This window comes from Lactuca serriola, chromosome 3 (assembly GCF_051521515.1).
Source record: "Lactuca serriola cultivar US96UC23 chromosome 3, Lser_US96UC23_V15, whole genome shotgun sequence".
Classification (NCBI taxonomy): Eukaryota; Viridiplantae; Streptophyta; class Magnoliopsida; order Asterales; family Asteraceae; genus Lactuca; species Lactuca serriola.
The window spans coordinates 46,916,817-46,988,905 of record NC_136410.1 but is presented as its reverse complement, the minus strand read 5'-3'; the positions used below and the strand labels follow the sequence as shown (position 1 = coordinate 46,988,905).

Below are 72,089 nucleotides of genomic sequence, written 5' to 3'. Positions count from 1 at the left end.
TGGGAATTTAAAAAAACATTTAGTTACTTTGTACTTCATTATACTTATAATGGAAGGTTTCTGTCCTATCCTACCCGTTCGGCTAACGACCCTCCACTAGTCAAGAGTGCGGTGGGTAAGAGTGGGTACCCATTCAATCGCCATTTTATAGGCAATTTCCTTAAACACCCCTTATAGACCAACTTCGTGAATGAGGCCTACTAACGGTAAGACTGACTGTTTACTCATACATATATAATACTAGACTTTTAATGTTATATATAGTATAGGGTGTATTTTACACTTTTAAAATACTAGGTGGTTTAACTTAGTAAAATTATACTTTTAATTTAATTAAACGTAAACCAAAACTTTATGAGATTATTAAATCACTTTTAATTATACACTTTAATTAATGAATAAAATCATAAGGGTGTGATTTTAACTTTTCAAAGTACTAGGGTTTTAGAATTTAACATTTCAAAATTAAACTTCTAGTCAAATTTTAAATTCCAAAACTTGAGGGCAAAATTTTGAAACATTTCAAAACATTAGGGATCAAATAACAAATAATTCAAATTAAACAATTAATTTCACAATTATCTATATTTGACCTAATCTTATTTTAGTCACTAGATAATTACCAAATAATTTGAAATAATCCATATTTATCATATAAACAACCAATATTTAAAAGATTTGAAATTATCTATTGTTTTGGCAAGGATAATCACTAATTTAAGATAAAAATCGGATATTAACTTCAAAAAATGAATTAGGCATCAAATCCAAGTCAAAACAACAATCATAACCCGAAAATCCCTCTGTCTGACCCCTGGACTCGCCGAGTCAGGGACTGGACTCGCCGAGTTAGACAGACTCGCCGAGTTCATCCACTGACTCGCCGAGTCAGGTCGGGCAGAGGCCAAAAAACTCGATTTTCATCAAATAAAGCAGTTAAGCATCACATACAACTGAAACCAATCAAGTCTCTGATACCACTGATGAGTTTTATGCATTAGAACAATCCTATGTGCTCATACAAACCCTAATGCTTGGATCTAGGTTTCTCTATTGTACATGCTTTGAATCCAAGACTAATAGACTTAGATCTAACATATTATGAACTGAATTAGGGTTTAGGGAATTACCTTGGATTGTTATATAGCAATAACAATCAATTCCTTGCTTGGATTGGCTTCAAAAGCTTAGTGCCTCAAGTGTTGCACCTCTAATGGAGTCACAAACACCTTATGCAACTTGGATGAAGAGGAGAAGAAGAGAGGCTGCCCAAAAAAGACTAGAAACCCTGGAGAATCATTTGTCCATGTTTTTGGAGCCTAAGGGGTCCTTTATATACTTGTGTGGGCTGCTAGGGTTTCAGTCAAAACCCTAATGGACAGCTTAAACTCTAAGCAGCCCATGGAACCTTCTGGATAAGGCCATGGACGAAAATATGATGGGCTTCCATCATAATTTCGTTCACCCCTTGTTCCTTTAGCATTCCTTAGCCCAATAACTCAATTATCCAATAATTGCAGTCCAATCCCTAAATTTAATTAATCTCTTTTAGCCACAAAATTAATTATCAATTAATTCTTGACTAATATTAATTAAACAATATGATTTCTCCTTTAATATATTATTCTCATAATATATTAATAAATCATATTTAAACCTTTTTCTCCTTAAATAATCCTACATATTTATATGGTGAAGGCATCCCAAAAGGACCATGCTCATAATCGGGTCAAGTACATACCAAAATAGTTATGGACTTAGACACTAATCCAACAAAAATACCCAAACTTATTCCAAAAAGCTTGAAAATTACCAGAAATTGTTCTGACTTCTATTGAAGTGAAGGGTTGTACAGAAATAGAAATTTTGGGTTGTCACACAGTGTGGCAGCGAATGAAGAATGATGTCAATCACCAGCTCTTCATCAAAGTTAACATTTAACTTCAGCAGACGGTCAACATACCTCTACGTCTTTTGCATATGAGCAGTGACAGACCCTCCATCTCTCATATTGGTCGTGATCATTGAAGTGATAATCTCGTACCTTTCCTGCCTCGCACTTTGGTGATACCTTTCAACTAAGACCTGATGCATTTCATAGGGATAGAAGTACTCGTAGGACTTTTAGAGTTCAGTAGTCATAGTCGCTAGCATGGTGCAAAGGACTTTCGTGGCATCACGACCATGGGCCTCGAAGGCAGCGATCTCCTCGGGAGTAGCAGTGTTCATGTCCACCTATTTCAGCTCATTGTTAAGGACACACTCTTTATCCTCGTAGCGGGTGACAATCCTTATGTTGCGGATCCAATCGTTGAAATTGTTTCCGTCGAAGATCACCCTCCCACACAAGTTCATGAGTGAGAATGAGCCGGAGGCATTGGAGCTTGAAGAGTTGTTGTTTGAGTTTGACATCTGAAAAAGAAAAGAGACAAAGTTTGATTAGATAAGAATCCCCAATTAATCACCCAAATGAGAAATTAGGGTTAGGATCCAACAACATTATTTTCAATTTAGAAGAGGGATGTCGTAATCTAAACATCAAATAATTTGAAGGTAAGTGAATGACGATTCACTAATTTCCACCATGAAAAACAAAATAGAACTAAGTTTTAAATGTATCGAAAACTCCTATATCTTTTGAGATTCATTGAACTTTTCAAATGACATGTTTAAATCTCGATATGCCCTTCAAGTTTGTGACTGGGATGTCGAGGATCACAAATCGGGTGTGAATAACCATGCAAATTGTACATGGTGCCCTCAATGTTACAATCACTTAATCGATGTGCCGGTTAACCACACACACTCCATCGATCTATGACAAACATTGAGTCACCCTTTGCCACCTTTGCTTAGAGCCAAAATAGTGTGCTAGTTAACCACACACGCTCCACTAACGTCTTTGCAAAGGTACAAAGTGTAATTTCATGGAATTGCATCAAATTCACTTTTACCTAAAGTAACTAAGATTGGGAATTTTGTAAAAACATTTAGTTACTATATAAATTCATTATACTTTTAACGAGGAAGGAGTTGCACTTCCATGAGTTTACGGTTTTTGTGACCATAACCTATTGAGTTTACGGTTGTAAGCCCATGAGTTTACGGCCGTAAACTCATGCTCCTTTGACCACTTTGTGATTTGAAGCCTCATAAGTCCTTAGAAGCATTTCTACTTGAAGTATAAGCCTATGGAAGGGAATAGGGCACCATTTCACTCCTAAATGGAGTTTACGGTCCTTAGACCATTTTCCTTTGGGTTTACGACCGTAAACCCATATGGTTTATGGTATTTTGATGTTTTCAAGCCCTTAACTCATCAAGGAAAGGATCTATGCAAGTTTCCAAGGCTTAGGATGGACTAGAGCACACTTTGGCACCCTTTTTAGGGTTTACGGTCCAAAAGCCATTTGGGCCGTAAACTCCAAACTCTTGGAGTTTTTGGAACTTTATTGATGCACAATAAACCCTATGGCATCCTCTCTCCTGATTTCTCCTAAAGTGCTAATCCTAAAATACCCAAACTTATTCCATAAAGCTTGAAAATTAGCAGAAACTGTTCTGACTTCTATTGAAGTGAAGGGTTGTACAAAAATAGAAATTTCGAGTTGTCACATCATCCCCCCATTAGAAGGAATTTCGTCCCGAAATTAGAATTTAGGTAACGGAGTAGGCATGAATAATCGATACAAGAAGTGGGGATACTTCCTAAACGATTGATTCTCGCGCTCCCAAGTGAATCCAGGTCCTCGGTTGGCATTCCAGCGAACCTTCACTAATGGGAAACGGCTATGAATCGTTCGCATGACCTCTCGGTCCATGGTCACTATGGTTATTCCACGAAGGTGAGGCTCTCGTTGGACCCGATCTCATCGAGTGGGATTACAAGAGTCTCATCGGACAGATACTTTTTCAAGTTCGAGACGTGGAGGGTAAAACGTACGTTACTGAGTTCGCGCGGTAGATTAAGTTGTGGATGTGTCTTTTCCCTCTCTTACTACGTGAGTAGATAAGTAAGTCATTTACAAGGACAATGACTAACTGATCCAAGTAAGGATGACATTCCCTATTCATTAAGTTTATGAATACTACGGGCATATTGGTCATATCCGAGGGGTATCACTACGGAATCATAGCGTCTGCATCGAGTTTGGAAGATTTTCCTCAGAACATCCTTCACTAACACTTGTAACCGGTGATATTCAGATCTCGGTTCTATTTCTGAAAGGTAAATAGTTCCTTGCCGTTGATCAACCGACTCATCTATACGAGGCAGTGAGTAATGATTTCTAATGGAAATCTTGTCGTGTCTCTGAAGTCGATGGACTTACGAAACAATCCGTTTATCTTCTTGAAGAATAAGACCGGAGTTCTCCAGGGTGAGGAGCTTGGTCTTCAATTCTGTTGCTGATTAGTCGCTAAGTTATCCGGACTGTTCCTGTATCTCTGTAGGTGTTAGGCTGTAGGGCGATATGGTTACAAGAGTCGTATTGGGTTCTAAGTTTGTTCGCAAGACAATGCGATTACTCGTAGTCTTGGGCAGTCTCCGTCCTGAAGTTCATATTAGAATTCATATATGGCTCATCAATCACAGTCTCGTGCATACGAGTCGTATATAATTAAGATTGAAAAGGTAGTCGAATAAATGATTCTTCTTTAAGCTTACATCCCAACGAGGAAAAGAAGTTAAAGTGGAATCATCAATTCTAAACCTGTAGAACCTTGATTATATACCACCCTTGTGTATACATTCTTCCGCGATAGATCAACCGTACGGATCTTTGGATTGAACTTGACGCACTGTACGAGTGGTACTATGGGGAGGTTTGCTGAGGTTTATTCGGAAATGATAAGAAGCATGAGGTACTCTACGCATGAGTACTTCAGAGTTCTGAAATGACGGCTTCGCTAGAAAGACTTTTACGGAGAAAGAGATGTATGCACGAATTGGTATTTGTGCGGATCGAATTGAATCAAGTTGTATGATAATATCGGACTCACTTGGAAATAAAGACATTAGACTTGATCATAAAGGCGTTACAAACAAAATCCAACAGTGCAACTTTTAACAGAGTTATAGTACTATAGATTTACTACAAGACTATTGCTGCGAACTAGGTATACTACAAATGACAAGTATACGCAGCACGAGGGTCCCTTAACCGACGGGATCTCGCAAAAGATAAGACTCAAGTTTCACTAGTTTTAAACAGTTTATGAGTATGTTACAACGAACGCCTTAGATACTTTAATGAGGGTCCGTAGTAGCCTCTCCAGCGGCAGTGATCCTTAGTATCTTTCCGTCTGCGCCGGAGTTCTTCGCTATGGGGCAATCCTTCTTGAGGTGCCCAATTTCACCGCATTGGTGACATATCTAGTTGGTACCAACATCGGTGGTGGAAGTGATGTGTCGAGTCAGAGTTACGTGGACACGAGTGTTTTCCTTGTTCATCAACTTTGAAATTTTCCTTTCATAGGGTCTAGTTTTACCACCACCATCGCAAGCCTGGTTGACTCCGATGTCAGGGACTTGAGTGATAGATCGTGTCGGTGCTCTACAGCTACGAGCATGGTGTCCTATTTGGTAGCAATTGAAGCATTGCATTTCATGGCAAGCCCCTTTATGACGAGAGTTACACTTATCACACTTCGGTAGCTTTCCCTCGTATGGTCTGATCGACGAGTCTATCAAGCAGAATACCAAAAACTCAATTTTTCAAGCATGAATGAAACACAAAGAATCAAATACAATAGAAACCAATCAAGTCATTGATACCACTGATAAGTTTTATACCAAAAGAACAGTCCTATGTGCTCATGCAAAACCCTAAAGCTTCGATCTAGGTTTCTCTATTATACATGAAATTCATCCAATACTTGAATACCCTAATCTAGCATATATTGAAATCGAAATCTATAACAAAACAAGTTTAGATAATACCTTTCAATGGTTGAAAGAATCCTTGATCTTCAAGAAGCTTAGTGTCACAAGTGTAACACCTCTAATGGCTTACAAACACCACAAACAAGAGGATGATCTCGAATAGAGAAGGAGAGAGGCTAGATTTCGGCTATAATAACCTTAGGGTTTTTTGGTGTAGCCGAAACTGAAACCCTGGGGTTCCTTATATAGCTGAGCTGTTAGGGTTTCAGTTAAAACCCTGATTGGATGACTTAGGCCCTAAGCAACTTGAAAACCTTCTGGAATAAGGCCTCCTTGGCCGAAATTAGAGCGGGCTTCCACTCCTAATTTCATCCCCCTTATATCCAAGAGATTTCACAACCCAAAACCAACTATCACATAATTGACAGTTTCAGTCCCCTTTATTTAATTAATCTCTTTTAGCCACATAGTTAATTCTTAATTAATTCTTGTCCAATATTAATTAAACTATATGATTTATCTTTTAATATATTAATAAACCATGATAACCTCTCTCTCCATAAATCATCATGTCAAGTTGCTTTGGTGAAGGCAACCCAAAAGGACCAAGCACAACCGGGTCAAGTACATACCAAATATAGTTACGAGCTTAGACACTAATCTAATAGCTACGATAGTTTGAAATTTTGGCAAGTTTAGTCCTTATTTCGAAATGCGTGGTTGTTGAGTACGCGCGGCGTAATTATGTGTACGCTCGGCGTACTCATATACGTGGAAGGGACGCGAAGGCCACCTAGTACACTGGGCATACCAGGTCCTGGAAGAAAACCCTAATACTTTGGAGTATCCCTATTTAAGGAACAATATGTCTTCATATTCGGCCACCATTTCCAGCATCTTACCTCTCTCAAAACCCTAAATCTCGTTTCTTAGCTTGTGTGAGCATTGGAGGCTTATGGAGTGATCTTGTGGAATTCTTTTGAGAAGAAGGAACTTTGAAGGAAGAAGAGTTGACGTTCAAGATTTTGGATTCGAGTTTCCCTAGGGATGAAGCATCATTCAGGGGTATCAAGCTCAAAGCTTTGCTCTTATTTTGCATAGTTCATTTAATGGTCCATTTTAGGGTTCATGTCCCCAAAGCCTTATACCTGTCCTCTTTGATGTCTTTGGATGGTAGAGTTCATAAAAATGGAGTCTTGGTCATCAAGATCTCCCCATCGATGAGATATGAGGATTTTATGGTGAAAAAGTGAGAGTTTATGAGAGCTTGACTTGTTCAGCCTTGATATGGATTAAAGTCACCAACTTTATGCTATAAGAGACTTCATTTGACCGAGATCTGAGATGGTAGCCTTTATCTTATTGGGTTAAGACCAATTGAGTGGGATAAGCAAGTCTGGGATGTACACTGTGACATCCCCAAAATCTCGGCCAGAAAAGACCGATTTTCATTTATGCTTTTAAATATTTTCAGAGTAAATCCTTTTGATTTGAAAGAGTTGCGGAATTTGTTCCCAAAAACAAAACATGATAAAACATTGTTTACCGAAGCATTTCATAAAAGAAATGTATTTTCATTATAATCAAAACTCGGGGTGTCATGTTCCGATACAGACCAATAAGCATAAACGAATACATTACAAGTCATATAACAAATATAAACATATGCAGACTTGTAAACAAAACAACTTGATGGTTCATCCATCTCATGCCCTTCCGCCACTACCTGTAATACAATTTAAAACTGAGTGGGTCAGGCTTGGGAGCCTGGTGAGCATATAGGGTTTTCAACCCACAATAAATAATCATATTTAATTTTCACCAACCAACAATAACCCAATTACCCATTCCCGTTATTCTCACTTTAATGTCCCTAAAACAACTAACATAAGGGACCTAGTCTAAGAATATTTCATCGGGGCGACAACACATGCTTCGGGGGTACCTCAGCAATATAAGTCAAATAAGGCAACCATGAGGGGGATGGAGTACAGCGAATGAACACCCAAGTTCATTAACACCTACAGGTGGCGAACCTGCTAATGTTTCCACAAGACTGTCTAGAATAGCCAGTGGTCGTCATCTAAACTCCGCTAGATGACTCAATCAAACAACAACGAGGCCTCTCATCTGTTTATTACACACCAACTGTCTACCCATGTTCTACCCAACATATTAGTAGATAAAATATACATTTGTATACATAGTTTAAAGAAAACCTGTATAGCATGCTTTAATCAACACATATATCACATAACAGATGAGGCACACACACACATAACACATATCTCATAAAGAAATAAGCAGATCTATAAGATAGAAGAGAGTGAATACTCATTCACACATAACACAACCAAATATATACACATAGCACGTATTTTTATATAAAATACTTCGTATTATTGTATTAGAAGAAATAACTACACACTCACACTTATAAACAACAATATAATTAATACACTCGAACCAAACTCGTATTATTATTGTGTTTAAGAAAGTTAGTATACACTCACTTGATCAGAAGATGATCGGACAGCACTACGGCTTATAAAAGTAGTAATCCACAGCAGATCTGGAAGATCTCTTCGAAAATCGAACTTCTCGCGGGCAGAGCTTCGACTCGGGAATCGCGCTTCTCGGGATCTTCGGGATCTCGGGACTTGCCTCGGGGCTAGAGTATGATACCGGGGCTTCGGGGTAGCTTCGGGGGTTTACGCGCAGAGCTTCGGCACAAAAACGAGAGGAAATTAGCAAATGACTCGGCTGCCTTCGGATTCCTTTTATAGAGGCTGGAGCCTCGGAGTACGCGGGGCGTACAGGCGTACGCAGCGCGTACGCGTCCGAAATCGTCACTGCATGCGTCATCCGAAGTGTCGACACTAAGCTGAGTACGCGATAGCGTACTCACGTACGCGGGGCGTACCATGGATCAGACGGGTGACTCGGCTTCGGATAATGCTTCCGAATTTTGATTTAAAAATAAATATAAAATGATTAATAAACTTCGGAAATTCATAACTTCTTCATACGAACTCCGTTTTCGACGTTCTTTATATCCACGGAAAGGTGAGACCATGCTCTACGACTTTCGTTTAGACTCCGTCGGCTAATTTTGACTTTATTTTTATTAATTATTTTTAATAGGCCGGGACAGAAACTTTCGTTATAAATTCATAACTTCTTCGTTTGACGTCCGTTCTCGCCTAACTTTTTATCGTTTCAATACCAACAATGAGATCTTCGATTCTCATTTAGATTGCTTCGGCTAACAACCGCTCGATCTCAAATCGAGTAAAACAGGCTGTATACCGCTAAGCCGGAACTTCGATAAATCATAACTTCCTCATACGAAGTCAGATTTGGGCGTTCTATATATATTCGGAAACCTCGTTTCAACTACTACAACATTAACCAAATATATTAAGTTTATTTTACACTTAAATTTTGACGCTTATTTTTATTCTTAATTAATCAAACCACATAATTAAGCAATTAAGCACAAAACACACAATACTCAAATAATACAATCTTATTATTTCAAAACGGGTTACAGAGGTTAACCTAGACTATTACATTGCTACAAATGGCAAGCCCGAAACACAGGCGTTACAATTCTCTCCACCTTAGAATGATTCCGTCCCCGGAATCACACATCAACAAACAAATGCGGATAGCGACTCAACATGTCACTCTCCGTCTCCCAGGTGAGATTCGGCCCATTCGTGTGTTTCCATCGGACAAGCACTAACCCAACCATTTTGCGTCGCAACTTCTTAGTCTTTCGGTCAACAATTGCCTCTGGTTCTTCAATCAACCTTTTGTTCTCATCAATTCTCAATTCAGAAATTGGAATTATATCGGGAACTTCTCCCGTGAACTTCCTCAAATAACACACATGAAAGGTGTTGTGAATTCCATTCAGTTCTTCGGGTAATTCGAGCTTGTAAGCTTGATTCCCAATCCTCTGAAGGACTCTAAACGGTCCAATAAACCTTGGACTCAACTTTCCCCTTTTACCAAATCTTATAAGTCCCTTCCACGGCGAGACTTTAAGCAAAACCGAATCTCCAACCTCAAAAGTCATCGGTCTTCGCTTCTTGTCAGCATAGCTCTTTTGACGATCTTGAGCTGCTAACATTCTTTCCCTAATTATTTTCAACTTTTCAGCAGTTTGATGAACCAACTCCGGTCCCATAAACTGCTTTTCCCCAGCCTCAAGCCAACAAGACGGCGTACGACACTTCTGTCCATACAAAGCTTGATAAGGTGCCATCTTAATGCTCGAGTGAAAACTATTATTATAGGAAAATTCTACCGACGGTAAATGTTCATCCCAATTACCTAGGAATTCCAAGGTACATGCTCTCAGCATATCTTCAAGTGTTTGTATTGTTCTTTCACTCTGACCATCAGTCTGCGGATGGTAAGCTGTGCTTAAACATAACTTGGTACCCATTTCCTCTTGTAGACTTTTCCAAAACCTTGAGGTGAAACGGCTATCACGATCCGATACAATCGTTAACGGAACACCGTGAAGCCTCACAATTTCCTTCACGTAAGAATTCGCAAGCTTTTCCATAGACCATTTCTCCCTGGCCGCTATGAAATGCGCACTCTTAGTGAATCGATCAACGACCACCCAAATCATGTCGTGACCATTCTTTGTTCTGGGCAGTTTAGTGACAAAATCCATAGCAATGTCTTCCCACTTACCCATAGGCACAGGCAATGGTTCTAAACTCCCGTAAGGTTTCTGATGTTGTGTCTTGACTCTCGCACAAGTCACACACTCGGCCACATACTTTGCAACATCAAGCTTCATCGTCGGCCACCAGTAGTAGGGTTTCAGGTCCCTATACATTTTAGTGCTACCCGGATGAATCGAGTACATGGTCTTGTGAGCTTCTTCCATCAGAAGATCCCTAATTCCTCCTGACTTAGGTACCCAAATACGATCTTGGAATACCTTCAGTCCATGACCGTTAGTACCAAACACCAACGTTTTACCCAAACGTTCCTCCTTTCGGTCATTTTTCTCAGAAGCTTCCTCTTGAGCTTTCTTTATACTTTCCACAATGGTCGAGACAACTTCAATTTTCAACGCTCTTGGCCTCTTCCTTTCAAGATTGACTTTCCGACTGAGAGCATCAGCAACAACATTAGCTTTACCGGGGTGGTAAAGTATCTCGCAGTCATAGTCTTTAAGTAATTCTAGCCAGCGTCGTTGCCTCATATTCAATTCTTTCTGATTAAAGAGGTATTGGAGACTCTTATGATCAGTGAAAAGTTTGCACTTCGTGCCATAGAGGTAATGCCTCCATATTTTCAGAGCGAAAACTACCGCTGCCAACTCCAAATCATGAGTCGGGTAATTCTTTTCATGCTCTTTCAACTGTCGAGACGCATATGCTATCACCTTTTCTCTTTGGGTCAAAACACAACCCAATCCAACACCAGACGCATCGCTATAAACAGCGAAGTCTTCGACTCCATCGGGTAGAGAAAGTATCGGTGCCTCGCATAGCTTCTTCTTTAACTTCTCGAATGCTTCTTTATGCTTCTCACTCCAAGCATAAGTAGCTCCTTTGTGGGTCAAAGCTGTCAAGGGAGTAGCAATCGAAGAAAAGCCTTGGATAAACCTGCGGTAATATCCGGCTAATCCTAAAAAGCTTCGAATCTCCGTGGGACTTTTCGGTTGTTCCCACTTCGTCACAGCTTCAATCTTCGCTGGATCAACCATTATCCCTTCTTGGTTGACCACGTGACCCAAGAATTGGACCTCACGAATCCAAAAATCACATTTGGAGAACTTCGCATAAAGCTTCTCCTTCTTCAAAACTTCTAACACTTCTCGCAAGTGTCTGCCATGCTCCTCCTGGCTTTTCGAGTAGATTAGAATGTCGTCTATGAACACTATCACGGATTTATCAAGGAAAGGATTACAAACCCTATTCATCAAATCCATGAACGCTGCTGGAGCATTGGTTAGTCCGAACGACATAACCAAGAACTCGTAGTGTCCATATCTAGTTCTGAATGCAGTCTTCTCGATATCTTGCTCTCTTACTTTCAGCTGATGATATCCTGACCTAAGATCGATCTTCGAGAAATAGCTCGAACCTTGCAATTGATCAAACAGGTCATCAATCCTCGGCAACGGATATCTATTCTTTATTGTTGCCTTGTTCAGCTCTCTGTAATCGATGCACATTCTCATACTTCCATCTTTCTTCTTTACAAATAACACCGGAGCTCCCCAGGGCGATGAACTAGGTCTAATGAAACCTTTGTCCAATAACTCCTGAAGTTGCATCATCAGCTCCTTCATCTCCGTCGGTGCTAATCGATAAGGTGCTTTTGCTATTGGCGTGGTTCCTGGTAACAAGTCTATTCTGAACTCTACTTGTCTATCAGGTGGTAATCCAGGAAGATCCTCGGGAAATACTTCCGGATAATCACACACCACTGGAATACTCTGCATCACCTTCTTTTCTTTCTTAGCATCAATCACGAATGCTAAATATGATGTACATCCCTTGGTCAAACACTTTCTGGCTTTCATTAGAGAAATGATTCCAGAATTCACTCTGCGTTTGTCCCCATACACCATAAACGAATCTTTCCCAGGCGGGTTTACTTTAACTATCTTCTTCTTGCACAAAATTTCGGCATCATTGGCGCTAAGCCAATCCATTCCCAAGACGATGTCGAAACCATTAAGTTCGATAGGCAATAATTCCTCGTGGAACTTATTCCCATTCAGATCAATTAAGATGTTTTTCATACGATGGCTAACAGGTACAAACTTGCCACTAGCTACTTCGACTAATAAAGCATTATTTAGTCTATCAACAGGCAAAGCTAGCTTTCTACCAAACTCATGCGAAATAAAGGAGTAGTTGGCTCCAGAATCAAACAATATATGAGCAGGTAATTCGTTTACGAGAAAGGTACCTGAAGCGACATCAGCTTCATCTTTCGCAGCCTCAAGTGTCATCTGGAAGGCTCTCGCCTTCGGCTTTGGTGGAATGTTGGGCCTAGCTGCCTCCTTCTTCTTCGGACAGTCTTTCAAAATATGCCCCTCTTCATTACACCCAAAACACATCCTTTTGTTGTTCGGACATTCATTGGCAAAATGTCCAACCTTTCCACACTTGTAGCAGGTTACATCCTCGCTACATTTCCCAAAGTGCTTTTTCCTACACTTATCACACCACTTCGCTTCGCCTCCTTTTCCTCCAAACTTTTTCGAATCAAATTTCGAAAATTTACTCTTCTTACTGGAACCAGATGTTCCTTCAAACTTCCTTTTCTCACCAACCTCAACTTTGACGGTGGTTCTCCCCTTGATCATGTTCTCCACAGACTTGGCAGCCCAGATAGCTGCCTCTAGAGTAAGTGCCTGACGTACCGGCACCTCATACTCCCATGGAAGTCCCTTCGCATACCGATCCACCTTTGTCAGCTCGTCTGGAACGATACGCAAGGCAAACTCCATCTTATCGGTGAAGTTATTGGTGTATTCATCAACTGACATGCTACCCTTCGTCAATGTCAGAAACTTATTCTCCAACTCCAACAGATTTTGAGCCGAGCAGAACTTGCGCTTAAACTGCACCAAGAACTCTGCCCATGACAATTGCAGTGGCTCGCTAGGGCTTAAGGTCTTCCCTAGAGTGTTCCACCAACGAACGGCTCCACCTCGGAATTGTCGCACGGCATAGATAGTCTGCAACTTGCCTCTACAGCCACATGTCATAAAGGCTAACTCCATTTCGGAGATCCAATCCATAACCCCAATCGGATCCTCTTTTCCATTGAAGGTCGATGGTTTACAAGTCAAAAAGTCCTTGTACTTGCATCCCATTCCATCATTCCTTCCATCATGGTTATCTTGCCTAACTATCGGTGGGTTGGCTGGACCAACAGACCCACTGAAGTTTCCACCTTCCGAGTGCCCTTCATTCAGTTCAGGCTCTTCCACACGAATCGACAGTTCTTCACGATTTTGTTGAAGCAACCGTCTAGTTTCATCCATCTGACGATCCAACATCGTCTGAATCATCAATTGCACACCAGCCATGGTTATTGGCTCAGGTGCTGCTGCTACGACAGGTATTGGCTCAATCACTGGTGGTTGATTCCTGTTTTCGTCAGCATTTCCAACTCCACTTCTTGTTCTCACCATTTTGATCTACACCGAATAAGGTGAAATTAGATCCTCAATCATGATAGATATTGAAATCATCCTTATCACTCCGAAACGTTTACATGCTAGTTCTAATATCGTAGACGTACGCTTAGAATCCTACACACATAAGATTTCTAGATCCGGTCGGCAACAGACCATAGATCCGAACAAATAATATCATATATGGCAACATATAACATTTAGCACATAAATCATTTTAGGCAACTTTCCTAAAATAAACTAGTGCTCGTGTCTAAATCACAACAGACACACATCTCAAAACTTCACTTAGCATTCTAAGTTTAAGTCTAGAAATCCTACAAATTCCTAGTTCGCTTAAACTAATGCTCTGATACCAACTGTGACATCCCCAAAATCTCGGCCAGAAAAGACCGATTTTCATTTATGCTTTTAAATATTTTCAGAGTAAATCCTTTTGATTTGAAAGAGTTGCGGAATTTGTTCCCAAAAACAAAACATGATAAAACATTGTTTACCGAAGCATTTCATAAAAGAAATGTATTTTCATTATAATCAAAACTCGGGGTGTCATGTTCCGATACAGACCAATAAGCATAAACGAATACATTACAAGTCATATAACAAATATAAACATATGCAGACTTGTAAACAAAACAACTTGATGGTTCATCCATCTCATGCCCTTCCGCCACTACCTGTAATACAATTTAAAACTGAGTGGGTCAGGCTTGGGAGCCTGGTGAGCATATAGGGTTTTCAACCCACAATAAATAATCATATTTAATTTTCACCAACCAACAATAACCCAATTACCCATTCCCGTTATTCTCACTTTAATGTCCCTAAAACAACTAACATAAGGGACCTAGTCTAAGAATATTTCATCGGGGCGACAACACATGCTTCGGGGGTACCTCAGCAATATAAGTCAAATAAGGCAACCATGAGGGGGATGGAGTACAGCGAATGAACACCCAAGTTCATTAACACCTACAGGTGGCGAACCTGCTAATGTTTCCACAAGACTGTCTAGAATAGCCAGTGGTCGTCATCTAAACTCCGCTAGATGACTCAATCAAACAACAACGAGGCCTCTCATCTGTTTATTACACACCAACTGTCTACCCATGTTCTACCCAACATATTAGTAGATAAAATATACATTTGTATACATAGTTTAAAGAAAACCTGTATAGCATGCTTTAATCAACACATATATCACATAACAGATGAGGCACACACACACATAACACATATCTCATAAAGAAATAAGCAGATCTATAAGATAGAAGAGAGTGAATACTCATTCACACATAACACAACCAAATATATACACATAGCACGTATTTTTATATAAAATACTTCGTATTATTGTATTAGAAGAAATAACTACACACTCACACTTATAAACAACAATATAATTAATACACTCGAACCAAACTCGTATTATTATTGTGTTTAAGAAAGTTAGTATACACTCACTTGATCAGAAGATGATCGGACAGCACTACGGCTTATAAAAGTAGTAATCCACAGCAGATCTGGAAGATCTCTTCGAAAATCGAACTTCTCGCGGGCAGAGCTTCGACTCGGGAATCGCGCTTCTCGGGATCTTCGGGATCTCGGGACTTGCCTCGGGGCTAGAGTATGATACCGGGGCTTCGGGGTAGCTTCGGGGGTTTACGCGCAGAGCTTCGGCACAAAAACGAGAGGAAATTAGCAAATGACTCGGCTGCCTTCGGATTCCTTTTATAGAGGCTGGAGCCTCGGAGTACGCGGGGCGTACAGGCGTACGCAGCGCGTACGCGTCCGAAATCGTCACTGCATGCGTCATCCGAAGTGTCGACACTAAGCTGAGTACGCGATAGCGTACTCACGTACGCGGGGCGTACCATGGATCAGACGGGTGACTCGGCTTCGGATAATGCTTCCGAATTTTGATTTAAAAATAAATATAAAATGATTAATAAACTTCGGAAATTCATAACTTCTTCATACGAACTCCGTTTTCGACGTTCTTTATATCCACGGAAAGGTGAGACCATGCTCTACGACTTTCGTTTAGACTCCGTCGGCTAATTTTGACTTTATTTTTATTAATTATTTTTAATAGGCCGGGACAGAAACTTTCGTTATAAATTCATAACTTCTTCGTTTGACGTCCGTTCTCGCCTAACTTTTTATCGTTTCAATACCAACAATGAGATCTTCGATTCTCATTTAGATTGCTTCGGCTAACAACCGCTCGATCTCAAATCGAGTAAAACAGGCTGTATACCGCTAAGCCGGAACTTCGATAAATCATAACTTCCTCATACGAAGTCAGATTTGGGCGTTCTATATATATTCGGAAACCTCGTTTCAACTACTACAACATTAACCAAATATATTAAGTTTATTTTACACTTAAATTTTGACGCTTATTTTTATTCTTAATTAATCAAACCACATAATTAAGCAATTAAGCACAAAACACACAATACTCAAATAATACAATCTTATTATTTCAAAACGGGTTACAGAGGTTAACCTAGACTATTACATTGCTACAAATGGCAAGCCCGAAACACAGGCGTTACATACATCGAGCATACTCCCAGCTACGCGTAACGTAGCACTGAGCCACCCCCCGCTGCATGCATGGCTAGACGTACGCCCAACATAGAGGGACGTACGCTCAACGTACGCGTCGAGTGTTGACCACCCGTTGACTTTAGGGTTTCGATCAAATGTGGACTTTGAGGGGCAAAATGGTCTTTTCACCCTCCTAGGATTTAGTAAAGGATTTTTGGGCTTTTAGGTTAGGTCCATTTAAGGTTGGGCCTAATTGGGAAGATTGGGCCATTAGTGGGCCCTTGTGTTGGGCTTGCCCTTTTGACTTAAGTTTAAGGTTTGGGCCTTGGGTGGTCCCATTTAGTATTATTTAGTATTGGGCCTTGGTGGGCCCAAGGGGTTTGGGTTATTTGCGGACCGAGTTGGTGGGCTATCTTTAGACCTAATGAGTGAGAGTATGGTCTTAGATCCCAATGGGGCTAACTGTGGGTTTGGCACAATGTTAGAGGTCGGTGTGCAGCAACAACATTTATAGGAGTTGTTTATCATCCGATGTGAGTCTTTTTACTATACTTACCATGAGTGGTATCTTTGTGTGACTGAGATGTCTTATGTGCTTACCTGTGTATTGTGATATTATGCATTATATCTTTGTGATTTGTACTGAGTATTATTATTATGAGCTTATATAGTTAGGACCGGAGGGTCCACTCGAGTTTTGGGACCGGAGGGTTCCACTGAGACACATTGACCGAAGGGTCTTATTTGAGTATAGCCATGAGAGGCTATTGAGATATGTGTGGTATTTTGGGGAACTCACTAAGCTTCGCGCTTACCGTGTTATGTGATATGTGTTTCAAGTTTTTCTTAGGATCGCGGGAAGGCACCGCCTCGATTGTACACACCAGAGAAAGCGTTATGTTTTAAGGATCTTGGATTATTAATCAAACAATTATAGAGTTGTGTTTTGTAAATTAAATAAATGAGATTTTGTGAAACATGTTATGAGAAATTATGTGATTTTAAATAAAATAAATTAGTTTGAAAATTTACGGTGTTATAGAGTTTATACAAAGATTAGGGAAAAAAAATTGAAATATTACTTGAGTTTCATATCCATCGGATAACACATCAGAGTGCAGCTGCTCCAGGAATCGAGATCGCCGCGACATTTTTCGTTCGATGTCTGCACTATTTCCTTCGCGAATCGACTGCCCTAGCCTCCTTCTGCGGAGCTGTGTAACGTAAAGGGGTATTTTTTTAATTTACAAATTTACCCCTGTAATTCCGCATAAAAACTCGATGTCACGTAAAATCCGCAGAGCTTTAGACGATCCGCAAAGGGTGTTTTGCGGATCCTTTGGTCAATTTCCGAAATCTGTTTTTTCTCGCTTATTTTTTCTTTAAACCACCCCCCTCCCCTCTCATTTTTTTTTGTTAATTTTGGAATTTTGTCGAACCTGTGGTAGAATAATATAATTTATTATTTTATTTCGTGGGTTGGGGGTTGTTATTTTTGAACTGTGAACATGATCCTCATGAATCCCAATTCGTGATGATGCTTCCTCGCCGACTTACCGAATTCCCAGTGGACCAATCTCTTTCTTTCGAAAGCGTCTCAAAATACTCTTCCTCCAACTTCCTGACCTCAAGTTTTCATGGAAATTATTACAACTCCTAACTTCAATCACATTTGTCTGCTCCCGAAACTATCCAGGATTCCAGGTTATGTCTTTCCTGAACCTTCTGCAACGTCCATATCAAATTCTTGAAATCTAAACGATAAATTCATCTGGAATTTCTGTCTGTTCAGGGTTCTTGAACGTATGTATCTCATTTCATTTCATTTCAATTTCCATATGCGTCAAGTATCGGGCACGCATAAATGACTTCTCAATCATCCTCCACAAGCTGTGAATTCTCACAGATTTTATGGGTGTCTTCACCATCAATTTGCCCATGTAAGAGAAGAACCCAATCGAGTTTTTGTAGTTCAATAAAGCTCAATTGCTTCGTCAGCGGGAAGAGGCTCTCCAAGAGAAGAAAATTTTCGCTAATTCGGGCTTGTGTGGTTCCCAATGATGGAGCGAAACATAATCTAAACTTAGAATTTGTGAATTCCACAAAACGTGGTGCTAAACACTATGTTGTGAAGCAAATTTTGGATGATTCATCATCATCATCTGAAAGTTCAATTCCTTTGAGCTCTTCAAATAGCTTTACTAACTTCAGAGAGGACCCTATTGTAGATAAGCTTAGAACTCAACTTGGGGTCATACACCCTATCCCTTCACCTCCTATAAATCGAAACATTGTTGGATTATTTGTATTCTTTTTCTTTGTCGGAGTCCTGTTCGATAAAATTTGGACATCAAGAAAAAAGAACAAATCAAGGGATGAAGGGACACCAGGGATATGGCCACAGGTTCCCACTAGTTTTTCTTTGTTCCTTGAGAAAGATTTGCAGAGAAAAGAGTCAGTAGAGTGGGTTAACATGGTGTTGGGGAAGTTATGGAAGGTTTATAGAGGTGGGCTTGAGAATTGGGTAATTGGGTTGCTTCAACCAGTTATTGATAACCTAAAGAAACCTGATTATGTGGAGAGAGTTGAAATAAAGCAATTCTCATTAGGGAATGAACCATTATCTGTTAGGAATGTTGAACGCAGAACTTCTCGTCGTGTCAATGATTTACAGTAAGTATTTCCCAGTTTTGTTGCTGTTTTTTCAGAGTTTATGTTGCTTGTTTTTGTCTCAAAAGCTTGAATTTGTTCCCAAGAGTGTTGAGAAATTAATTATGGGCATCGTGTATGCCCATAATTAAACTTTATATACTAAGATCCTTGGCAAATTAATCAAATTTGATCCATCACGTTTAAAATTAAAACCCATAAGCCTTTCTCATTTCAGTGCATGCCCTTTTGTCTTTTGAAAGTCATGTCCAAAGTCCACAAATCTTTAGTATGAAAAACGACGATAAACCTTTTGATTCCACAAAAGCAAACAACAAGAAGCCACGAAGGTGAAGTTCATTGGGATTTGAGCAGGGTATACACAGCCACACAGGGTGATTTTGAATGTTATATATAGGATTAAATACAAGAAATAGTCACATACTTTGATTTCTTGTTTATTATTGCATCATTCTTCCATTTTTCTTCCTATTACAAGTTTGTAGTTTCTATAGTATATGTGAGCATGTACTTTCATATTTTTGTTAATATAGCATCCTACTTTCATTTTCCTATATTACAACTTTGTATTTTCAGTTTTTTTTTTTTTCAAAATATTGCCACTTATAGCATCGAACCTTCATTTATTTTCTTTTCAGGACATTGTACTTTGAAAATTTTGCCCAATTATAGCAATGCCATTCAAATACAAAGCAGTTTTCATTGCTACAATTGGGTATTTTTTTTTTCAAAGTACAATGTCCTAATATGAAGATAACTTATTATTTCTTTTATTAGTTTAAGTTTAGACTTTAGACTAATCTAATTCTTATTGACTGATTTGTTATTATGTTTGTTGTGAAGGTACCAAATAGGACTTCGTTACACTGGTGGGGCCCGTATGCTATTAATGCTATCACTAAAATTTGGCATAATTCCAATAAAGGTCCCTGTGGGTGTTAGAGATTTTGACATTGATGGAGAACTTTGGGTTAAATTGAGGTTGATTCCATCAGAGCCATGGGTGGGAGCTGTTTCATGGGCTTTTGTTTCACTTCCAAAAATTAAATTCGAATTGTCACCTTTTCGTTTGTTTAATTTAATGGGTATGTCGTTTCTTTACACTTTTAATCACTTTTTTTTTTTTTTTTTTTTTTTTTTTTTTTTTTTTTTTTTTTTTATCTTAGTACCCTAAAATTAATTTATGGAATATAACTTGTTTCTTTCATGCATGTGTTAATGCCACATCAGCCATCCCTGTGCTCTCCATGTAAGTGATATTATTCTCTTGAGACTATCATCATTTCTCATTGACTTTGCGATTATGTTCCATCTTGTTCTATCACAATCTTCTGTACCTCAGTACTTTACCTAATAAACTGAAAAGTAATCCCTCGTATATCACATATTTGGAAAAAGAAATTGTCTGTTTATCCAAATTATCGACTAAAATGCCCTCAAATAAAGACAAACGGGGAACTTTATGGACCCAAATGAACAAAATTAGCTTATATGTAGTAAATATAGGTGCAATGGGAAAGTTTAGTTGTGAATCTTTTAAAAAAAGGAGATGATGCAATTTATTTGGGAAATCTCAGACAGTACAAGTTGCATTTTTAATTTTGATATTTCAAACTTAACTATGACAATTTCCTATACTACCCTTGAAGCATCTCACTCTCTGTCTCTTCCACCTCCTAACTATTTGACCTTTTGTGGGTTTTTTATGATCCAGTTAAGGAAGACATACTCTCCAATTCAATTATAGTTGATGTATTTCAGTTATTACTATTTTCATTTATTGGTTTTGCAGAATTTTCTTTGTCACATGTATGATTTATTTAATTCAGTTTTGGGTTTTTTTAATACTAATATTTAATTTGATCTTGTGTGAAATTTAAGGTTTTTGACAAAACTTTTGACTGAGGATTTGCCACGGCTATTTGTTCGTCCAAACAAGATTGTATTAGACTTTCAAAAAGGAAAAGCAGTGGGCCCCATTCGAAATGATTTCAAGACAGGAGAAATGCAAGAAGGAAATAAAGATTTTGTTGGTGAATTATCAGTTACTCTTGTTGATGCTCGAAAGCTCTCTTATGCCTTCTTTGGTATCTTTTCTTTCTTATATACCCTTTTTATCCCAACAAAGTCCTTTGTGTATATTAAATCTGTAACCCTAATACATCCAAATTTACATTTTACATAGTTGTTTATTGATAATTTGCTAAATATTCACTTCTGGATCCTTTTCATATTCAGGAAAAACAGATCCGTATGTTGTATTAAGGCTTGGAGATCAAGTAATACGTAGCAAAAAGAACAGTCAAACAACTGTCATTGGGCCTCCTGGTGAGCCAATATGGAATCAGGTGAGATTTTGAAATGTTGGTTTTGAATTTTTGTAGATATAAATGCGGAAAAGTTTCATACTACATTTTTTATAAGATTATATAACAAAGTGGTTTCTTAGAAAAAATATGCAATCACGTGTCATTTTAAGACCAAAATATGCAACATTGTAATCGGGAATGGGTGACACTGGTTTAATACTTATTTGTGCAACTGACATATGGTTGAGTATTTCATTTCATATAAAAGATCACTTTCTTGCATAAATTTGGAAAAAGTGAAATGTTGTGTAAATGCGCGTTTACCCCTTTGAAATTTAGAAGTGATATAAATATGTGTTTACTATATTACAGGATTTTTACATGCTAGTTACAAACCCTAGAAGACAAAAATTGTCGATTCAAGTGAAGGATGCTCTTGGATTTGCAGATACGACTGTTGGCACAGGAGAGGTAACATTTTATTTATTTATTTATTTATGCTACCATTTGAACATTGTTTATTTATATTTGCTTTTGGCATAAATCTAACACTTCACTTCACGTATGCAATTATGGGTCTGAAGTTTTATCGAGTTTTTTTGATGATATTAGTTGATAAGATCATCATATCAATGGATAAGTCATACCATTATCTTTTTTGCTGACATGGCACATTTAAAATTTAAACATGTTTCCAGGTTGATCTCGGATCTTTAAAAGACACGGTTCCAACTGACAAAATTGTAGCCCTTCGAGGAGGGTGGGGCCTATTCAGAAAAGGATATGCCGGAGAGATTCTTCTTAGATTAACATATAAAGCATACGTTGAAGATGAAGAAGACGAAAAGACTGAATCCATAAAAAAAGATACAGATGCATCGGATGATGAATTGTCTGATTTAGAACAAGCTGCTCTTACATATGGGCAACGTGTGAGTGATATATCAAATGGAACCAGTAAAGAAGCTTTCATGGATGTTTTAGCAGCTTTACTTGTTAGTGAAGAGTTTCAAGGCATTGTGGCTTCTGAAACAGCAAATGCTAAATCTTCTAATGATTTTATCAACTCTGAGTTAAAAGAGAGATCGCGTGGTGCAGTTGTGGCACCCGAAGTTTCTGATTCTCAGAGTGGGTCTAGAGGTAGCAATTTGTTGTCTTTCAACGTTTTTTTTTTCTTTATAAATTATTTTTTGTGATATTTGATTGTGGATGTATTTTGCAGAGTCGGTGTTGATTTGGCTTGCTGTGATCACGAGTATTTCCATACTTATAGCGCTCAATGTGGGTGGCTCGAGTATTTTTAACCCGTGATGTGAAAGCTTCGGGTTTTATAGTAAGTATCTTTTTATCTTTTTGGCTACTTTTGAATGTACAAGATAAAGATGAAGATACTGTGTTTGACATGCGTTTGGACTGATGTCAAAAGAACACAATTGAAATTTTCTAGGCCATCCGAAAAGGTGGACCAAAAGTCAGACTCGTGTCAATGGGACAAGATTTGGAAATTTTTGTGTCATCCAAAATGGTGGGACCGGTGTCAATGTCACAAATAGTGAATGTTTAAAGAAGATTTGTGGAATTGAAAAGTTAATGAGTCCGATTTTATAAAAAGTTAGGATTTAATGGAAAAACCATGACTTTCTCTATTAAGTCATTCTTTTTGTGTTAAGTATAAGTGCTCTTTCTTACATTAAGTAAATAAAACACTCATACTTGGCCATTATGGATTAAGTAGTGTCCCCTTTAAGTAAAAAAAAAACAATGTAACATTAGTTCTATTGCAGGTTAGCTCCACGACTTCTCCACAAATGTGGGAGTTGAAAGTTTAATTGCTTCATCAAGAAGAGAATGTTTGTTATTGTTTGGCGGCTTGAATTGAGTAATTTGTTGAGAGCATGAAGCGATTATTTTTTGTCCTATTTTTTATCAACTTGTAGCAATTTTTGTTACATTACATATATGGTATTTGGTATGGTTATGTAGATTCCCAACCTTATAGTCTTGAAAATTGGCATAACATGCCCTTGGCTTTTTATATATAAGAAAATGTCACTGTAGCCCCACGAACTTATACATTTTGATTTAAAAGGTCCATATTGTTATTTTTTTTTGGTTTTATAAGGGCATAAATTCACATTTTACCGACTTTTAAGGCTATTTTCTAGAAAATGAAGGGATCACCCGATATTTGGTCTGTTTTTAATTTCACTGTTGTTAAAAAAAAAAGAAATCCAATTGCTTGGATTGTTTGCAAAAGAACTATTCATGATTCTTGTGAACTAAATCAACAAGGTAGTTTTATTTTTAACCTAAAACATCCACAGCTTTTGTATTTAACCTAAAATAGCAACATAGCTTATATTTTAACCAAAAACAACCACACATACATTATAACTACTAGTTTATAACCCGTGAAAACCACGGTTATAAAATTAATTAAACTTTCATATAAAAAGTCAAAATTATTAATTAATCATTTTAAATAAATTATTATTTAAGAGATATTTTTTTAGCTATATAAAATTATAATCGTTGATTTAAATAAATACATAAAGTTATATCATCTTATAATATGTATTAATTTTATTTTATTTTTCAATCTAATGTTATTAATTTAATATAATTAAAGTGGGAAAATTTTAAATTTTGAAATTTAAATAAAAGAATCAATTATTAGTTTAATATACTTAGAGTGAAAAAATTTAAAATTTGAAATTTGAAATAAATAATTAATAGGTTGACAAGTGACATGATAAGGGATATATAACATTAATGATGTGTTTTAATTGTATGACATTTGTCAATAGGAGATTAAACCTATTCTTTTATTAGAATAGGGATATATTTAGTTGCAAATGATATTTTTTGCTACATTACTTATTCTTTGATCCTAAAACAAAATAATCGTTGAAGAATATATATATATATATATATATATATATATATATATATATATATATATATATATATATATATATATATATATATAACCGTTTTTTTTTTAAATTGGCAAAAAAAAGTTGATCCGATTTTTTTAATATCAGGTAGGTTAAAATTATAGTTAATAATAGGTTTTAAAATTATACCGCCAAATGTGCAAACGTTTATATTTTTCAGCTATAGCCCTTATATTTTTATAAATTATTTAAAATTTATCCAGCTAATAAAAATAACCCCTAAACTCCTAAAAGTACTGCTTACAATGCATAATATATAATTTTTTTTATAAAAATAATCCCTAAACTCCTAAAAGTACTACTTACAATGCATAATATATAATTTATTTTACAGTTATGACTCTTATGTTTTTATGAGTTATTCAAAAACCATCCATCTTATAAAAATAGTCTATAAACTTTTTTCCACTTTACTTATAATGCACATTGAACTACTCTTTTTTTTTTTTTTTTTTTTTTTACAATTATGGCCCTATATTCTTATGGATTATTCACAATACATCCAACTTATAAAAATAGTTCCTAAACACTTCCCAATTCTTGATAAATCATCAAACATTCATTTCTTTTAATATTTTAGTGTTTTTTTAAAGTTGTGATATGCTATATTAATTTAATCAATTCATATGCTTAATGTAAGAAAAACAAAGAATACAATACTAGTTTTTACTATAACCAAACCAAAATACTTTTAACCCAAAAATATCAAAAATTTTAAACTCAATTTCACTTTAACAATACCACACAGTTATCCAAAACCAATTAAAATCTGGAGCTATTTTTAGAAAGCCGAAACCTGTTAAATGTGCAGCTCAACTTTGGACAGGTAGGAACTTAAAAGGCCCAATTGAGTTATTGTAAATTTAACTAAAGCCCAATAATATGGTCTTTCTCTGTAAAGTGTAAACCACCGCGCCCTCCCTCTCCATCCCGTCCTCTGTGCGAATTAGCTCCCGTCGTGGCCGCCAACAGCATCTCTCTCATTCTTCGTCGGCATCACCTCTTTCTAAGGTATCTTTATGCTTACTTCGTGTAGCTCGTTGCTTAAGCAATATGTATGTTACGATGCCATAGCTAGCGATTTGTAGCTTAAGTATTCCTGATCTCGCCGCTTGGGAAAAATTATGTTATTTCTAATCTGTTCGACTTGATTCCCTATACTTTCGGAATTCTAGAAACTTTTCCTTGCAAATTTTCGAAATGTGAAGTAGTTTTGTCCATTGCTTACCAAATAGAATCCCCCAATTTATTGTAAGAAAACCTAGATACGTTTCATATACACTGCACTTTGTAAACCTTATTTCACTAGCAGTCTGATGGAGAAAATCGAATAACCACGGAATTCCATTTCCTCTCCCGTTTTCCACTGATCTGCGTGTGTACATGCCTGCTTTTGTTCTTTTTAGCATGACATTCATCCTAGCAATAGATGTTTGTATTTGTGTTCTATCTATTATTCCAATTTTTGAACTGTGTCTGCTGTTAAGTTGTTGTTTACAACGATTTGATTTCTGCAAACTATTAGGTTTTTCCTTAACTTGATAATTGTTAAACATGGCTTGTGTGGGTGTATTGTACTTTTGAAACTTGAGAGTTTCTTTTCTTGTTTATGGAAAAACAAGGATAGAACACTCTGTCAGCTGGTTAGTTGTTATTTATGCTTCAAATCGATTCAATTTTGCACTTGTGTTCAGGAAAAGGAATATTAAAGCGGTGGAGTGAAGAATGCAAGCAGGTGAAGGTGCCCTATCTGTGATGGGCCCACGCCCAATGGATTTATCAAGCATTACTCCATATAGTGGGAGTGGGAGTAAACAAAGAACATCAAGTTTATTGTCACCAATCATGCTGCTGACAGGTCACCAGAGTGGCATATACACCATGAAGTTTAATCCATCAGGAACAGTGGTGGCTTCCGGGTCCCACGACAGAGAAATCTTTCTATGGCACGTAAGTGGGGAATGCAAAAACTTCATGGTTCTAAAAGGTCACAAAAACGCCATCTTGGATCTTCAGTGGACCACAGACGGGTCCCAGATAATCTCCGCGAGTCCAGACAAAACCTTACGCGCATGGGATGTGGAAACCGGGAAGCAGATCAAGAAAATGGCGGAACACTCCTCCTTCGTGAACTCATGCTGTCCCTCGCGCAGAGGACCTCCGCTGGTTGTGAGCGGCTCAGACGACGGCACCGCCAAGCTGTGGGACCTCCGCCAAAGGGGCGCCATCCAGACATTCCCAGATAAATACCAGATCACAGCGGTTGGTTTTTCTGATGCCTCAGACAAGATCTACACGGGTGGAATCGACAACGACGTGAAAATATGGGATTTGAGGAGAAATGAGGTGACAATGACGCTTGAAGGTCACCAGAACATGATAACGGGTATGCAGCTAAGCCCTGATGGGTCTTATCTTTTGACCAATGGGATGGATTCTACGCTTAGGATTTGGGACATGCGCCCTTATGCCCCACAGAATAGGTGTGTGAAGATAATGGAGGGACACCAGCATAATGTGGAGCAGAATCTTCTGAAATGTGGGTGGTCCCCTGATGGGAGTAAGGTTACGGCTGGAAGCTCTGATCGGATGGTGTATATTTGGGATACGACTTCACGGCGGATACTTTATAAGCTTCCTGGCCACACTGGATCGGTTAACGAATGTGTGTTCCACCCAACTGAACCCATCATTGGATCTTGCAGCAGTGATAAACAGATATATCTTGGGGAGATCTGAATTTTCTTTTCTTCACTTCAATGGGACCATTTTGTTTGTGTTTGTCAATGTGAATTCTCTCCATGACTTTATGTTTCTCTGAGTACTGTTTTGTGTACTGTTTCACTTACTTACTCTTTGTAGTTTGGGAATTGATGGAAATCTGTCTGGATTACATGTAATTTCTTGTTTTCTTGGAGTTGTTAGTTGTATATGTTGGATGGATTATCTTTTTCTTTTCCAGTGGTTGTGATTGAATCAGGAATGAAATAGAATGATTTGTTGCGTTACCAGGGAGAATAAATTGTTTATTTTCTTTGTGGAATCGATGCGACCCATTTTAGTTATTACTTTCGGTATTTTAATCTAGGGGTGTTTTTTTTTACGTTCTATCATGAAATGAAATAGAACATGCTTTTTTAACTGTTATTTATTAGTTCTAATCTGATGTAAAAAAACATCGATCAAGGTAGCTGATTAATTGGCAAGTAAATGCTAAACGGTCTCTAACCGCTTACAATTAATGCTAGGGTCTTATCCTAATCTCCTTAATTGGCCAAAATTTGTCTAACAAAATTAAAAGCTCAAAATTAACAAAATAGTCAACAAAAGTAAAAAAAAAAAGTCAAGAAATCGATATGAAAAATCATTTTTGGTTTGTCTCAAAATAATTGTCTACTTTTAAAAATAAATATGTCTTTTACCATAATACCCCTCATTATTAGTTAAATTACCATAAAATTAAATGCAACTACCATAGAATTAAATGCAACATAAGGGTAAGACTGTCATTTCATTTAATAAAGTTAATGGTAATTAATGTTTTCTTAAACTGTGTGTTTTTTTGTCTGTGGACTATTATTTTCGGACGAAAGGAGTATAAAATTAAGCAATAGTTGCCATTTCTCATTAAGTCTCTTGTCTTTTCATATGATTGAGAGTCACTTTTTGCTCTCCTCATATCATTAACAATAACGACATTGGTGATGCTTGACTTAAATGCTTAAACACTAGATTATGATTTTTTATGGTTATTTATTTATTTTGTTAGGATATTGGTTATATTTATTTATTTTTAAATAAATTACTTTATAATTTAGGATCTCCGATTAATCCACCCTATACCGCTAAATCTTTTGACCCTACTCGACCAACTAGCTATTGCTGAACGTTTTTTACAACCAAGGTTTTAATCGACAACTAGTGTGTGTGTGTGTGTGTTAACTTATAGGCAAGGTCATTACTATTTTAACACATGACATAAGGTTGTCAACTGGAATGCCGGGCGGAGGAGTGTAACTGCTTTATCGCGCTATCCGACTTTATGTGAAAATCATTTCGTACTCTTAACTAATCCCTTCCAAGCAAAAGGTGTGCTCCAATGAAAAGTACACAACACTAGTAGTGCCCCTTTTGACGACCAAGTCACAATGGAAACAATGTATCTTTCTAGTAGTTTTTTATTTTATAAATAAATAACAAAATAACAATATTTCTATTACTAGTAAGATACCCACTCTATTACTAGTAAGATACACATACGATGCGGCAACACCAAGTAGTTTCTTTTAACAATTAGTTTCCGACGACGATTAATTTTCTTTTGGAGTTTGTTGCAGGCTAGAAATGAAAAGATGAAACTCATTTTAGATAGAGATGATTGATGGGTTTATTCGGCATGTCATTAGTTTTCTTTACGAAGAGATTAATTTCCAGTTGGAATATAGTTTACTTTCAGAAAATATTATATTTATAAAAAAAAATGCAATGTCTCAACAAATATCATTACTTTCTTACAATTTTCTTTAGGATTTAGGATTTAGGTTTAAGGTTTACAACTTTAGGATTTGAAGTTTGGGGGTGTGCATGGCTTACTTATATATAAATTTGTATGAATTTATATTTTATTCGGATAATAATTTCTTTTAGAGATAAAAATTATATATTTAAAAAATGTAGTATGCACATTGTTTAGATTACACATAATTGTACTTTGTGTCTAATTGTTATGGATATATCGTAAAATATTAAAATAATACAAACCCCTCATAACAGTTATTAATTTCATAGTTTGTAATTAGAAATTAAAAAAATGTTTGTCCACAATTTAGATTGTGGTAGATAACAAATTACATAGTTTGTAGTTTCTTTATTTAAACAAAATTACTTATATTTTAAAAAAGAGTTAATGAACTTGGAGGGTAATCAAATTTTAACTTTGTTTATATTAGGTCCTTAAAGATTTTTTTTTGTACATATTATACCAATATTGTTGTTATAACAGTTTAAAAAAAGTCATTAGATTTTAATTTTGTCCACATTAGGTTCTTAATGTTTTTTTTTTTGTACATATTATACCAGCATAGTTGTTATAACCGTTTAAAGATGACTAATAAGGTTTTAATTTTGTCCATATTAGGTCCCTATTTTTAATATTTTTATCATTTCATCTAACTCCTTTACATTTTATATTAGTATCTAGTTAGATAGTTTTATCATTTCATCTTCTCATTCCATAACCACAGGTTCAATTGAAATGTTACATAACAATATTTTGTCATTTTTACAAAAAAAAACCTAATAATAATCAAAGTCTTAATGATTAAGACTATGTTTGGCGCACCACAGCTAGCTGATAAGCTAGTTTATTTTTCGATCTTTTTAAGTTGTCATGTTTGGCGAGCCAAAAAGTAACTTATAAGCTAGCGTTTTAAAAAGTTACTTAAACTAGTTTTTTAAAAGTTTTTTTTTATTTCCAAATATACCCCTTAATTAATTGAGAAAACATATTTTTTAAATGCCCTTTTATGTCATTATATAAATTTCAGATAACTTATAAGTCAGTGACAGAGACAGGGTCAAAGTAAAAAGAGTATCCCGGACAAGTAATGCGGTATCCCCTATAAATAATGGTTTATCAGGGATACTCCACTGGCGGAGCCAGAACTTATCGGGGATACCTCATTACTTTTTAGGGATACTCTTTTACTTTGATTCTGACTTTGCTACTGACTTATAAGCTATCTGAAATTTATATAATGACATAAAAAGGCATTTACAAACTATGTTTTCTTAATTAATTAAGGGGTATATTTGGAAATTAAAAAAAAACTTTCAAAAAACTAGTCTAAGTAGTTTTTTAAAACGCTAACTTAGAAACTACTTTTTGGCTTGTCAAACATGACAACTTAATAAATATCGAAAAATAACTTAGAAACTACTTTTTTTTTAAATGACAAAATCGTTATGTAACATTTCAATTGAAACCATAGTTGTGGTGAATGAGTGACTAAAATGAGAAGATGAATGATGAAGCCATCTAACTAGATACTATTATAAATTGTAAAAAAGTTAGATGGAATGATAAAAATATTAAAAATCTAATATAAAATGTAAAAGAGTTAGATGAAGTGTTAAAAATATAAAAAATAGGGACCTAATGTGGGCAAAATTAAAACCTTATTACCCTAAACAGTTATAACAGTCATGTTGGTGTAATATGTACAAAAAATACCTTAAGGATCTAATATGGACAAAATTAAATTAACTATTTTAAATAGTTATAACAACCATGTTGATGTAATATGTATAAAAAAATTCTTAAGGCCTTAATGTGAACAAAATTAAAACCTTATTACCTTCTTATATCATTAACCCTTTAAAAAAACACGTATACTTTTTTGTTTTTAGTATGACATTGATCAAATTTTGGACTTACCTAAATTTTTGGGTCTTATTGTCCATTGCACTTTGGTAAATCAAATGGCAATTTATGTTTATAGTCATTTGTTGTTGTAATTAAATAAAATGGTGATTTATGTTTATGGTCATTTTGTTGTTGTAGTCATCATGTTGTGTTCAAATATTTTTTAAGTTTTCACTTGTTTGTTTTAAATGCTTTTGATTTTATTTATTCAACTCAATCTAGTTTATATGAGATATAATATCGTAGGTAAGAAGTTAAGTAAATGTAAATCATCTATTTATGTCAATTATTTATAAGTTATGAATTATCAACTGAATTGCCATTCAAGATACATGCATATTTTAGTACAAAACTTCAAAATTATGATGGTCATACTCATCAACGTCCGTATCAATAAATTCCACATTAGTAATATAGTGATGATCACCACCAACATAAGACAAAGGGTGTCAGACAAAAACACCATTGAAGTTTAATTCCATTCTTAAATAAATCGTCATGCATTAGCGAAAAGAAAATGTTAAGGTTCGAAACTACTTATAGCCAATACGACCGTGAAACCCTTAACTTTTGTGCTCTTTTTCTTTTTTAAGGAAACAAAAGAGAATCCCCCTTAATAAATAAAAGTATTACTGTAAATATTAGGATTTGTTTTATTCAACTTTACAAATGTGTATTTCCATGTGGATCAAGGTTGTCAAATCACGATTTTGATCGTAGAATCATACGATCATAGTTATAAAAACCAGTCGGATCGTATACTAATTATATTTGAGGTAGGATCATATGATCGTAGAATCGGGATCCAATCCTATTTTACCTTCCCTTGATTTTTTTTGGAGAAAAATGAATTTACCATTTTATATTTTTTATCCTTTATCAGTTTATTGTTTATGATTTTATATTATGAGTTGTGACTAATGTTTTGAAGTTTTTATAGCTTTTGAACGGAAAACTGAATATCTGAGATATTTTTCATGTTTTATTTTGTGGGATCTTAGGATCTCGATCTTACAAACCTAAAAATGATCTTACGTATAATCCGATTTTGACAACTTTCATGTGAATATGTAAATAAAGGTAAATTGGGTCATTTTGTGAACATAAAAATTTTAAATTTTACAAAATGAGAGAAAATGGGTCATTTGGAGAAGAAACTATAATTTTGTAATATTGAGTGGTCATTTTGTGAACATAAAAACTTTAAAGGGAAAATAATTTGTAAGGGTAACAAAGTATTAGACTTATACAAAAAATACCATTGAATTTTTTTTTGTACACACATCACCAATCAACTATAACTTTTGTATATATATGACCATTAAACTTCACATTTGTTCAAAAATACTATTATATTACCGATAATAATATGTCATTAGCCATGTAACAAGCCACGCGACATGTCATGTGGCTGCTGACGTGGATTTTACTGTTAATTATGTACACATTATACCATTAAACTATTTTTTGTACACATCATACTATTAAACTTTTTTTGTACACATTTTACCATTAAACTTTTTTTGTACACATTTTACCATTAATGTTATATAATTTATTGAAAAAAATATCATTTCAAAAAATACATATTATTACATAAAAGTAGGTTTCCCATCACCTGATGTGGATTTTACTGATTTTCTAAATTTTAGTAACTTATCATTATAAGTCATTTTTCTATTGGTAAACAACGACATAATTTCAATGCATTTTTTTTAATCATCAACCATAATCAAGAAGAGAAGGGATTATAATAAGGTAACATGTATAAAATGTTTCATGAGTTTATAAGTATGCCTCAAACGTAGTTTCCTAAGAAAATGACTTATAAGAATATGTTTATTAGACATTAGCTAAAATAATAAACAATTGAGTATTTCTTCGCCGCTCCAGATAAAAGTCTCAAGTTCAAACCTTGTGAGTTTCAATTGATGTATGACCAACATAAATTCACAATGTAGTTGTAAAAGAAAGTCCTTAGTATCATTGTAAAAAACAAACAGTTTCCCCCAAACCTTACAAAATCAGGGAGTCACAATAGGTGATGGAAAACCCATTTTATGTAAAAATATGTATTTTTTGAAATGATATTTTTTGAATAAATTATATAAGATTAATGATAAAATGTGTACAAAAAGTTTAATGGTAAAATGTATACAAAAAAAGGTTTAATGATATAATGTGTACAAAAAATAATTTAATGGTATAATGTGTACATAATATACAATAAAATCCACGTCAGCAGCCACATGACATGCCACGTGGCTGGTGACCTACTATTACCGGTAACATAATGATATTTTTTGAATAAATGTGAAGTTTAATGGTCATATGTATACAAAAGCTATAGTTGATTGATGATATGTGTAAAAAAAAATCCAATGATATTTTTTTTTGTACAAATTCTTGGTTACCCAAGTCATTTCCCAACTTTAAATTTTACGAAACGAGAGAAAAAAATGGTCCCAAACTTCTAAAGTATAGACCCAACCAACGGCAAACCTCCGACCCAAGCTACTTACCCTCAATCAGAATTCAAACTCCACCATCACTAGACGTGATACCCCCACTCCGATATCGCACTTACGAGGTAAGCATGATAGCATTCGTTTCTGGACATTCAGATGTCTGAACCTTTTATCTTCAAAAGTTTATTTGCTTTCACTTCGAAATTTGACACTGCAGACGTTTAGTTGTTGATCGTTTTAATTTGATAATCTTGTTGCTTGACGCGTTTGACTATAAATTGTGAGCGTTGAAAATTTAAATCCTGATTATGTAGATTACTGGATTGAAACCCTAGTTAGGATGGTATCTCACGATTTCAAGTCAATGTGTTAACTTCGGCCTTACTAAATTGTTGATCTATAACACCATGAACGATAGGACAGCCAGTTAATCTGACGATGGTGACCATTTTTTTTGATCTCACTACAGGACGATTTTGAAGTCAATTAGGCCATGGGTGATAGTCAGTACTCTTTCTCTCTAACAACTTTCAGGTATAATCAACATGTCAATTTCTCCAATGGTGATCAACTTTGATTTCATTTGAAATTGCAAAATTGCTAGAACCCTTCATCTTATCACTACTTCTTGTTGGTAGTCCTTCTGGGAAGCTTGTTCAGATTGAACACGCCCTAACAGCTGTTGGCTCTGGTCAAACCTCTTTAGGAATTAAAAGTGATTACACTTTACAAGCTTGCATTTCTTGTAATAATAAATTTCTATAGCATGATGGAATATCATTTGAGGCTTGAGCAACAAGTTTACTATTTGGAAATTCGTGGTATAAAACTCTATCTGCATCTGATATATAATTTAAGTGATGACTTCAAAGTTTAGGATCATTTTTCTACAACTATTAGAATCTAGCCATGGCTGCTGTGCTGAAACTGTTTCCTGTTCTTTATTGTTCTATTGCTTACATGTCTTACCTGCTGATTGCAGCTGCCAATGGTGTTGTAATTGCAACAGAAAAGAAATTACCATCCATTTTCTACAACTACAAATTTCCTTCTTTTTATTTTTTACTAAAACCAGAACAAGAGGGTTAGGTTAATCTTCGATAAAATCCAGTTTTGTTGACTTCAGGTACAAAAGATTCAGATATTAACTCCTAACATTGGAGTGGTATATAGCCATATAGGTATGTTTCATAATATCTATCAACATGAAATAATATTACACTCCTTGTTGCTGGATTTGATGACAAGGGTCCTCAACTATATCAGGTATTAACTAAATTGAGATGCTCTTTTTCATGATTTTATGGATTTAATTGTTTCAAAACGTATATGGTATATACCTGTCCTTATTGATATATAACTAAAAAATCAACCTTTTTCAATTATATTATCATTATTTTACTAGAAAATTCAAATACATATATATCCTGCAGGTGGATCCCTCAGGTTCATATTTTTCCTGGAAAGCTTCAGCCATGGGAAAGAATGTATCTAATGCCAAGACGTTTCTAGAGAAGAGGTATACCATTATAGTTTTAATATATAGGGTTAAATGCAAGAAATAACAATGTATTTTTGTTATTGTTTTTTTTTTTTTAATTATTATAATTTATAGCATCCTACTTTATTTATTCGTATTACAGTATTGTACTCTACAAAATCTACCCAATTATAGCAATACCAGTGAATACAATGCAATTTTCACTGCTATAATAATGTCTTGATAATAAAAAAAGAATCAAAAATACAATGCTAATAATGGTATGTTTTTTCAAAGGATTGTGTTAATAAGAAAAACAAATGAAAGTAAATTGCTATAATAGAAAGAAATGAAAGTAGGATGCTATTATACAAAAATAAATAGCAGTATGTTGGTTTTTTAGGTACACCGATGATATGGAACTTGATGATGCAGTACACACCGCAATTTTGACATTAAAGGAGGGGTAATTATCGTCCTTTTTTCATTCTTACTGCTAATCAATGCAAACGATAATAAAACCAAATTAGTTTCGTATTATTTCACGTCAAATGTTTTGAAATGTTTTATAATCTTTATACTCAACACTTTTATAATCCACCATCTTATATAAATTGTCAGCTTGTAATGTTAAGTTTAGTATTTAGTAAATATGTGTTTTATTGTAGATTTGAAGGACAAATATCTAGCAAAAACATTGAGATTGGGATTATTGGCACTCACAAAGTATTCAGGCAAGTCTTATTTATTGTACATCGGATTTTGATTAATATTTATGTGGCATGCACTTTAGAAACTATTTGTCAAATTACTAAAATACCCTTTAATAAAAGATGGTGTTGTTTCCTTGTTTCAGAGTGTTGACACCCGCAGAAATTGAAGACTACCTACAAGAAGTCGAATAGTTATTAACTTATTATTTTGTTTTTGGTTGAGCCTCAACAAAATTTCTTTTTTGGTTGTAAATATCTTGATCTCTTCTGGCAAAAGTGTTGGAATTTATAATAATATAATATAGATTATCTATGTTCTTTGCTGTTGAATATGCATGGTTCCAGGGTGTCTTACAAAAGTTTCATGTTGTAGGCCTTTTAGTTTAATCAAATTTGATAAACCATGGGCAGAATATTTGATTGCATATACTAATGGTTAATTATAAGTGTTTTATAGGTGTACAAATCTTAGAAAATGCTTTTCCTACTTTAATCAAACGTCTGAATATCATTTTGTATCGAAATCAATACTATTTTGGCTTGGTTTTTTGACGGGAATGAGATTTATGGGTCTGTTGTTGTTTGTTAGTATATTATATATTTATAACGAATTGGAATTTATAATATTTTTGGTTTTTGTTCAAATCGGTGAAATATAGTAAATTTTAATCAATATTATTATTGATTTTAATAAAACTCTTATTTTTCTTACAAATATATTACTGTAATCAATGATGGATAAATTTGAAATCTTGAAAGATCTACAATCATCGTCATCTTTTTATTTTTATATTACCACATCAGAATTTACTAATTATGTTTAACAAAAAATCTATATTTTTAGATTATATATATATATATATATATATATATATATATATATATATATATATATATATATATATATATATATAATTTATTATGTTAAAGAAAAAATGAGTCGAATTGGTTTGCCTCTTTGAAAGTTTATAATTAATTAACCATTTACTGTAATTATAAAGTACTATCATTATAATAATGATAATTTTATATTTATTAAAACACATTAAAAGCTTAATGCATTTAGATATACCTACTTACAATGATTCGATCACTTTAACTTTTTCTTTATTGATTAATTATATAAAAACCATAGGAACCTCGTATTTCTTTTGGTTTAACCCCCTAAGAAATTCTTTTACAATTTAACCATAAAAACTTTATAACCATTACAAAATACACTCCAACCGGAGTAACATTCTTTTATAAAACAATTATTTCGATAATAACATAACATTTGTATATTATTTAGGTTATATTTCTTATTTACCTTATTATTTTATGACAAAAGTATCTATATTCATTCACAAATGAAGTAAAATTACCAATTTTCACTAAATAAACAGGTACCATAATAATGATAGAAACAACTCACCTTTAAATTCCAATGATATTTCCCAACAACTATTTTGATTTTTGAAGCACATAATTTTGACATTTCATAAAAGTTATTTTTAACCTTTCACCTGTAAAATCTCCAAAACAAGATCACACATGAAAAAGGTCGAAAGATTGGCATCAAATCGCAACTGGATTTTTTAACAATCCTCATCGCACTGTTCATCCAACACAAAATTACCCCTTTAATTGCACAATCACGTTCGTTGTCATTGTCATCGTCATCGTCATAATTATTATTATTTTATTAAATTTTCTTTTAGTAGTAAAATAATATGACCTTCAAGCGATCTGAACCTATAGTCCAAGAACCCAAGGTACTCCATTGTTTGGCCTTCCCAGATTTAGCCAAGTATCTGCCTCCTTCCCCAACAGAAAAGGACAACCCTATGACTGCCTTCATCAAGCTCGATGATTCTCCGATGTTCCAAAAGCAGGTGCTTTGTGTTTTTTTCTTTTTATTATTCAACTTGAACTTTGGGGGGTTTTGCTTCCATCTTAATCTACCTGCACGCATGATTATATATATGTAGTTGGTTTTCTATTTTCCATAGATATGGAACCACATGTGGTGCTTCCTTATGAAATGACAATTGTTTGCTGAGTTCAATTTTGTCGATGATACTAGTGATCTAGGGAAAACCTAAATTGAACGCTATTTGAAGAGTAGTTCGTTTTGGGAATTGCGTATAGATACCTCTTTTGGTTGAAGTAATAATCCAATGTACATTAATAAAATCTCCCAAATCTGGAATGATCTGAAATTGCTTCAACTTTCTGTAAACAGGTGCGTTATCTTGAACAGACAACAGATGAGCTCAAGCTTCGTTGTCAAAAACTACACAAAGGGAGCAAAAAGTATATGTAAGTGACACAGTTCAATTTTCATCAATCTGATTCTTCTTTGCTGGCATTTCTGGACATGATAGACTGATATTGATGTTAATGGGGGCAAAATCTACATTTTTCTGTTGTCTCAGTGTCATTCTCTCACTTATCTCATTCTTCACAGGGATGGTCTTGGGGAAGCATGCAATATGGACCTTCTATTTGCAGACTCAGTGGAGGCTTTTGGTGGTGGACAAGATGACCCTGTCAGTGTATCAATTGGAGGTTAGTTTAATGGTAACCCATCTTGCTTAATCTGTTAATCATATCTTGTTTTTGTTTCTGAAAAGAACTTTTATATATATATATATATATATATATATATATATATATATATATATATATATATATATATATATATATATATATATATATATATATATATATATATATATATGTGTGTGTGTGTGTGTGTGATTTATCAAATTACTCCTTTTTTGGTTTTTATTTGGTAAGGTCCAATAATGACTAAATTCGTTAGTGCTTTTCGAGAGATTGAAACGTTTAAAGAGCTTCTTCGTTCCCAAGTAAGTGAACAAATTGCATTTAAAGCTCATGGTAATTTATGGCAAATTAAACTTCTCTATGATAATTACTTGTTCTTTCTATGTGAGATTAACTTGAAACTCTTAAATCTAAGAAACAACTTTGTGTCTATTTGCAGGTTGAACATTTACTCGTTGATCGTTTAGCACAGTTTCTGTCCGAGGATCTGCAAGATACAAAGGTGTGCTTATCTTCTCATATATATATATATATATATATATATATATATATATATATATATATATATATATATATATATATATAAATATATAAACTTGTGTTGTTTTTAGTAGAAATGGCTATATGTGGAATTAAGAATGTAGATGAACAAATTACGCACAGGTCACACTGACATTAGTATTCAATATGTCAGCTTGATTTTTTTTTGGTGATAATGAGATAAATCATGAGAGATTCTGTTACAATAGTTGTTCGTGAAAAGTAAGTAACAAAATTTATACACAGAGAATCCTATTTATAGTGGTGACAGTTAAGTCGGTTAAGCACTTCTCCAGTTGTGATTTGCCATGTGTCTTTGTAATTTCAAGAATTTAATTATCATCGTACAACAAGTGAGATGGCAAACGGGCAACAAGCTGCGCCGCTAAGCCTTTTTGTATAGCAAAGCTCAATCTTTTAAAGACTACATTCCAAGAATCTCTAAACCCTAAATACCTTTCAACAAATTAATGCGATTCTTGTTATATTTATTATTATGCTCTCTTTTTTAATTATCTTGATAATAGTTAATCTATGCCATCTTGTTTTGCTCAGGACTCACGTAAACGATTTGACAAAGCTGCACATTCATATGATCAGGTATATGGATATGCTTACATATATTACATAATAGCATGATTGTAGAAAGATATGTATGTTGCTATAATTCCTTTATTTAGTTCACATTTGTAGTTCGCTTTTAAAATATTGGAAGTATCCATAAAATTTGAAACATATTGATTTTTGTATTATGACTACAGGCTCGTGAAAAGGTTGCATCTTTGAAAAAGAGTACACGGGATGAAGTTGTTGCTGAATTAGAGGAGGTATTTTATAACCAATTGAGGTTCTCAACTGAGTTGACTCATCAGACATTATGCTCATTATATTAATTTCCTTAATCATGAATTATGGCTTGAGTTGAACGGAATTTTCTAAAAACATAACATACAATATGTGTAAATAGAAGCACAAAAGTATTATTAATCATGAGAATATTGTTTTTATTCATATACCAAAATTCACTTATGACTTGCTGTATAAAGTACATGTACATGAGCTTAAATTTTACTTATTTTTGCAGGATCTACAGAACTCAAAATCAACATTTGAGAGGAGCAGATTCAATCTAGTATGTGTAATAAATATGTAGTGTGTTTTACATTTCCTCTATTGATTATTATTCATTTTTGAGGTTTAAGATTTTCTCCATGGTGTTTTTTAAGGAGTGCAGGTAAATTCTCTCACAAACATAGAAGCAAAAAAGAAATACACATTTTTGGAATCTCTTAGTGCAATAATGGATGCTCATTTGAGATATTTTAAGCTGGTGTGTTACTTTTAAACATCAACTTTATTTTGCATGTGATACGCTGTCTTTAGACTAACCACAATGTTTGACTTTTTAGGGGTATGAACTATTGAGTCAAATGGAGCCTTTCATTCATCAGGTTGTTCTTTCACCATTTCCCTTTAGTAAATTATGACATATATTTTTCGTTTTGTTATATAGATTTTATTTTTCCTAAGGGGCTATGCTATGTCTTTTTCCCATTAAGTAAAAAAGAAACAGCCCCTTATTTCCATTAATAATAATGGAATGACAGATAATTATCTTTTTATCGAATAATGTGGACCCCACTTGATTTCAGGTGTTGACATATGCCCAACAATCTAAGGAACAAGCAAGTATTGAACAAGATAGACTTGCAAAAAGAATTCAAGAATTTAGGACACAAGCAGAAACAAAGGTCCCACTGCCTATTAATGTGGGCCCCACTACAACCACAACTGGTGTTACTGTAAATGGTGTCGGAATGAATTCTGATAAAAATATAGACGCCATAATGCAGTCCACAACAAAAGGAACAGTAAGTACATTTTATAAATAATAAAAAAAAAATCCCATTTACTAATTACTATTAATAAATAATAACAAAATTATAATATTTGTTTTAGGTCCAGACAATCAAACAAGGGTATCTTTTAAAAAGGTCTTCAAGTTTACGAGCGGATTGGAAGAGACGATTTTTTGTACTTGATAGCCGTGGGAACTTATATTATCATCGGATTCCACCTAACAAACCTATCGTGAGTTATATTTTTTGTTTTTTTTTTTTTATATAAAAATTTATAAATTATATGATCTTTATGTTGAATCTTGTTGTGTAGGCTTCACAATCATCAAATTCACTTGCGTCTACTGAACAACAAAGCCGTGTATTTGGGAGGTTTAGATCAAGGCATACAAGGGCAGCATCACATGATGATGAAAATTTGAGTTGTCATACTGTTGATCTTCGTACTTCCATTATAAAACTTGATGCTGAAGATTCGGATTTACGTTTATGTTTCAGGATAATTTCTCCATTAAAAGCTTACACACTGCAGGTGAGACTAAATGACCGTTTTACCCTTGCATTCCAACAAACAAGTTTCACAATACACATTAATTTGAGTTTATTCATCAATTTTAATGTGAGAGGAAAAAAGAAGACAGACAAATAGGTAAAGGGTTAGTGTCTGAATACATGAAGCCAGATTCTTTGGCTTAATGTAAAAAGCCCATTAAGTAAAAAAGAAATAGCCTTAAATCATGTCAGCATTAAGTGGAGAATTTGCAAAACTTTGATAAAATAATGATTTATGTGATTTGGGCAGGCTGAAAATGAAGCTGATAGGATTGACTGGATGAACAAGATCACAGGAGTAATTGCCTCTCTCTTGAACTCCCACCTGAATCAGGTTAAAACTATTTTAAATTTCATTAATAATTTACTATTATTATTAATCTGTGGGGCTACAATTACAATCACAGCATATATATTCTTATATTATTTATTGTGATTGTGATATCTACAGACACATTTTGGAAGAAGTAATTTGGGCAATATCAGCGAAGCAGTTGATGACGATTTTACTGTGTTGAGTTTTAATAACGAGGGGGGATCTACAGGTGATAACATGGACATGAATCCAGCAGATTCTGTCTCCAGTATTCTTCGAGAGATTCCTGGAAATGATCTGTGTGCAGAATGTGGTGCACTTGATCCTGATTGGGCGTCTCTTAATCTTGGCATATTAATGTGCATTGAATGCTCTGGTGTACACCGCAATCTTGGAGTTCACATATCAAAGGTATAAACCAACTTTAGGAGTCTAAATGACCGTTTTACCCTTACATTCCAAATAATTAAATTTCACAATTTTCATTAAATTTAAAATTATTCATCAACTGGTGCAGGTGAGGTCAATCAATCTAGATGTGAAAGTTTGGGAACCTACAGTTATGGAACTGTTTAGAAATTTGGGGAATAAATACTGCAATTCCGTATGGGAGAAACTACCTCAAACCAATAAATTTTTTATCGAGGATGAAACAGATGCTGTTTTGGTTAGCAAGCCTAATCCTAAAGACGCAATTCAACAGAGGGAGAAATATATCAATGCAAAGGTAAATGAGTAAATCTATAATTATAACAAATCAATGAAAGTCATACGTTGCATTTAACCCTAATAAACGTGAATCATGTTTGTTTTAATCCCACCAGTATGTGGAGAAGCTGTTTGTAGAAGCCAGCAATGGTAGTAACCCTAACCCTTCTTCAAATGCCACAAGAATATGGGAAGCAGTCAAGGGCAACAACATACAAGAGGTATATCGCATGATTGCTACATCAAATTCAAATTCAAATATTGTGAATGCCACAACATACGATGACGTGGCGCCTTCCGATTTGATCCACGATCTTGATTCCACTAAAGATTCGGATCCAAAATTGTGTAAAAGAATAAAGGATTCTAGAAGGCCGGAAAGTTGTCTTCAAGGGAGCACGTTGTTGCATTTAGCATGTGGGTCCGGGTATCAAGTGATGGTTGAACTGTTGCTACAGTTTGGTGCTGATATAAACAGGCCTGACTACCATGGCAGGACGCCTCTTCATCATTGTATCTTTTCTGGAAATAACAAATTAGCCAAATATATGCTCAGAAGGTAATAAATATTTAAATATCTGTTTTCTTTGCTTTTATGATTGTTGATACTTCTTCTGGTAACGTGTGTATCTGAATTTGGTTTCAGAGGGGCAATTCCGTCAATTAAAGATGGGGGTGGGCAGGGTGCCCTAGAGAGAGCCATGGAGATGGGAGCGATTACTGATGATGAGCTACTAATATTGCTTTCTGATGGGAAGTGAAGTGGAGACAGGAGATCCGAGAGGAGAGGGGGGTATATAAGTCATTTTGACACCGGCGAGTTGTTTCATAGAGGGAGGAAGTTTGATATCTTTATACGTTTTGCTTTGGTCGTTTAGATTTGATTTGTATGCGTGTATGTTGCAGTTGTACACTTGTTTATGGCGATAGTGTTTCTATTGTCATGTCATGTGGTGTGAGTGTCTGTGTGTGGAAATATGAGGGAACATATTTATATTTTAAAATTTTATAATGTAAACCACCTAAACGAAAGAGAAACGTGTCTTCAGTTTTTTTTGCCACACACTACCCTCACCATGCCATTTAGATGAGGTGGGTTAACATCACAATTTTTTTTACAAATAATTTTTCTAAAACTAAAACTTTCATTAAATCAAAATAAAATTTACATAACAAGAAATTAAACCATAACAACTAAAAGAATCAAAAACTTAAAACTTAAGAACATAAATATTCATAACTAGTATCATTTAAATGAAGTCTTCGTCTAAAAATTGAAATGCCAAATTATCAGCGGGTATTGTGTTTAAATCATTATGGTTGTGATGGATTTCTATATCATTTATTATCATTCTTCTTGCCATTGATTTCTAGTATCAGGAATGATTTCATGCTTGTCAAAATCATATATCACGTTTTCTTCGTCTATTAAAATCATATTATGTAATATGATTGATATAGTGACATATACATCACCTCCATCATCCTTTTTTTAAGAAAAAAAATTGCCGATTTTTTCAATATTTGCTAATGTTTTTTAAGAACTCCATATTGTTCTATATCTTTCCATGTTTTTTCTTGAGCTTTCTTAAATTTTTTCCTCTTATGATCATCAGGACACAACAAAGTTTTAACAAATACCGACCTCTCATGATAGACATCGTCCACAAGATAGTAGCCGAATATGTATTGTCATTCATGTACTTCAAATGAAGAATCAGGTGCAGTACCGTTACATACCCTATAGAATATTGGTGAGTTGTTCATAACATTGATGTCATTAAGCGAACCGGGACAACCAAAGAAGGCATGCCAAATTCAAAGATCATGTAAGGTTATGACTTCAAGTATGTCCGTTGGATAACCTAGATTACCTCGTTTGTAGTGCCCATACTATGCAGTAGGACAATTTGCCCATTCCTAATGAAGGCAATTAAGCTTCCTAACATTCAAGGACAGACATGTACATTTACGTGGTGAACATAGAATCGTTGTATGTCATTGGAAGTAGGATGACACAAATATCGTGGACTTGAACAAATTATTTAGGGGGCCGAAACTAAAACTATAGTTCTTAAAAAAACGGTAGGGGCCAAAGCCTAAATTTTATATTTTCATGTCTAATATATATAAGATATAATGGGTAAAACTAGTTATAAGCAAAAAAACAGGGGGGGGGGGTTACTTAATATCATCCTCCACCCATGCGTACAACCTCATGACATACTTGCAAAATATGTGAAGATTTTCTCATGCAGTACGTGAAGATACCTTAAACTCTTATCTAGTGCATTGGGTGGGGTGTCAATATGAAGTACAATTGTGTGTTTTTGTAATGGACCAAATCCTACCGTAATTCTTGCATCTGGATGTTGTTCAAAAAATTGACACAGTCTCGTCACGCCCTCAACTATACGTTGAACAAATGTTTGTGCATCCGGAATCGACTTTAGATTAAGTATCCTCGAAAAAACGCATGCACATCAAAATAACCATGCAGGAGATGTTGGTGGGTAGCTTCACAATCTCTTTGTATATATCGTCTTCGTCTCAATCTCATGTTTTTCGCTTCTTGCTTCTTGTTCCTTCAATTCTTCTCATATGAATTAACAACATTGATTCCCGCTTGTTGCACAAAATCAAAAGTACTCGAATAGGAAGATGATTATGAATATTTTTTATTTAAGATTATAGAAGAAAGAGTTGGCATGGTGTAAGTTGGTTCTTAAGTTTAATATTTTTATAATGTGTAATGATAATAACTAGTGTTGTCCCCTCGTGCGTTGCTGCGAAAGCAAACAAATGTTGATGTGTTGTAAATTGCTAAGATATTAAAAAATACATTTAGACAACAAAATGAAGAATTGAGAGAATCGACACCTCAACCTTTAGGGTGTTGAGAAAAACTTGTAAAAAGGATTTGTATCAAATTTGTAAAAAATACTGAACATAGAGACAATTTTTGAGATTTTGATTTTAACAGGGCTATTTTTGTATTTTTGTGAAAAGTAGTGAATATTTCTTTAATTTTGTAAAACACAGAGACCATATATGTATATTTACTTATAGGTAGGGACCATATCTCTAATTTTATGAAACGTAGGAACTGTTTTGTAAATTTGTTATAGGGAAGGGACCATTTACGTAGTTTTTAAATATATGCACTATTTATGAACTAATAACACCATAACACATGCATGGTCCATCCTTAGACATTGAGCAAGCATCTTTATGAACTAATAACCTCATAAATACTAAGAGTAGCAACTCAAAGCTCTTGGAGTGATGCCAAACCACTGGATCTCACCCATGAGACCAAAATGGGACCAAAACTCACATAATGATAGATTTAAGCTTCAAATGAGTAATGTTAGAGCTTTATACCTCTAAGAGCTGGAGATAAAGAAGAGAGTCCAGATCCATAAGCCTTCCCTTGATTCACCACCTTGCATCAAGCTTCCACTTCTTGAATAATCACTAAAACCCACCAAAGATACACACAATGAGCTCACAACACTCTTGGAGGAGGCTAGGGTTCGAAATTAGGGTTTAAGGACAAAAGAGGTTGATAAATGGGAGAGTCTTGAGGTTATAATGATGTTTATATAGTTCCCAAACCCTAAAAATAAGGTTTGGCACTCTGACCATTACATGGGGCGTACCATTAGGTACATTGGGCGTACCTGGTCCACCCACGCGTTCCCTAGCGCTGCACAAGGGACCAATCAGCCAACTTATTCCACCAATGGCCAAACTTGCCAAAACTTCAAACTGCCATAACTTCTTCGTTATAAGTCTGTTTCCAATGAACTTTATATCCTTGGAAAGGTAGCGAGAAGCCCTACACTTATAGAAACTTTATTTTTCTTGAAACCCACTCAAAATCAGATTCAAAATTCATGAAAGGCCTGAACCAACGCCTTTATCGATACCCTTAGGATCTAAAGCACAAATCGAACTATTTAATCACACAACCTACCTTACCCACATCCAAAAGGGTCTAAACCTTTCTTCTTTAAAATCTCAAAACCTTCTCATACCCAAATTACGACCCACAAGCCTTAAATCACAGAACGATCCAAAACGGGATGTTACACGTCAGACTGGATTACCCTTGGGTCCACAGCCTTTAGGTCGGATTACCCTTGGGGCACATTCATCAGACTGGATTGCCTCAGCCCAATCAGTCATCAGATTGGAATGCCCTGGTCTATTGGCTTACGTACATAGTAGTAAAGCCTTAACCCATACTGCACTATGTCGACATATTCAACAGATAAATCATGTAGCAACACAGTTAATCATACAGATCTATAGATCACTACAACATAGTAACATCCTATATACTAGGATACATAACCTAGTGGGCCAAAATTGGTGCCATACACCCACAAGTACATTGAGGTAAACTCACCTCACGGTTTGGAAGATAGCTGAAATGAATGTTGCTCCAAATACCGACTCTACAAGTTATATATACAACAAATAGGGACTGAATCTCAAACTACAACTCAAATTACCCAAAATTCCACTAAGTCAAATTTGGTCAACTTCTTGGTCAAAAAGTCAAACGGTCCATATAGTCTGAGTACACCCAACATACTCGGTCACTACGCACATTGTAGTGAGACCCTTCTTTGGATATGTGGATCTTCATTAGTACGCTCAACGCACCACTAAGTACGCCCGATGTACTAGCGCCGAGTCCAAAATTTCTTGTTAATCCCTTAATGCAAAAATCCAGCGCATCAAACTACAGATCTAGGCAAAAAGGGACGTATTCATGGATAAAGTCTCTGACTTTATCCATTTACATGTATAGAAAAGGTTATAAATTCAAACCCTAGGTCCAAAAGTCACCCAAGACTACAAAACTCATGTATGGCTTAATGAGAGTGACTAAGCTCTCATTTTTATGAATCTATAAACTCAAAACTATAGAAACCTACACCTTAAAGACATGGAGTAGCTCATACTCCACTAGACCAAGACCATGGGAGCAAAATGTACACAACTCTAGAACTAGAAAGATCTTAGAAAATAACTCATCAAGTTCCAAGCTTTATACCTTCTAGGGATGCTTGAGGGTGAAATACTTCTGGATCTAAGCTACCTTGAACTTCCAAGCTAATCTACCACCTTCTTCCTGCTTCACAAGCACAGGAACATACACTTTTAAGCTAAAAAAACACACACCAAAGGACTAGGTTTTGCAAGGGACGTTTTTGGGAAATGGAGGTTGATGGGGGAAAGGTCTCAAAGGAGTTAATGACATTATATAGGGCTCAAACACTAAAAATCTAGGGTTGTGCACTGCGATAGTATGCCCAGAGTACTCACAAAAACCCTCGCGTAGATTAAATGAGTTACGCCAAGCGTAACTCTAGCTTACGCCTAACATAAGGATTGAGTTGCAAATATTTTAACCTTTTGGCCATTGAAGCCCCATGCAAGCCATAGGATGTCATTTTGGCCTTTTAAGCTCCAAAAGGCAATGTATGGAGTAAAATGTGGAAGCTTTACGTGTCCATGTAGTGTTTAGGGTCTAGATCTCTATTTGGAGTATGGATGGCTTGTGGACCAAGATTTAGGTCTTAAGGAGTTAGAGTTTGAGCTAAACCTATTAAGGAAAGGTATTAATGGGTAAAGTTGGAAACTTTACCCTTAAAAGGTCATTTTCAGGTATATGAGGAGTATGAAGCTTAGATCTGAAGAATTGGGGCTTAATCTATTAAGATGGCCCAAACAGACTGGGGAACTCGGCAAGTCCAGAGAGGGACTCGCCCAGTTGACTCGATTTGTCCCGATTCTGTACAATGTAGAACTCGATGAGTCTGTGAAGGGACTCATGAGTTGGATCGTGTTATCACGACTATGAGTAGCAAGGGAACTCAGTGAGTCATGGGGATGACTCGACGAGTTGAGTCAACTCAGATTATTGACTGATGTGACATCGACCTCCGGCGAGTCTTCGGGTCTTTTGCTGCGGCGGAGATCTGCTAGTCACAATCAGAGAGATACGTTAGAGCCGCCCTAGGGACTGTGCCCATGGAGCGGACTCCAACGGTCAAGTTAGATCATTTGGAAGATCTGAGATGGTCCTCCATAGCTGGAGAGAACCATCTTGGAGCTGGTGGCTTGCTGCGGCGGGTGGCGGCTGAGCTACCCGGCCGGGGTATAGTGGCGGTTGAGCCATGGGGGAAGATCTTCTCAATGGAGGAGGTACTGTTCATTATATAGGGGACAATTAGGTCAGGCCTTGGGCCAAACCAATTCAGGCCCAACTAGCAAGGAGCTAGGCAAGGTCGCCTGGAGGCGCCGGGCGGGGCTGGCGGGCGCGCACCAGGAAAGGCTGTCAAGGGAGTGCCAGGCTGGGATGGCGGGGGAGTCCCCAGCTAGGCTTGGCAAGGGAACGCCAGGCAAGGCTGGCAGGAGCGCGCCAGGCCAGACTGGCGCGTTGGAGCAGTCTAGGCCATGCTAGTGAACCATATATCATCATTGACTTTGACTTTGACTGAGCGTTGACTTTGACTTGGACATTGACTCTGAACAAGGTTGACTCATGAAGGGGTCTTGAAGTAAGGAATGGTATCTAAGGGTTGTTTTTTATCAGGCGTGAGTAGAGCCGGTTACAGGAGCAGAGACGTTCAGCTACTTCACTCGACATTTGAGGTGAGTTTTCCTCCGATAGGCACTGGTTGAAGGCACCAATGCCGACCCGTTTATGTATGATAGCGTATGCTGGGATTAGGTCCGAGGCCAGGGTTAGCCTGATGTAGGTTATATGTTTCCGGACATCGGTCCAATGCTAGGGAAAGCCCGGGGAATGTTTGTATGCTTTTTTCTACATGATTCTTGCATGTGTTTGTTTATGTGTTCCGGGCTTCGGTCCGATGTCGGGGAAAGCCCAAGGAACGTTTAGCTTATATGTTATGTGTATATGTTTCGGGCTTCGGTCTGATGTTGGGGCAAGCCCGAGGAATGTTTAGCTTATATGTTATATTTATATGTTCTGGGCTTCGGTTCAATGACAGGGCAAGCATGAGGAATGTTTATATGTTTATATTATATGCTTGTTGATATGTTATATGTATACCAGATTTCGGTCGATGCCGGACTTCGGTCCGATGCCGGGCGGGGCCCGATGAAGCGGGCAAGGCCTAATGTATGTTATTATGTGATTATGTGTATGGTATGTGGTAGTTTGGGGAGACTCACAAAACTTCGTGCTTACAGTTTTCAGTTTTGGTTTCAGGTACTTCTGCTAATAATGAGAAGAGCTCGGGATGACTGCGTCGCACACACCACAACGTTTTGTAACACCGTAAAAATTTAAACAATTTTTTGCATTTTAAAAACCATATAATTTCATTCACATTCACAATTTAAAAGATTGTATCATCATTATCTTAATACAAAACCCCAAGATCAAAACATATGAACTCCAGTGTGCGCGTGTACGAGTCATGCCGGCGCCTTCCCGCGATCATCGCTGGTACCTGAAACACCACACATAACACTGTAAGCATATTTGCTTAGTGAGTTCCCCAAAATACAACATAAACACATATCAGCCACTCAGGGCTGTAACTCTGTTGACCCTCCGGCCGAGTATCTCTGTGGGACCCTCTTGGTCCCATAACTCTGTGGACCCACTGGTCCTAACTCTGTAAACTCTGAATCATGCATATCACATATCATAATAAATCAAAACACATAATAATATGCAAATAGCCTGGCATATAACTCTAAAATACTCTGTCACATAATTCTGTTATGTGACAGATCGGGATGTTCGTTTCACTTTCCGATTTTGGAAGCGGTTTCACGACGAGATGGATAATCGTCTCCACTTCAGCACCGCTTTCCACCCTCAAATGGATAGACAGAGCGAGAGGACGATTCAGACTCTCGAGGACATGCTATGTGCATGTGTATAGGATTTCGGTGGCAATTGGGATACGTATATTCCGTTAGCGGAATTTTCGTATAACAAAAGCTACCACTCTAGCATAGATCGACCTCCCTTCGAGATTCTCTACGGGAGGAAGTGTAGGACCCCAATCTATTAGCGGAATTTTCGTATAGCAACAACTACCACTCTAGCATAGATCGACCTCTCTTTGAGATGCTCTATGGGAGGAAGTGTAGTATCCAAGATGACTGAGAGGATCCAACAAGTCCGGATCAGACTCCAGACTGCTCAGAGTCGGCAGAAAAGCTATGCCGACAAGCGCCGTTCGGATGTGGAGTTTTAGGTGGGCGATATGGTTCTCCTAAAGGTGTCACCTTGGAAATGTGTCATCTGGTTTAGGAAGCGGGGCAAGCTGGGCCCTAGGTAAATCGGTCCTTTTAGGGTTATAGCCTGGGTGGGCAAGGTGGTGTATCGATTGGATCTTCCGGTAGAGCTCAACCAGATCTATAACACTTTTCATGTTTCCCAGCTACAAAAGTGCTTAGTGGATGAGTCCGCAGTTGTGCCTCTAGAGGACATACAGGTTGATGACAGCCTGAACTACATCGAGAGACCTGTAGCTATTCTTGACAAGAAGGCAAAGAAGCTGAGGAACAAGAGGGTTGAGCTTGTGAAGGTGCAGTGGCAGCACCATAAGGGCTTAGAGTGGACTTGGGATCCTGATGAGGAGATGAGGGAGCACTACCCAAAGTTGTTTCCAGACGCATCGGACTTCAAGGATGAAGTCTAAGACAAGTGGGGGAGAATTGTAACGCCTGGTTCCTGGTACGCATTTAATCATAAATTATTCACTTTTATAGAGTAACTCGACGAGTTGGGAGCCCCAAATTCGTCGAGTAGGAACCAAATTTGATGTTGGGTTTTAAGTCACCTACTCGACGAGTTGAGAGCCTCGACTCGACGAGTAGGGATGCCAGAGTGAAACCCTAATTTCGGGGTTTTACACCCTATTTAAGTATCATAATCCCCACTTGTTGGCCTCATTTCCAGCGTCCAAGTCCCAAACCCCAGTTTTAGAAACCCTAATGCATTTGTGAGCTTGTGAGCCATTTTTTAGTGAACTTTGTGTGTTTTGAAGCTTATGGAAGAAGAAGGAGCTTAAGGATTCAAGGAGAAGATAGTAGATCCAGATACTTCCTTTCATCCTCACCATTTTCTGGTAATCAATTCTCTAACTTGCTTAGTAGTTTCTTAGATTTCCTTATTTTCACTTTATTGGGTTTTTGGTCCAAGAAACTTGATCTTTGGGATATGGACGTCCCAAGTGAGTATACCTTTAGATCTGGGATTATAAAGGGCTTTCATGGCATAAAGTTTCAAACTTTATGGCCATTGAAGCCCCATGTAAGCCATATGATGTCATTTTGGCCTTTTAAGCTCCAAAAGGCCATGCATGGAGTGAAAGGTGGAAGCTTTACGTGTCCATGTAATATTTAGGGTCTAGATCTCTGTTTATAGGCTTTAGTTTGGAGTATAAATGGCTTGTGGACCAAGATTTAGGTCCTAAGGAGTTAAGGTTTGAGATAAACCCGTTAAGGAAAGGTATTAATGGGTAAAGTTGGAAACTTTACTCTTAAAAGGACATTTTCAGGGTATATGAGGAGTATGAAGCTTCGATCTGAAGAGTTGGGGCTTAATCTATTAAGATGGCCCAAACAGACTGGGAAACTCGGTGAGTCTAGAGAGGCACTCGACGAGTTGAGTCGATTTGTCCCGATTCTGTACAAGGTAGAACTCGAAAAGTTGGTTTGTGTTATCACGAATATGAGTAGCAAGGTAGCTTGGCGAGTTAGGGGGATGACTCGATGAGTTGAGTCAACTCGTATTGTTGACTTTGATTTTGACTTGGACATTGACTTTGACCAAGGTTGACCCATGAAGGGGTCTTGAAGTAAGGAATGGTATCTAAGGGTTGTTTTGTATAGGGCGTGAGTAGAGGCGGTTGCAGGAGCAAAGACGTTCAACTACTTCACTCGACATTTGAGGTGAGTTTTCCTCCAGTAGGAACGGGTCGAAGGCACCAATGTCGGCCCGTTTATGTATGATAGCGTATGTCGGACTTAGGTCCGATGCCAAGGTTAGCCCGATGTAGGCTATATGTTTCCGGAATTCGGTCCGATGCCGAGGAAAGCCCGAGGAATGTTTGTATGCTTGATGTCTTCGTGATTCTTGCATGTGTTTGTTTATGTGTTATGGGCTTCGGTCCGATGTCGAGGCAATCCCGATGAATGTTTAGCTTATATCTTATGTGTATATGTTTCAGGCTTCGGTCCGATGTCGGGGTAAGCCCGAGGAATGTTTAGCTTATATGTTATGTTTATATGTTACGAGTTTCGGTCCAATGTCGGGGCAAGCCCGAGGAATGTTTATATGTTTATGTATATCCTTGTTGATACGTTATATGTATACCGGATTTCGGTCCGATGTTAGGGTGACCCGATGTCGAACTTCGGTCCGATGACAGGCGCGGCCCGATGTCAGATTCGTGCAATGTCGGGCGGGGCCCGATGTATGTTATTATGTGATTATGTGTATGGTATGTGGTAGTTTGGGGAGACTCACTAAGTTTCGTGTTTACAGTTTTCAGTTTTGGTTTCAGGTACTTCCGCTAGTAAGGGGAAGAGCTCGGGATGACTGCATCGCACACACCACATCGTTTAGCCTGTGATGATTTACTCTGATATTTGGATATATGATTTTGATACAATGATTGATACGATGTTTTGAGATATTTTCACTTATGTTTTTATGAGATGATTTAGATTACTATGGTTTTATTTCTAAATTAAAACGAAACTTTAGGACCGTATTTTTGGGATGTTTCACTATAATAAAATATCAATGGAAGTACATTGCTATTTATTGCGTTCAACCCTTAAAACATCTCCATCAACTTTTTACTAAGATAGCCTTGTTTGTCAATTGATACTTCCCTTGCATTCGATTCTCTTCTACATTGCCGATGAAACATTTTTGTTTCAAAATGCAACTAAATGCAAGACACTGTCTTTCGTTGTATAAATACTTAGAGATCACAAATCTTTTTTTGGCTTTATATTCTTAAAAATCACAGGTTTTTTATAAATTCGCTGAAAAAAAAATTAAAAAAGCGATTTTTATTATTTTTATTATTTTTCAAAAAAAAATTTCAACGAAATTATATAAAAAGTTGCGATTTTTAAGAATATAAAGTCAAAATTTTTTTTGTGATCTCAAAATATTTTTTTCATACATTTTTATGATTTTTAGGGTTTTTTTATTTTCTATATATATATATATATATATATATATATATATATATATATATATATATATATATAGAGAGAGAGAGAGAGAGAGAGAGAGAGTTAGGTTCAAATGTTTTCACTGTCTCTTGTGTGCATGTATGATTGATTCCGACCCAATAATTTTGGTTATTTTAAGAAAGTAATTAATGCATATTATATGTTGAAGATATAATGTCTATTATATCTTCAACATGTAATATGCATTAATTACTTTCTTAAAATAACTAAAATGATTAGTCCAGAATCAGTCATAAATGCACACAATAGATAGTGAAAACAAAATAACTTAACCCTATATATATATATATATATATATATATATATATATATATATATATATATATATATATATATAGAGAGAGAGAGAGAGAGAGAGAGAGAGAGAGAGAGGACCTATCTTAATTATTTTTAGTGAACTACTTTAATGTTATGGCAAAAAAGCATACATATAAGTAAAGATTTTTAAAGTTTATATTTTATATTTCAATAGTCCGAATAACTAATCTATTAATGGTAGAGGTGCATAAATGTTGGTTTTAATTGAAACACGTATTTTAAAAACGGTAATGTTCTTAACCAAATTTTTTGATATTAGTTTCGGTTTTAAAACATATTGATAATGATACAAATGTGAAAATATATCAATATATAATACCTCGTCGGATACAATTGTAAAAACTTTACATTTTTTTTGCTTATACGACCTCTTCTGTACCCGCAACTAGTATTTTTTTTTTATTTCATTTTATTTTCTATCGATTTCATTTAAATAACGAACCATGTGGTTTTACGTTCCAGATTTACCACTGTTAATAAAAAAACTTGACTATCATGGTAGCGCACATCTTCACCATTGTATCTTTTCTACAAATTAGCCAAATATATGCTCGTAAGGTAAGAATTATTTATATATTTAGATATCTTTTTTTATGATAATTGATACGTGGTTTGGTAACGTGTATCTGAATCTGGTTATAGAGGGCAATTCCGTCAATTAAAGACGGGGGTGGGCAGGGTGCCCTAGAAAGAGCCATGGAGATATGATGGGAGCGATTACTGATGATGAGCTATTGATATTGCTTTCAGACGGGAAGTGAAGTGAGGGGGTATATAAGTCATTTTGACACTGGTGAGTCACTTGAGTTGTTTCATAGAGGATGTTTGATATCTTTGTACGTTTAGATTTGGTTTGTATGGAAAGAGATTGATGCGTGTGTGTTGTACACTTGTTTATACTGATGGTGTTTCTATTGTCATGTTGTTTGTGTGTGTGTGTGTTGAAATACAGCTAAATGAAAGAGAAACTTGTCATAAATATTGTATACCATAATAATAAACGTCAAATGGCTGATCCACGAAGCTTCTAGATTTTCTTTTCTTTCAGCAACTAAAAACCTCGGCCACAAGAATTGAAAAGATCAGATCCCTCCACGGAACTCTTTTAGATTTGTTTATAATAAATAAATTACGTCTAATATGAGTGTTACTTAATTTTTATTTTAAAAGATATTTTTAAATGTAGTATGTATATATGATGAGTTAATTTTATAAGTTTATAATTAGATAGATGATTCTATTATCTAAAAGTCTTTAGGTTTGTAATTTGACAAATGGATTTATAATTAAGTTATTATTTCTAGGATATAACTTTAAACATTGGATATGATGTGCTATCGAATGAAACCAATGAGTCAGTGATATTAAGATTTAAGAGTATTTTCAGCCGGAGACTTTTTTGAGAGGTTAATACTTCATAGAATGTTTTTTTTTTCTTTGTTATTATTATTTTATAATCGGATAGTTTGTTTTTTAGACAATATTATCAATCATGTAAGTATTATTAAATGTTTCCTTTGCTTTTTTTTTTTGTTTTTCCAGCTTTCAGGTTTGTAGTTTTGTACAACCAGCAATATTTCATTTAATATCTTAATATAATCAACCTTCACATCTAATTATTTTGGTTAACGAATTGATTTTATTTTTTTCAATATAAAATATTTAATCTATAATAGTCATGGTATTCTAATTCATTCATTATTTTTAATTATATATCTAACAATTTTATTATCTTTTTGTATTTAAAAAAAATCCGATATAATTATATTTTTAATTTTTTGTAGTGTGTTGTATTTTTTAAATTTGGTGTTCGCTAGATGAAAGCGTTAATATAACATTTAATGGCAATACGTTTTTTTTATATAAAATTAGTGAAAATCTGTAAAAAAACAAAACTACTCTAATAATTTTTAGTATATTACAAAAAACTGTCACCAGAAAGTTATTGTTTGTGATGACGAATCATTATATAATTATAAAGGAAGTATTTTTCCTTTCACAACATTCATTTGAAACTTCCATTCATTTTTTCTTTCATCACATTCATTTGAAACTCCAATGACTTTTCAATTTCTTTCTAATAATGATCATAAGTTGGTTAATAAGGTTAAATAAATATAAATTATAATCATATATAAACTAAATTTCAATATTAAAAGAATATATTTTTTTATACTTATAAAGTTATATTTTTAACTTTTAATATATTATACATATTTTATTAGGTCTAATATATTGTTGTTTGAAAATTTTGTATAAAATACTTGAATTGTTAATTTAAATATAACCTTACAGGATCAACTTAAATATAAATTTTAATTCAACTTACACAACCGAAAAAATGCTTTATAAATAGTTAAAAGTGATAAATTGTAGTGACTTTCTGATAATGATTATAAGATAGATAATAATGTTAAATAAGTATCAAACCTAAAGTATAATCATAAATAAACTAAATTTCAATATTAAAATAATATTTTTACTTTTACTTATAAACTTATGTCTTTAACTGTTAACATATTATACTTAATTAATTAGATTTAATATGTTGTTGTATGTAAACCATTATCAGTTTAAAGCTACAACTTTTGAAAGGTTTGGACAAAATACTTGAAGTTTTAATTTAAATATAAGATTACAGGATCAACTTCGATATAAATTTCAGTTCCACTTAAAAAACCCAAATAATATTTTGTGAATAGTTAAAAGTGATAAATTATGGTGCTAAATGCAAAAATTAAATTGTAATATCAATTTAACTAAAATATTTCCTAAGGATATTTTTATAATCGTTAAAAGTTTTCAAATAAGCAGCATAAAATAACTTATAATAACAATAGTTAAAAATAACTATATATAAATGATTATATTGTAACCTTTAAAATAAAATAAAAAATTGTTTGACGTTTTAAATAATTACAATGACAGAAATTAAAAAGTTAAACAAATAAATTTTAAAAAATTAATTAACAATAACAAAAACTATAAATAGTATTAAACCATATATTATATTTAATTTTATTCATGAGTAACCTACGGATAGATATCATTCAAAAGATTAAGATTATGTAATTTTAATAGATTTATATATAATCATATAATTTAAAATAATCAGTATATTATATCAAATTGTTTTATTTAAAAATAATAGCATAGTTGCAGTGTTTTCTATAAAACGAGCTACCAACCACAAATCCACAATAGCCTCATAACCAGTCGAGATTACGTTACACACTTCCCTCAGCGTTTCCCTTCCAAGCAAGCAATTCCGTTGCTGTTAATTGTTATCACAAGAAAATTATGGCAGTTGCGAGTGCACCTTTGGCTCTAACAACGATTCTTCATCACTCTCAAACTCCCAAATCTCTTACCCTATCGTTTACAACTAGGGCATCCATATCTTCGGTTTCAGTTTCAAATTCAAATGGATCTATCAAGGCTAGGTTTGGATCTTCAAGAGGAGGAGCTGGTGTGTTGGAACGACCTTCTTTCGATCAATCTCAGTTCGACCCTGCTACCCAAGTTCAAGAAGGTTCCATTTCTTTCTGTTCGGTTAATTATGTTTTTGGCGAAATTAGCGTTTATGAACTGCAATATTGACCTAAATTTGTGGAATAGCTTAACTGTGTTAGTTTTTGCCCAAAATGTTACATTCTTAATCCATATTTCTGTTTTAAACGATAAGATGTATAAACAGTGGTGATGATTGAACGCTACCTTAGGTATCTAGTTGTCGTCAAAAGTTCATATCTCTGACTTAGACATCAGATTAATGCTGATAAACTTGTATCCAATTCAAATGGAGATTGCTCAATTCTTTTGTGTACCTAATTTGGAACGTTATGGTCTTTAAATATGACTCTGTATGCTGATGATTGTTTTGATCATCATGTAGGTGGAGATATTGGAAGCGTAAAACACAAGAAAAACACTGGTAGTGGCGACAGTTACAGAGTGCTCTTGATTGATGATGCACGTCATACTGAGAATCTAGGTAATTATTATACATGATTTTGAGCATAAATTTTCATATCAGAGATTCCATTCCATGGTGTGTTTAATGGATGGAATTGAATTCCTTCAAGTCCTGTGTTTGATCCATATTTGCAAATTGCAATTTATACGATTTGTTCATGCAGTGGCAAAAGCATTGCCTCAGGCTGTTCCAGGTGTTACACCTGACGATGCAAGAAAACACTTCCATGTATCACGGGAAACTGGTCTCGCGGTTGTTCTAGTTACAGTCAAGGTGTGTTTACTGTTTTCACTTCTCTTTCATTATATATATATAAAGGGTAAAACGGTAATATTCCTCTCACATTAATTTTTTTTTTTTTAATAGGCTGTAAGGATAAAATCGATGTTTAGTCTTATTAAGACTGTTTATTCAGTCTAGAAAAAAAAAAAAGATAGACCTAAGTGCTTTAAATGACTCAAATCTATCGATACTTGAATTCTTAATGATTTTGTGTTGTGAACAGGAGCATGCGGAGTTCTATGCCCAGATGATGATGCGCAAAGGACTTCGATCAACAATTGAGCCAGATTCGACTACTGTATGATTCGGGTCTACCATATTTCTATATATATTTATATTATATACAACTCTACCTTTTTAAAGGTTTAGACTCAAGCTGTGTGTGAACTTAATGAAGCAGTTCTCAGAAACCAATTTTGATGGAGATAGTAGAAGAATGAGTATAGTATAGACATCGACAAACAGTAAAGTAGATGTGTAAACTTGTTTGTATTATTCTTGATGATGAGCATGGGAGTGAGTATGTGTCCCACCTTTTTGGAATATGAATTACGGTGTATTTTCTGTTGAGCTCTAAAGCTAGAAATATTATGTTTTATTAGGTTTCATGTTGGAGTAATATAATCTATATGATCTTGAGATTCAGAACTTAAAACAAACAAACAAATAAGAAAGTATGAATAAGTTCTACAACTCCAATAACATAATTATTATGAACCAATCATGGAGTTAGAGCATCTCCAAGAGGTTATAATCTCAAAAAGTGTTTTATTTTAAATCATCGAACGATTTTCTTCTTGGATCAACAAAACATACCATTTTTATTCTATTAAATGTTTTTTTAGAGTATCATGTTTTGTCGGGTACTCAAAAGACACGATATGATAATATTTGGGTGTTGCTAAATTGACACCCCTTAGACTAGAGGGTATGGTGCGGTTTGGGACCGCACCTTGGTGCCACCTCAGCAGGGAACACCGTCCCCAGAGTGTAGTTTCCTGCCATTGAGACCGCGATATTTGATTGGTTGGTCAAATTTTTGACCGTTGAACGCAATTTCGTCTTTTTTTTTTTTCTTTTTTTGTTTTTTTTTCTTTCCTTCCTATATATATACACATATCAAACTTAATTTTTTTCACAATACAATCTTCTCTCTCTCAAATTTTTTTTTTTTTTTTTTAAAATCACGACTCTCCAAAAAATGTCATCTTCTTCATCTTCTGAAGAATTTCAGACTATTTTTGATACCGCTATTGCGTGTGTTCAAATGGCGGAACAAACATACAACGTTGTATGTAACAACGCAGCTGCAAGTTCTCAACAGAGAACACGAAGATACATTTACAGAAATCGTGAAGAAGCCAACCAACGTTTGGTGCAAGACTATTTTGCAGAGAATGCCACTTACCAAGGGTATTATTTTCGTAGGCGCTTCAGAATGCTCAAAGGTTTATTCGAACGTATAGTTGAAGATGTAACGAGGGAGTGCAGTTTTTTCCAACAACGCTACGATGCTAGAGGTACACCCGGTTTCACTCCGTTACAAAAATGCACGGCCGCACTTCGTCAGTTAGCATATGGCATTCCGCCTGATGCGTTAGACGAAAGTTTTAGGATGTCTGCTAGGACAGCACGAGACAGTCTCCATTTTTTTGGCAAAACTGTCATTCAGTTTTATGGTCCAAAATATTTACGTAAGCCTACACGTAATGACATCTTGCAATTGCAAGCTCATCATGCCAGTGTGCATGGGTTTCCTGGAATGCTAGGAAGCTTAGATTGTCTCCATTGGGCATGGGAAAATTGCCCTACAGCATATCATGGGCAATTTACACGAGGTGATCATGGTCACCCAACGGTGGTACTTGAAGCAGTTGCATCACAAGATATGTGGATTTGGCATGCTTTTTTTGGTTCTCCTGGTTCGATTAACGACATCAACGTTCTTAACCGTTCACCAATATTTAACAACATATACGATGGATCCGCACCAGATTCTTCTTTTCAAGTGCATGGAACGCCATATAAGTATGGTTATTATCTGGTCGATGGAATCTATCCTGAGTATGCTGTATTTGTTAAGTCGTTTTCAGCTCCACATGGTTCTAGACGAAAGAAATTCAAGAGAGCTCAAGAAAGAGCTAGGAAGGATGTTGAGCGTGCTTTTGGAGCTCTGAAGAAACGGTGGTTCATACTGAAAAAACCAACAGCTTATTTGGGCGAGGAAAAACTTCAAGAAATCATGTATACGTGTATTATATTGCATAACATGATTATTGAAGACGAAGGAAGAGCGATATGTGCGTTTGACGAGGAAGAAATAATACCAGAGACACAACCAATAGAAATTGGTGGCGAAGAGTATATAAACAGAAGAGCAGAGATACGTTGCAATGAAACATTTCATAATCTTCGCAATGACTTGGTGGAACACATTTACGGGGTTCAAAACATTAACCTTAATTTGGATCCACCGGATGACCCCGAAGACGAGTTCTCGGAGAACGACTTTATGTAGTTTCCTTTAGTTATTTTATTTATGTTTTTTAAGTTTATAGGGTTATTTAAATGTCATGTGTGTGGTTTTTTTTTTTTAGTAACGCAATGTACTGTTTTTTTTTTATTTTCAAGTAATGAAGAATTATGTTTTTTTTTATTAAAATAGAAGGTATATTAAATTAAATTAGTTAAAAAAAAGAAGTTTTATTAAATTAAAATACTTAAAAAAAAAACAAAAAAATAAAAGAAATGCAAAGTGTGGCACCACACCCTTGGTGTGGCAAGAAACCACACTTAAGTGGTAAAATGTGACGTGGCGCTTACGTGGCGAGGGAGGGAGTGCGGTTTCGGTGGCACCACTCCCTCCAGCCTTAGACACCCTATAAACATTTTTAGTAAAAGTCAACCTATAATAAACTATTTAAAATTACTTTTTCAAAAAACAATGCAAATTCAACCAATAAAAAAACCTTAAAAATCAAATAGAAATAAAGTGTTTAGCCTGGGATGATTTAAAGCATCTCCAAGAGGTTATAATCTCAAAAAGTGTTGTTTGGGAGATAGTTTATAGAGAAGAATCTCTTCGTACAAGAAGCCGTGGGAGCAATGTAGATCTTGAAAAAGTTCAAAAACCATGACGTATGTGATATGACACCTTCTGCAAGCACTAAAGAACATAATCATGAGCCCAAGCAAATAGCTGTGGAGGCACTACGAGAAACACCCAAGATCTATAGATTTCTCGTTATTGACGAAGAACTAGGGGATCACTATGAGGCCACTAACTACCAAGATGTTATTATATTTCGTAAATCTGATAAATGTCGAGAAGTCATACATGCAAAAAGGATGATGTTATACCTACCCCATTTTTAATAATACTACCCTTTCAATTATTAATTTTTTTGTAGTCTTTTAAAGTCAAAACTTTATGTCACATCAACAACATTATATATATATATATATATATATATATATATATATATATATTTTAATTTTTGGATGTTTATTAAAATGTTTTTAACCAATAGTGTTTAAAAGAAATAAGTTTAATAATTATTTTTTATGTTTTTCTAATATATATTTTTTATATATTTTTTTTTAACTTTTGACTATATATTTTTATGAGGTATGCTTTATGTATCTAAGTGAGAAAATTATTTATATACAATAACAAATAAATTTCTTGAAAAATATTTTTAAATGTATATGATTTAAATGGAAGTAAAAAAAATATTTTTTTCTCTTTACGTCAACCATTAAAAAAAGTGTTTTTTTATTCACTTAAATAAGAATACAAAAAATGCCTTGTATACATGAACGAAAAAAAAATGATATGCATATATATATAATTTTTGTCGCACAAAAAAAAGTTTTTTCTATTCAAAGTTATAAAAAGAAAAATATAAATAGTTAATAATTAAATTATGTGTAAAGTAATTGACTATTTATAGTTGGATTATTAATTAATAATCTAATGTATAATATTGTTACTAGTATTAAAGATCAAAATGAAACTAGTTTGTTTTGTAATTTATAACGCCTAATAAAGATTATCCATAGCAATATAAAAGAGGATGAACAACAGAACCGGACAATATAAACAATATAAATATTTAATAATTAATATAATAAATTAAAAGATTATAAAAAACAGTTCTTTCTTTTCAAAATTATATTGTTAGAAGCCCCCAAAATTGTAATGTTAAACATAAATTAATAAAAATGTTATAAAAGTAAATTTATGAGACATATTTGAACAATAAATAAATGAACTTCAATGTACATCACAAATATTAATATTTTGTACTAAAACAATTATTAAACATATATGAAAACGAAAAAATAATAAAATATTATACCTTATTTTTTTGGACCGCAGAAAAAAATATATAATCAATTCTAATAAACTTAACAAGTAGGATAATTACAATTAAAAGTTACTGGACCCGGTCCAAGCAATGCATTTGATCCAAAGCATTTTGCCGGCAGCTTGGTGTTTGTTTTGTTTTTTACGAGAAGCCTAAAAAAAATAATAAAAATTAATTAATCTAGGTCAAAATAGAAAGAAATGTTTAACAGTGTAGAGTGTATTTGATTGGCTATGAATAAAAAAAATATCTCGTAATTAGAAAAAAGTATATAATCATTACCTAATTATTAATAAAAATAATGATTAAACGTAGAAATAAATGGAAAGAGGGTATGAATAAATGATGCCATGCAAAAAATGCAATCCATAAAGGAAAACCAAGGAGTTTTTTTTTATCAAAATGGTGTTTTTGGAAAAAATATTTACCAAATAGGTGTGATTTTAAAAATATTTACCAAATAGGTATAGTTTTAAATTTTTTTTATTTTTCTTAAAATTTCAGTTTTTTTAATCATTTTGCTGATTTTTTATCATATATTTTTTATTTTAGTTTTTACTTTTTGCTATAAAAAAAAGTGCTTCTTTTGTTTATATATACATCAAACAAGAGAAAAAAATGATTTGTACACTGCTCAACGGATTAGAAAACAAAAAAATTAGAATGTTTTTTTTTTTCTAATTTATTATTATTATAGTATCTACATAAGAAATAAAAATCATTTTTTTATTGTTTTGTATTATTCGTTGAGTTTTTTTTTCTTGTTGCATCTAAACTCTAGATATACAAAAAGAAAAGAATTGTGTATTTTTTGCTAATATATACCAAATCAATTGAAAAAAAAAATTGTTTGTTGGTCTTGTTGGTTTAAGTTAAAAAAATTATTGGTACAATGTTTTAAGTACCAAACCAACAAAAATTTTAACAAATACAAAACAAAATAAAAAAAATATTTGAAATAGCTTGGTTCGACAATCATTATTTGAAAAAAAATTAAAAGAATAAGGCATAAAGTCGAATAAACCAAACAAAATATACGAAAACATATTCAATATCTTTTTGTTTGGTTCATTCGACCATTCTTTTTCTTTTTAGATAGTGGTTATCGAAATAAGTTATTTATTTTGTAAGAAGCAATTGTTGGTTTTGTAAACACTATACCAACAATTTTTTAATCTAAACCGACAAAGACTTTTTATAAAAACTAACAAACAAATTTCTTTTCAATATGAACCGATAAATATCATTTTAAGTAAAAAACTATCCGAATAATTAATATACTAATAAACTAGAACATGAGAAAACAATTTTAAAATTAAACAATTGATTTGGTATATATTATTTTTAAATATATACATCTCGTAACAAAAAAATAAGAAAAAAAACCATTCACTTTTTTTTGTGTGTTCTAATCCTTGGAGCAATGTACAAACTATTTTTTTTTCTTTTTTCTCTTATTAGATGTATATAAACAAAAGAAACACATTTTTTATTGCAAAAAGTAAAAAAAATAAAATAAAAAAAAGTATGCTAAAATACAGCAAAATGATTAAAAAAACTGAAATTTTAAGAAAAATAAATATTTTTAAAACTACACCTATTTGGTAAATATTTTTTTCAAAAACACCATTTTGGTCAAAAACTCGAAAACGAAGTATGGAACTTTAAATAAAGGTCACCTGGTGGATGTAAGTATTAATTCATAATTCCTGTACCACGTATTTGCATTAGCATTACCAAATGAGAATATATACGAGAGTATCATGGGCCATACAATAACTAAATACAACATAATACATAATACAATGTGGTCCACTAATATCCTCCCGCTGTTTGATCGGGAGGTGAATTCCGAACGTTCAAACTGGATTTGAAATCGTTAAAGAGCTGTGTCGGAAGACATTTGGTAAAGATGTCGGCATACTGAGCGGAAGACGGTACATGAAAAACATGAACAGTTTTGCGTGCAACCAGATCACGAACAAAATGTATATCAATCTCAATGTGCTTCATGCGCTCGTGCTGAACTGGGTTCAATGTCATGTAGACGGAACTGATATTATCACAATAAATGATCGTAGCTTTGGAGGGCGGACACCGAAGCTCACGAAGAAAATTACAAACCCAACAAGTCTCTGCAACTGCATTTGCAACGCCACGGTACTCAGCCTCAGCACTTGACCGAGAAATAACGCCTTGCCGCTTAGACGATCATGATATCAAATTATCTCCAAGAAAAACACAGTAACTAGAAGTGGATCGGCAAGAGACGGGGCATCCCCCCTAATTAGTATCAGAGTAAGCGCAAAGATCAAACGTGGGAGAAACGTGAAGCTTTAAGCCATGGTCAAGTGTTCCACGAATGTATCGCAAGATGTACTTAAATGCATGTAGGTGTGGCTCCCATGGGTCATGCAAAAAGAGGCAATTCTGTTGCACCGCAAAGGCAATGTCCGGTCTAGTGAAAGTGAGGTACTGAAGAGCACCGGAAATGCTGCAATATAGAGATGGATCCGCCACAGGAGGTCCATTGGCACCCAACTTATGAGTGGTCTCAGCAGGAGTACGAGCTGGAATGCACTGAAGCATATTGGCCCACTGAAGAATCTCCGTTGCATATTTTCTCTGAGAAAGAAAGAGGTCGTGAGACGAGCGGGTGACAGATATCCCCAAAAAGTAATTAAGAGCCCTAAGATCAGTCATAAAAAGCTCGTTGTTGAGCTGAGCAATAATGGAGTTAAGGAGAGTTAGAGAAGAAGCAGTTAGAACAATGTCATCATCATATAGAAGGAGATATGCAATATCCGGGCCGTGATGATATGTAAAAAGTGAGGAATCAGTGAGGCTATGCTGAAAACCCATGTGAAGATCATGTTGTTGGGTTTTGTATACTACAACATCCTATGGTGCACATACAACCCTAAAAGCTTTGGATCTATATGTTTTCTCTAATTATACATGCAATATTGTTTCCAAAGCTTGAAGCCTACAACTAACATACAATTGATATAAACAACATAGAATTGAGTTATAGAGTTACCTCTTTGTTGTAGCTTGTAGTTTTGGCCTTTAAGAACTTAGTGTCTCAAATGTTGCACCTTAAACGGTTCACAACACACCTTGGAAAAATGAAGAATTTTGAAGGAGTTTCTTGCACTTAAAATCGGTTATGGGAACTCCAAGAACACTAGGGTGCCGATTTGGAGATTTAGGGACTCCTTTTATAGTGTGGCAAAACTAGGGTTATAACCATGCAAACCCTAATGCTCCATGACCTTTCATATTACTTAGGCTCCATGGGTTAAACCTCCATGGACTATCCACAGACCATCATATTGGTTTAGCCTATCCTAAATAACCATTGGCTCACACTATAAGAATCATTGATTTACTTAATCAGTCCTCGTATATTTAATTAATCTCTTTTGATCACTAAATTAATTCCAAATTAATTCTTGATCAATACTAATTAAATCATATGATTTCATATTAATATATTAGAACTTATAATATAATAATAAATCATAAATAACCTTTTCTCAAAAGTCCATCCTATCAAATTGTCGTGGTGATATACAACCCGAAATGCTACTCTCGGGTCAAGTACATACCAATTATAGTTATGGGCTTAGACACCTAATCCAATAGTCTCCCACTTGGATAATTCTAATAACTATTATTGCAAGTACGACTCCATAACCCGACTAGCAATTGTAGCTCTTAAAAGCCGTTGTCAAACTCTGACCTAGTCAATGACGCGTCCATTAGATAAGTGATCATATATTCCTCCATTCTACAAGATATCATATGGACTAAGACATGGATTATAATCATTCTCTCTGTCCATCTGTTGTTTCCCGATTTCTGATTTATGACGACTGACTAATTGAACAAATCAAATCAGTCCAGGCTTGGCCAAGCGTTTAGGGTGTCATCACTAAATCATTGAGGGGCCCACATATATCGCTTTTATCCTTCTAAGGGTAAAAGGAATCGATAAACTTTGACTCAAATGCTTGCTTGTACTTACTCATCAAATCACACACAACAATATGTTTTATAACACCAAGTTACTGGTGCATTTAAATATTATCAATGTGCAACCGACTTGTAAATTACAACTCACATGTCTTGGTTTCAAGAATATAAGATATTATCGTCTCACAATCACTCGTGATAAAATCCATGAAGTGATTCAGATGAGCGTGAGTTTAATCGAATACTCAAATCTTATAGGAGTACTCATGAACACTACAACAAACTTGTGCTATGCCTAAACGCCTTTAGACAAATCTACAGACCCATTCATGACAGTCTTGCCTCAATACCTACTTCCAAAGTATGATCGATTGTGGACAGTTTGAATAGCCTAGTTATTCGGGAAGTTAAAACATGCAAAGTGAAACACAAGAATAATTGAATCGAATATGATCTCGGAACTTATGAATATAAATAAACACCTTTTATTTAATCACCATATTGATTACACATTATTCATTGTATAATGTTTCGATTAATCAACTTAATATTTGAATTAAAACAATAATTATCCCATGGTCCAAGCATGTACACTATGTTTGCCTATGGTCCTTTCTTTGTGAAATAGTCAATAAGTATGAATTCCTCTCCCTTAATTATAGCAAAACAACTTTTCAAATCCTGCAACTTTGCGAATTGATACTTTTATTTTCTATAATTAACATTGCTAACTCGTAACTCTTAACGCAATAATTGTGCTCCTACTAGCATAATAATTACATTCTTATTAGCATAACGCTTATGCTCCCACTAGCTTTGACATGTACCTAGAAATCAGCTGGACTTCTAGAAATTAATAGTTATTGACTTTCTTACCAAAGTTCAAATTTCTGATATAAGATGCTTCGATAAGACTTTATCTAGGCTTCTCAAACTCATACACATTTCCTTAGATAGCTCACATGTGTGTCTAAACAATTTTAGAACTTACAACAATAAGTCTCAAATGTTTAGACCTTTTTTCATTTCTCACAATTCGAACTATAAAGAGGGATGTCGTAATCATAATCGCATTTGATAATGCAAATAACACAATTGCTATCTCCTTAAAATCTACTTAGTGAAAGCGTTTCCTCACAATCATTTTCATGAATTGGAGAGAAACCTTATGACACTGGTGTATGTGTTCCTATCCACATGAATTTGTCAAAGCCATAATCATAAGACAAGGTTAGTGATAAATCCAAGCTCATATGGACTGAACTTGTTTAGTCTTAATTTCTTGCCACCCGACAACATAATGGCCTACCATTGCTTCCAAGTTGTTTAGCAGCTCACACTTATAGGTCAATGTGCTTTCCATTGATTAAGGTGCTTTGCGCTATGCATTCAAATGAGAACTCATAGAACTCACCTGTATAGTCAACTTTAACTGCAACAGGCACTAAAATAAGACCATGTCAACACGATAGATATAAACCTCAAGTCGTGTGCTAGTGATTAACAATAGGTTTACTCTTGATTAGTTCTTGAAACTTTTCAAGATCTTTAAGACTCCCACTGACCTCTTAACATATAAGATTCTCATGTCAAGAAACATTACTTGACAAAAAAATATTCAAGAGTTAGTGTGGATTCTTATCAAGATAAACACTTCACACAATTGGTCTTAGTTGGTCTTTGTCTTATCCAAGACATCACAATTTACCAATTTCAAATGTACAAGAGTAAGAAAACATTTTACTCTACATTCGACAAATGTTATAAACCTTTCTTAAGATTATGTCACTCAAGACTCGATCTTGGAGTGTTATTCTAAGACTCGATTTTGGAATGAAGTATGATTCACCTTTTGATTTAACCATTTCAACAATTCATGATTCCTTTTCTTAGCCACAAAAATGCACCAAGGTGTCCTTAGAGGATCAATTGTGATATGGTTTCATAATCACTAAGATAATCATAAAACACGATACTCAAGTACTCTCCCTTCTTTTCATATTGGAGAAACTTTTATCGTTCTGCCTAATTTGATTCTTCTTATTCGTTCTGCTATACATTGAAACTTTTTCAACGATTCAGAATTACACTTAATCTTGTAAGTGTAACCAGATTTACTAAACTTTAGTAAATCATAACGAATAGTCTTATCGTTCTTTGTGGTGGACCCGATCAACGCACAAACAAGTGAACCCGATCCCCTAGTCCTTCACTTGAATCACATATACATGTGAACAAGGAATTAGTCTTAATTTCCCAAAGGTTCTCATTCATCACACAATGCAACTTGCGTGACTCCAAGTTTCTATCCAATTGAAACTTGGGTGATGAAAATCTTTCCTTATTTGGTAATTATGACACTACCACAAACGAAAGAAACAAATCTATTTTCCAATATTGTTATCAATGGAAACATATAAGCAACAATTTTCAAAAATGTCGTTGTAAGGAAACTTAAAATAAAATACAATCAAAATTTTCTTTTTATTTATAAAATTGAAGAAAAATGTGTCCTTACAATGCAAATACATATGAAAACTATGTTGTTATCTATTCCTAAGAAATCTATCATAACTCTTAAGCAACAGCTCAAAATTCTGATCATCGAACCATTCGATTTGAAATCCATCTGTTCACGATCAGAATTAGCTTGCTTTTCCTTTAAGTTTTCCTTCATTCCTTTGATCCTACAAAACATCAAAATGTAATTACTGATGTGCACGATAGTACCCACTAATTTTATAATTTATAACCTAACTAACTAACTAACTAACTAAAATGCACCTAGGCAGTGTACCTAGTCGAATTATAGAATAGTTTGGTAGGTTGGGTGTCGATCACAGGGAACGGTGTTATTAATTAATCTATTTACTACTAAATTAATCAAACTATTAATAAACTAAAAAGGGGGTTTTATCTAATTTTCCAAGTTTAGATGAACTTAATCCTTTAACAGAAACTCAATCAATAAACAAAGCACTTCTGTTAGTTCGAATCCGCTTTCGCTCAATGGTTATACATTAGCTATGACTATTACTGTTGGTGACCAATTAAGTAAGTATTAGCAATTTAGTTCTAAATCTACTAATTATTAATCAATTCATGTAAATCTATTTATGGTCATACAATAGTTAACACAAAATTATTAAATAAGATTGGAGCTATAAAAAATTGATTAATCAAAATACAGTTACAGTCATAATATGAGTTCTCTAATACAACTTGATTTAATGATTCAATTACTAATCTAAGATTGGTTTGATCTTAGCTCCAATAAACTAGTGTTTACTATATTATTAAGTATTCAAGTTCATGCAGATTTGTGTTCACTAACTACACAGAACAAGAGTTCAAAGCAATCAAATAATTAATTCAAGCATGCTAGGTAAAATCAATCAACACAAGCATATCACCAATAAGTAAAGTTAAGTCTAATGCATTAAAACCATGAGTTCCAGCTTCATCTAGCTAACAGAAGCAACTAGATTTAGCTGGACATATTAATAGCTAAACAAACAAATACTATAATCAAAAACATGTTTAAATGTACCAATCTATAAAGACAAATTATGAAATCTTCCTTCCTTGGTGTTAAAACCAACTTCTAGAGCTTCTTTTCCTCTGAATTTCGTCTCCAGGAATCCTCCTAGGCCAGCCAAAGTTATCCCCAATCGTAATGGAGAAGGATATATATATTTTCTGGAAAATCACCGTTCACGTCGTGAGCATTTAAAACTCACGTCGTGAACTCGAAGTAATCGTGATTGTCAAGGATTCCTTCACCCAGATGCTTATCTTCTAATTCTTTCCACTCACGTCGTGAACCATCAACTGTTCACGTCGTGAGTACGTCTTTTTTTGGGTGTTTTTCTTGTCGTTCAAGCCTTTAACCTCCAAAGTTCCATCCTTTAACGCTTTTAGTCCCTTTCTTCAAAATGTCTTCTTTTTTGCTGCAAAATATAATTTAACCTTATAAGTATCATTATTCTATGCAATTGACCAAAATATATATAAAATGTACTTAAATATTGCCTAAAATATGTATAAATATGGCAATATCAAAATACCCCACACTTAGGCTTTGCTTGCCCTCAAGCGAATCTACTTATTTAAACTCAAACCTTCATCACTAGCATTTCATAGAACAATCCAATTCCAGCTCAGCCATTATGCCAAGACCTCAACGCATGCATTCGTGTCTAAATTTTTTCCTAAAGTACCCCCATACTTTAAATACTCACAATCTTCATAAACAATTACCCACTTCTTCCGAACAATGCTCATTTTATGCAACCCTCCGAATCCATCCTCAGAAAGCTTTTTAACCTCAAGATATTTTTGGTTAAGCTGCCCAAGCATACATAATCTAGAAATTACAACTTTAGATACAATGCCCTCATTGTATGCATAAATTAATTTAAAAGCAATAAAAAGGAGAAAAAGGAACAAACTCCACTGAGATAGAAGATGCATCTCGAATCGTGTGTAGGATATCTAGCTTGCTCTAAGGTGTGGAAACGGAATTGGAAAGTAGAATGGTAGCCTCCTGATGTGATGAAAAACTCCCCCACGACATAGGAAAGTGTCAACCATGTCGTGGCAGCCGGTACATTACTTCAGCATTGCGTAAAAATAAAATTTGATGGTGTGGGAACAGCTCATCCATACCATGTAATTCAATTTAGAGTTGGAAACGCCACTCTTGAACACTTAGACTACTAAAAGTATGGGATCAGACTCGAAAAGCACCACCTCGTGGCGGAATTCACCACCTCGTGGTAGCTCAAGCAGATTATTTTTCATGTATTCTGACTGCGACAACACGACGTGGTGGGGATTATCATGACGTGTTGGTCTTGAAATTGCAATAATCGGTGCCAGAATGAGTTGATTTCTGGAAAGCGTCTTCTTGTGAATGCAAATGTTTCGGATCGAATGAAATTAAAGAAACATTCTTAAAAAAATGTGTTGAACCACTGCCATGACGTGTTGATGATGTCCACGTCGTGTTGTCTTCTTTTCAGTAAATATGCCTCAAAAATGATTTTCTCTTCATTATGTGGGAACCCCACACTTATTGAAAAACTTGTTCTTCAATTATGATCTTCAAAAATCGCACGACTTCTTCAAATTAAGCTCCTTCACTTCTTCACTTTCGTTCAACACTACAAAATAAGATCAAGAACTAGAGAAATGCATCATCATTTGGTTAAGGTGAAATAAGACTAACATGAAAACTAAAACTAAAACTAAAACTAAATCAATTAAGAAAAGAAAATGCAAACTCTAAAAAACATCGGGTTGCCTCCCGATAAGCGCTTCTTTTTGTGCGAGTCTTGAGCTGGACTCCAAACTTAATAAACTGTCAATCCGCTTGTTATTAATCCGTTTGTTTTATAGAACACACTTTTCAGACCAACTTGTAAAATTTGACTTCTAGTTTTTATTTTTGGCCAAACTAGCGAGCATTTATTTATAACCAGAAAATTAAAAATTGTGGGGACCGGTTTGTTGCTTATCAGAAAATGATCGTTCTTCAGAACCTTTTTCAAGGATGGAATTGTCACCCCATGCATTGAAACACAAACCAAACTATCAGAAGCCTGTGTCGTGGTAATGATCATATCATGACGCTGTTCTTGAAAGTCTGGTTGCTTTTGTTCTTCTTCCGAGAATTCTGTTAGCAAACTTTCCAGCTCCTCCAAATT

At 34.8% G+C, this 72,089-nt stretch overlaps 4 protein-coding genes and 1 pseudogene across 5 annotated transcripts; all 5 read left to right on the top strand.

The window, feature by feature from the left end:
- Positions 1 to 18,128: 18,128 nt before the first annotated feature.
- On the top strand, positions 18,129 to 23,677 carry LOC145092152 (synaptotagmin-2-like). Its single transcript, XM_079030064.1, has 9 exons — positions 18,129 to 19,304; positions 20,145 to 20,386; positions 20,532 to 20,550; positions 21,183 to 21,388; positions 21,540 to 21,649; positions 21,983 to 22,081; positions 22,309 to 22,750; positions 22,833 to 22,943; positions 23,395 to 23,677. Exons 1-8 carry the CDS (start codon positions 18,496 to 18,498, stop codon positions 22,919 to 22,921), a joined length of 2,016 nt encoding a protein of 671 aa, XP_078886190.1. The 5' UTR covers positions 18,129 to 18,495; the 3' UTR covers positions 22,922 to 22,943; positions 23,395 to 23,677.
- Positions 23,678 to 25,428: 1,751 nt separating this feature from the next.
- On the top strand, positions 25,429 to 27,575 carry LOC145092151 (Transducin/WD40 repeat-like superfamily protein). The gene is made up of 2 exons (XM_079030063.1): positions 25,429 to 25,578; positions 26,262 to 27,575. The coding sequence occupies exon 2, from the start codon at positions 26,293 to 26,295 to the stop codon at positions 27,304 to 27,306; it is 1,014 nt and encodes a 337-aa protein (XP_078886189.1). The 5' UTR covers positions 25,429 to 25,578; positions 26,262 to 26,292; the 3' UTR covers positions 27,307 to 27,575.
- Positions 27,576 to 34,368: 6,793 nt separating this feature from the next.
- LOC145095215 (proteasome subunit alpha type-2-B-like) lies at positions 34,369 to 35,982 on the top strand (annotated as a pseudogene). The gene is made up of 6 exons (XR_013703693.1): positions 34,369 to 34,455; positions 34,586 to 34,725; positions 34,893 to 34,978; positions 35,343 to 35,405; positions 35,608 to 35,673; positions 35,796 to 35,982. The product of XR_013703693.1 is annotated as a proteasome subunit alpha type-2-B-like (transcript).
- A 1,375-nt stretch (positions 35,983 to 37,357) lies between these two features.
- On the top strand, positions 37,358 to 43,238 carry LOC145092150 (ADP-ribosylation factor GTPase-activating protein AGD4-like). Its single transcript, XM_079030062.1, has 18 exons — positions 37,358 to 37,526; positions 37,877 to 37,953; positions 38,102 to 38,202; positions 38,434 to 38,504; positions 38,642 to 38,704; positions 39,298 to 39,342; positions 39,504 to 39,569; positions 39,827 to 39,874; positions 39,977 to 40,072; positions 40,152 to 40,193; positions 40,395 to 40,613; positions 40,702 to 40,833; positions 40,915 to 41,133; positions 41,404 to 41,487; positions 41,605 to 41,880; positions 41,987 to 42,196; positions 42,294 to 42,736; positions 42,824 to 43,238. Exons 1-18 carry the CDS (start codon positions 37,365 to 37,367, stop codon positions 42,936 to 42,938), a joined length of 2,469 nt encoding a protein of 822 aa, XP_078886188.1. The 5' UTR covers positions 37,358 to 37,364; the 3' UTR covers positions 42,939 to 43,238.
- Positions 43,239 to 56,954: 13,716 nt separating this feature from the next.
- Positions 56,955 to 58,443, top strand: LOC145092149 (ATP-dependent Clp protease adapter protein CLPS2, chloroplastic-like). The gene is made up of 4 exons (XM_079030061.1): positions 56,955 to 57,307; positions 57,671 to 57,769; positions 57,915 to 58,024; positions 58,257 to 58,443. The coding sequence occupies exons 1-4, from the start codon at positions 57,076 to 57,078 to the stop codon at positions 58,335 to 58,337; spliced, it is 522 nt and encodes a 173-aa protein (XP_078886187.1). The 5' UTR covers positions 56,955 to 57,075; the 3' UTR covers positions 58,338 to 58,443.
- Positions 58,444 to 72,089: the final 13,646 nt, after the last annotated feature.

Excerpts from the sequence above, each read along its gene's own strand:
- LOC145092150 (XM_079030062.1), top strand. The coding sequence starts at position 37,365 with ATGACCTTCAAGCGATCTGAACCTATAGTCCAAGAACCCAAGGTACTC. Across the intron at positions 37,527-37,876 it reads CTCCGATGTTCCAAAAGCAG|GTGCGTTATCTTGAACAGAC; the intron begins GTGCTTTGTGTT and ends TTCTGTAAACAG. Across the intron at positions 40,073-40,151 it reads ATTTGAGATATTTTAAGCTG|GGGTATGAACTATTGAGTCA; the intron begins GTGTGTTACTTT and ends TTGACTTTTTAG.
- LOC145092151 (XM_079030063.1), top strand. The coding sequence starts at position 26,293 with ATGCAAGCAGGTGAAGGTGCCCTATCTGTGATGGGCCCACGCCCAATG.
- LOC145092152 (XM_079030064.1), top strand. The coding sequence starts at position 18,496 with ATGACTTCTCAATCATCCTCCACAAGCTGTGAATTCTCACAGATTTTA. Across the intron at positions 19,305-20,144 it reads CGTCGTGTCAATGATTTACA|GTACCAAATAGGACTTCGTT; the intron begins GTAAGTATTTCC and ends TTTGTTGTGAAG. Across the intron at positions 21,650-21,982 it reads GTGAGCCAATATGGAATCAG|GATTTTTACATGCTAGTTAC; the intron begins GTGAGATTTTGA and ends ACTATATTACAG.
- LOC145092149 (XM_079030061.1), top strand. The coding sequence starts at position 57,076 with ATGGCAGTTGCGAGTGCACCTTTGGCTCTAACAACGATTCTTCATCAC. Across the intron at positions 57,770-57,914 it reads ACGTCATACTGAGAATCTAG|TGGCAAAAGCATTGCCTCAG; the intron begins GTAATTATTATA and ends TTGTTCATGCAG. Across the intron at positions 58,025-58,256 it reads TTGTTCTAGTTACAGTCAAG|GAGCATGCGGAGTTCTATGC; the intron begins GTGTGTTTACTG and ends TGTTGTGAACAG.